The sequence below is a fragment of the Trichomycterus rosablanca genome, chromosome 6, assembly GCF_030014385.1.
Source record: "Trichomycterus rosablanca isolate fTriRos1 chromosome 6, fTriRos1.hap1, whole genome shotgun sequence".
In the NCBI taxonomy this organism is placed as follows: domain Eukaryota; kingdom Metazoa; phylum Chordata; class Actinopteri; order Siluriformes; family Trichomycteridae; genus Trichomycterus; species Trichomycterus rosablanca.
In genome coordinates, this window is record NC_085993.1 from 24,902,777 (window position 1) to 24,953,324 (window position 50,548).

Sequence of the window (50,548 nt, forward strand, 5' to 3'; positions counted from 1 at the left end):
CTAACCCAGTACCAGTGTGGGGGAGACACAAAAACACTTAATTCAATAGGATATGGGGTCCTAGCATATTTTAGCATTCCAGAAAGAGAAAAGTTCTTTTTAAAAAAAGAAAATGGTTTCAATACTTACACAATATTTAATACAATATTTTCCATGGTTTTAATTGTTTTTATTTGCATCCAGTGACACTAGGGTCAAAGACAACAATGAAATGAAGTGACTGTATAACAAATGTTTGTTCAGATAATTTATTTTTATACAGTAAAACACAATACAGGTCAAGTTAGTTCTGGATTCTGTATGAAATGCAGAATGTGGCTTAACAAAACTTGGAGACTAGAATATCCTCATTTTGATAGTAAGGAGCTGAGAATGTCTGACAACTGTCAATCAGGGGTTTTATCCATTTTAATAAAGAAAACAGACAATCAAGGCAGCAGACCAGCTTTATTTAGGAGGTCTGTAGGCAATTTTTCTGCTCTTCAGTACAGACCATTTGTGTCTCTTCAGGTAGTAGACCAGCGGAATTAGAATAGCAGAACCCATTAGTAACTGCAAATGTAACAGACAGAAAAAAACGTCACACCATACACACGCTAAAACATGACACTAAGTAGTACTTCGGTTTAGTCCTGTAGGCACTACAGGAATAAACAAGTACTATTATAACTCTCAATTTCAGTAGTTGTTAAGGTTAATTTAGTTCCTAGATCTTGTTGGTTAAACACTACTGGACATTATAAAGTCTAACAGAACTTGTTTCGAAGATACATTAATCTGTGTGCTTCCTTTTAATAAATTTTTTTTTTTTTTTTTAGAAATAATTTTGGATTTCCAGTCCATAGAGCACCATTCACATAAACACAGGCTGGTGTTGCAACAGTGTTTTACCAAATGTGAAGAAACACAAACAAATCATGCCAGGCTTGCATACTATAACAGGAAGTATGGCAGAAAAGCCATGATGTTCACTCCAAATTAAGACTTTGCTGAGAAAAACGAATTCATTTTTTACTTCTGTAAAAATTCTAAAGCTGTGTTGCCATAACTTTTAAATATTGTTCAGTGTACCCTATTCATTTTTGGCAAACTAGCTTAAAATTCCCAAAATTGATTCCCAACATATGTCTAAGTTTTTTTTAAATCCAACATAAATTTAAAACAATGCAAGTATGTTTATCTTAATTTTGTTGTAAGCTTTGGGGTTGTTGTCTTGTTGACACATACAGCAACCAGCAAATATCAAATTAATAGTCTTGTACCCTAACCACTGAATTAGGGTTACAGGGTAAGTTTGAATTAAACAGATTTGTCCTTAGCCAACAAACCTTTAGTCCCATGCGTTTGCGCTGGTCATGCTCTGGCTCAGCAGCCCACCTCAGGAAGGTACATACATCTTTAGCTACCTGACTCATTGTGGCTGGGGTTCCTGTGGGAAAAGTAAAATGCATACATTACATAAGTCAAATGTGCAGTATTAACCAAAACTGTATGTCATTCGCAGAAATCCACACCATTCTAACACAAAATAAGCCCATCCTACATAGGATCTAACAGTTCATTCTTTTTGGTTGGAACATGAAAAGCCCTGTAGTCCTAATAGTCTGTAGTCTATCTAGCCCCCTAATAATAATTTAGCATTGTTTAAATGCCACAGCCTCTGAACATTGTTGCTGACCATGTGCACCCCTTTACAGGCACATTTGTAATTCGATTAGAGCACATTTGTAAACCTATAGAATAGAATGTTTTCAACTAATTAGGGTTTTCACCATTTATTACAAATAATATTGTGCTAAGATTCAGGGAATAAAGAACAATTGCACCAACTCTAGCCCGCAGACAAGGAACAATCAAGCTACTCTGATAAATATTGCTATCTGGGCCTAGTTAGGTAGGGTTTAATGCCTGTTTGCATCTTGGCCATTTCCATGGCAGTATACTGTATGTTAGTTCCTTGTTTCAACATTGTTCATGTTTTCCATTTAATAGATTCGTGTTTTTGACAAAATGCCTCAACCAGAAATGGGCTTTTAACCTACAAACATTAACACATGTTCATCTGAGATAACTTACCATTAGGGCTGGACAATATGGCTAAAATTAATATCACGATATAACTGCTAATTTCGGGCGATACGATATAATTCCAATATCGATATGAATAATACAAATGTCAGAAAAACTGCCAGGGACACCAACATTGAAAGGCTGTACCTGCGAACCTCTGAAAAATGTATTTGCAAAGTCTATGAAATCTCACCCTTTAAAACTACATAATATTTTAGAAATAATAATAATACAAATAAATTAGCTTTCACCTTTTACTTGTATTCAGTGTTTGTATACAGACAAAAACACGACATCATTCTCAAATAAACATAAGCTTTGACAATATATAATATAATATATTAACATATGTCTTAACCAGAGGTGGAAAGAGTACTAAAATATTGTACTCAAGTAAAAGTACTATTACTTTAATCAATTTTTACTTAAGTACGAGTAAAGTTACTAGTCTAAAAATCTACTCAAGTAAAAGGTAACTTATTTAAAATGTACTCAGAGTAAACGTTACTTAGTTACTTTATTAACAGCAAGAGGGGGTCTCTTCTGTGTAATGCAAACAGGACAAGTGGATATAAATCTCACAATAGTTGTTTTTAATTCAAATATAATAGAAGAAACATGTTGATACAACATTTAAAACATTTAGGGGTGTGTAATGTGTCATTTTAGTCCCATAAAACTTTTTTAAACTGTATAACCACTAGTGATGTGTCGTAGAATTATTTGAATCTATTGAACGGCCCTTTAAACTGAAATAAAGGAATCGATTTGCGCTTTATGTATATATACAGCCCTTTAAAAGGAACCGAGACAAAAGATCCGACTCCCCGTCGCAGAATTCACTGCAGCAGTTTCCCAGACGCGATTTCTTTAGCGTTTATTATTTTACTCAGTAACGGATCTTATTTAAAATGTAGCGAATTACAATTCTTAATACAAAACATACCTAAGTAAAAGTAAAATTACAGGCTGTGAAATCTACTTTAAAAAGTATAAGTACACAAAAGACAAAAAAGTACTCAATTACAGTAATGCGAGTAAATGTAATTCGTTACTTTCCACCTCTGGTCTTAACTAACCTTAATCCACAACATGGACTGATTATTATTTGTATGTAAACATTTTCGAACAAAAGTGCTCAACCAGGATAAAGAATATAAAAAGTGCTTAAGAGTTGCTGCAGCAGATGTTGTGCTTAAAGAATACAGAAAAAAAAGAGTCTAGTCTTTCCTCTCTTATCAACTATTTCTACTGCTTCTTTTTAAACTGTGGATGCTCGTTCACTCACAGCTGTTGAACTCATTTAGCCACTAATATCCACCGTGTTGTAGCGGAGTGTAATCAGAGCGGTAACGCTGAGCACCGGCTTCGTGCCTGTGGCGTACGTCATCACGCACTGACGTAATGTATATCGATCGAATTTGTTTAAAAATCATATCACCGTTATTGAAACATTTTCTATCTCGATATATATCGATATCGAATTATTGTCCAGCACTACTTACCATCATCAAATTCAAGGACCTCATTATAAATGGGTGGCGCCATCCCAATTGCCTGGCCAGGGAAGTAAGGGTTGTAATAAAGTCCTTCTCTTAAAGACACACCAGCTGGAGGATCACAGTAGCCAGTAAGGAGTGAAAAAACATAGTCTTCTCCTCCATGCCTAAAAGAGACAGACAGATTTCGCTTAATAATTTAAGTTATTTAAAATGTCTAGTTATAGCAATAAAGAAAACAACGTTTGTGTTTTTATTTAAATAAAAATAATTAAGTCTTCAGTATCACAGCTTAGGTCCATTTCAACAACCAGCCATTTTGCAGCAATACAACACTGCTGTCACAGACATCCCAACAATGTACTTAAATGTCCAGTTTACAAAATGGTCATGTCTAAGTGTTTAAAAAGTTGTTGGACCACAAATACTGACCTTCAAGCAATGCTTCTTAAAAAATATTGGTTTATAGGAACAGCTGAAAGTTATGAGCATAGGCCATGTGTTTAAAATGTCTAACACTATTAGCTCATGTGATAATGTTAGGAGCCACACTGTTCCAAGGGTCCAAGTTCCAGCTGTTTGAATTTGAGGCTGGGTATGACGTGAACCTAGCCATTGGGGGGTGGGGGACACATTAGTGGACACATGGTGCTGGTCCCTATCCCAAATTAAAAGGGTTTCATCAAGAAGGGCAAAAAATCATGAAAGAAAACCTTTGCTAAATCAAATACGCATATGAATTCTCTGCTGTAACAACACCAGCCGAAAGGAATCATTCATACAACAGCTCTATGACTCTAGAATTTCCTTAGTTCAAATGCATGCTTTTTAACACATGGCTGCAACATTTTACCAGCACAGGAAAAGTTAAACAGGTTTAAAATCAGCACAATCAGCTGTCATCCTTAATGGAGAACACTGATCACCAACTGCATAAAACTGTGGCTGCACTGGGCAGCTCCTTTAGCGACAGGCTTCTTCACCCGCGTTGCTCAAAGGAGAGATACCGCAGCTCCTTTCTTCCTTCTGCTGTCAGGCTATACAACCAGCACCGCCCCAAACGTAGATAATCACCATCACAAAAATTCACATTGTTTTTTAATATTCTCTGTGCAATTACTTTTTAAAATATGTGCAATACCTGCTGCACTTTGTGCAATACATTTTAATAACTGCAATATTTGGTTAACTTCCTTCATAAATACTGTTTATATTTTTGTAATTTTTTACATATTCTTACTTTTTCATATATGTGTACATACGTGTAAACACTATGTAATTTTCTTGAAAGCTGCTGTAACACTACAGATTTCCCCCTGTGGGATAATAAAAGGCTATCTTATCTCTTATAAAACAAACCTGTTCATGTATATTTTAGTAATGTCAGTCACCCCCCAAAAATAAATTAAAAACTTGACTGCTTTGCTAAAGAAAGTTCATCTGACATGATTTATTGGACTTCTAGTTTTAACTGCACAACAGGCAAATACATTCCCTCAGGTGTCGATGTGAAACTCAAAATCACAAAAAAAAAAAGTTACCTGGCATTTACAATATAACTGAGGTCAGGAGGCAAAGCTCCATTGTTTGCAGCACGAGCAGCCTCAGGATTGGAGTAAGGTTTAGGAAAGTAATCTGAAAGCTTTCCAGGCCTAGTAAACATCTCTCCTGACTCATCAGGACCATCCACAACTTCAATCTGCAAAGGAATTACACCATCAAGTTAACATGAAGTAACTGTTCAACATAGTTTGTACTGTGGGCTGTGGCTTCAGCCTTAACCAGAGAATGCTTTACACAGTGTCCAGAAAAGCTTACTGAAATCAGTACATTTGTCTAAATCAACATGGTATATCAGTATCCAGCAATGATAGCTTGCCTGGCAATCATCACTTGAGATTCGGCTAAAATTTAAACCCTAAACCTAGTGTTTAGTGTATTTTAACTAAACTAGTGGGCTGGTGTATTTTACCCCTACAACCACATTTTGTAAAATGCAATAAAAACAATATCTGTTATTTGGTCATTTAATCATAAACTTTCATTTAACTGACAAAAGTACAAAAAGTACATTTGTATGTTCTGCCTGGCAAACTTTATTGTTTTTTGTATATGAAAACAAATGTTACATTTGATGACTTCAACACGCTCAAACATTTAGAGATAGGCTCAGGCAAAAATGTGTCACAGCTTATGACTTTGTGCCAATCTTGTCAGAGAGCCATCAATCAGTTCATTTCTCTACATATATATCTACGCAAATTACTTTTTCACTGTTTACTGTACATATAGTAAAAAGATTGAGGGATCCAGGGAAATCTCAGTCCTAGAGGACTCTCAGACCATGCAAAACAAGATTCTCTGGTCTGATAAAACCAAAATTGAACTTTTTGGCCTAAATACCAAGCATCACCTCTGGAGGAAACCAGGCACCGCTCATCACCTGGCCATACCATAACTACAGTGAAGGATGGCAGTGGCAGCATCATGATGTGGGGATGTTTTTTAGCACCCTAAATAAACGATTTTTGTCAGTAAAATAAAATTGCATATTTTCTAAACCCTGTTTTCACTTCGTAATTATTGGCGATTGTGTGTAGATGTTTCAGGCAAAAAAAAACCATTATCAATCTATTATACTGTAGAATAAGTCTGTAATGTAATAAAACATGGAGAAGATGAAAGGGGTGTGCAGACCTTCCAGCTTGACTGTAGTTGATCTCTTCCAGACAGATTGTAAGTAAGCTCTGTTCACTCTTAGCACCCTACAACAGTCATACTAAATCTCCTTGGCACTTCATTTTCATCTTTTGTGTAAAACATGTTTTAATCTACTGTAGCAGCCCAGACATAAACAAGTTTAAAATCATTGTCCTAAATGATCACAGGGTTGTCTGGGACACAGAAATGTATGTTAAGGCTAATAACCAACCACAGCAATCAGTATTTTAAAACAGTATACTGTAAATGAACATATACAGTTGATTTAGGAAGTATTTGGACCTATTGACTTTTAGTAAAAATGACAATCTATTCAAAATTAAATCCACAACACAATCTACACTAAATCACTCACAACGAACAAGTAAAAGCATAAAGCTTTTTAAATAACACAAATCAATAACCCTTTGCTCTGGTGTTCAAATTGTGATCAAGTGCAACCTGTTTGCTGTAATTAATCTATACACATCTACAGGATAGAGTCCACATGTTGCAATGTGAATTGGTGGGACACAGTTTGAAACGGCACACACACACACCTACCATACAGATTAACTTTGTGGAAATACACTTACTGACTGTAGCCCATTTGTTGCTCTATACATTTAGCAGTGGTGTAATGTAATGTTTTTCATTTGAATTGTACAAATTATAGATAATATATTGAGTGGGTCAGACACAGCTTTGCTGCTGGAGTTTTTAAATAGTGTGTCCACTCACTGTCCACTCTATTAGACACTCCTACCTAGTTGATCCACCTTGTACATGTAAAGTCAGAGACGATCACTCATCTATTGCTGCTGTTTGAGTTGGTCATCTTCTAGACCTTCATCAGTGGTCACAGGACGCTTCCCACAGGGCACTGTTGGCTGGATATTTTTGGTTGGTGGACTATTCTCAGTCCAGCAGTGACAGTGAGGTGTTTAAAAACTCCATCAGCACTGCTGTGTCTTATTCACTCATGCCAGCACAACACACACCAACACACCACCACCATGTCAGTGTCACTGCAGTGCTGAAAATGACCCACCACCCAAATAATACCTACTCTGTAGTGGTCCTGTGGGGGTCCTGACCATTAAAGAATAGGGTGAAAGTAGGCTTTAAAAAAAGTATGTAGAGAAATACAGGGGTTGGACAAAATAACTGAAACACCTGGTTTTAGACCACAATAATTTATTAGTATGGTGTAGGGCCTCCTTTTGCGGCCAATACAGCATCAATTCGTCTTGGAAATGACATATACAAGTCCTGCACAGTGGTCAGAGGGATTATAAGCCATTCTTCTTGCAGGATAGTGGCCAGGTCACTACGTGATGCTGGTGGAGGAAAACGTTTCCTGACTCGCTTCTCCAAAACACCCCAAAGTGGCTCAATAATATTTAGATCTGGTGACTGTGCAGGCCATGGGACATGTTCAACTTCACTTTCATGTTCATCAAACCAATCTTTCACCAGTCTTGCTGTCTGTATTGGTGCATTGTCATCCTGATACACGGCACCGCCATTGGATGCACATGGTCCTCCAGAATGGTTCGGTAGTCCTTGGCAGTGACGCGCCCATCTAGCACAAGTATTGGGCCAAGGGAATGCCATGATATGGCAGCCCAAACCATCACTGATCCACCCCCATGCTTCACTCTGGGCATGCAACAGTCTGGGTGGTACACTTCTTTGGGGCTTCTCCACACCGTAACTCTCCCGGATGTGGGGAAAACAGTAAAGGTGGACTCATCAGAGAACAATACATGTTTCACATTGTCCACAGCCCAAGATTTGCGCTCCTTGCACCATTGAAACCGACGTTTGGCATTGGCACGAGTGACCAAAGGTTTGGCTATAGCAGCCCGGCCGTGTATATTGACCCTGTGGAGCTCCCGACGGACAGTTCTGGTGGAAACAGGAGAGTTGAGGTGCACATTTAATTCTGCCGTGATTTGGGCAGCCGTGGTTTTATGTTTTTTGGATACAATCCGGGTTAGCACCCGAACATCACTTTCAGACAGCTTCCTCTTGCGTCCACAGTTAATCCTGTTGGATGTGGTTTGTCCTTCTTGGTGGTATGCTGACATTACCCTGGATACCGTGGCTCTTGATACATCACAAAGACTTGCTGTCTTGGTCACAGATGCGCCAGCAAGACGTGCACCAACAATTTGTCCTCTTTTGAACTCTGGTAGGTCACCCATAATGTTGTGTGCATTGCAATATTTTGAGCAAAACTGTGCTCTTACCCTGCTAATTGAACCTTCACACTCTGCTCTTACTGGTGCAATGTGCAATTAATGAAGATTGGCCACCAGACTGGTCCAATTTAGCCATGAAACCTCCCACACTAAAATGACAGGTGTTTCAGTTATTTTGTCCAACCCCTGTAGATGGACTACAGTCAGTAATTGTAGAACTACAAAGTGCTTCTATATGGTAAGTGGAGCTGATAAAATGGACAGTGAGTGCAGAAAGAAGGAGGTGGTTTTAATGTTATGGCTGATCGGTGTATATGCAGGATGACAAATGGTAGTGGGGATAAAGTGTACTGCAAAGATAGTGTAAGACATCTTGGGCAGGGTTAGAATTGTGCAAAACTAAAGAAAAAAACTCCTTTATGGTGCAAAACACCATAAGGACTGGATCACAGACTGGATTTAATGAGTCCCGTTTGGTCCAACACCTGCTCATGTAATGCTAAGACAAAAATGAAAAGGCCTACAAAGTGTCTTACACTGTGGAATTTGGGGAAATTATGATGAGTGATCTGGGGTGCTCTAAATAATTTAGAGCATCTATTTGCAGGTAATGATGATTGGTCAAAATGAGATACAGTGTTTTAGGACCTCAAATAATACAAAGAAAAGTTCATATTGATGTTCATAAACACAAAAATTTTTTAACTCACAAACTTGTGTCTCGACATGTCTATGTCATGTCAAGCAATTTTACAGATTCTATGACCGAAAAAACCCATGCGAGCAATTAATAACATGTATTAACACACACTAGCCGTTCACCAGAAACAAAAAAGTTCCTTTACCTCCTCAGCTAATGTTTTAGCCTCCTCCTCCGTGTGAGAGACTCCGACCAGGTTTCGGAAAGCCAGGTATTCCATACTATGGCATGCCGCACACACTTGCTTATAGACTTGATACCCACGGCGGATACTAAAAAACAAAAGAAAAAAAATTCAACATTACCTTATAGCACTGCAGTAGCAATTTGTGTTCTGAGCCTTTTAACATGTACTGCCAAAGCCTACTCATAAGTCGTTTTAAAAAAAATAGGCAAAACCCCTTTGTGAATTGAGATAATTGTTACAGCAAACATTTAGTTTTGATTTGGATTCTATTTTGACGTCATGCTAGCTTATCAATTATTTAATGGCAGGGGGGTTGTGATTCACAATTTATCATGGTATTATTATTTGTTTTAAGTTGGTTTGTAGTGATGTTCTTAGACATTTTGTGATTTTGATTATCATTTCTGCTTTGACTTGGTTAAATATTCCCTCCAATATTTTGAATGAGGATAGTCTTTTGTAAGTATCTAGAAAATTAAGGTAGTAGGTGTATGATAGTAATGGACATTGGGCACTTCAGGCAGAATAGGGGTTCTTCACCCTTTATCAGGTATAAGTGTGTTAGTTTGGGGTGTCTGATACACATCTGGTATACTCTACTTGCTCCCCTTGGTTTTTTTTGGAAGTCAATGGCCAGGTATCTGTGTTGGGGCAAATTTTATGCAACTTGTTGCTCATTTGTGTGTTCCATTCAATTTGTTATTTGTTCTTTATGTAATAGGCTATTAGGGGTGGCTATTAAGTCATCTGGTGGAGGATTGCAGTCAGCTGTCTGGGACTCACTTGTCATTCATGCTTCTTGGTCCACCTGCTTATTGCCAGTAATGTCACAGTGGCCTGTATTTTTCTCAAAAAATTAAAACCACTGGCAACCATCCACTGCTGAATTTTGTTTATGCCTAGGAGTAGTTGTCATTTCATGGTATTCAGATTTTTTCCTCAATACTCAATACTTTTGTATGGCCCACACATAAACCACAGAAGCTGGTGGAATCACATTTGCTACAATGTACAAGAGTTACTGAAATTACACTCCCTTGTTTGGACCCACATTTCTTGTGTGCAGTTGCTTGAATATGTGTTGTTAGTGATTGCACATTACTATACACAATTACTGTTATCTGACTGTACATTTTTATTATTTTTGTGCAGGTTTTTCTCATTATGCAGTTTTTGAGATATGAGCGACGAGGGACCAAGCTCCAGAATGTCCTGTCTGATCAGAAAAGATATGCTTGTAAACAGTGTTTCTTTCCTATCCGTCATGCAAATTTTTATCCTACTGTTTGTCCCATCGGCACAGTGGCTCAATGGGTAGCACTGTCGCCTCACAGCAAGAAGGTCCTGGGTTTGATCCCCAGGCGGGGTGGTCCGGGTCCTTTCTGTTTGGAATATGCATGTTCCCCCTGTGTCTGCGTGGGTTTCCTCCGGGAGCTCCGGTTTCCTCCCACAGTCCAAAAACATGAGTCAGGTTAATTGGAGACACTGAATTGCCCTATAGGTGAATGGGTGTGTGTATGTGTATCTGCCCTGCGATGGACTGGCGACCTGTCCAGGGTGTTACTGTGTGCCTTGCGCCCATTGAAAAGCTGGGATAGGCTCCAGCACCCCTCCGAGACCCTAATTGGATAAGCGGTTAAGAAAGTGAGTGAGTGAGTGTTTGTGTCCCATTCACTAACACACCGACATTACTTTTCCTCAGATGTTTGAATTTATATGCGTATTTTCCCCTCACCTACATACAATCACTACTGTGACCTAAAGTAACCACCAAATACATGCTAGCACACACACAATCACCTCTGTGAGCAAAAGTATTTACATTCTTGCCAACATACATTCTTCACAAGTCACCATGGACACAGACTTGGACTCATACACCTCTTCTGTGACAAACTATATTAACACATGTATTGACAGTCACCTCTGTCAAGCATGTAAAGATTTTTCCCATTTAGAAGCCCTGGATGAATGCTGAGGTTTGCCTTCAGGTTTGCCGACAACACACCACACAAAGTGGACCACCTTAAAACTGCAACCCTCTTACACTCATGACATATGAAGTATGTTCAGTACTGAGCAGAGTAAACACACGTACCTCTGCTGGCCCTAAAAAATTAGCCCAGGTCTTCACCAACATCTTCAACCCATCGCTGCCTCAGGCTACTGTTCCCACATGCTGGAAGACATTCATCATCAGTTGTGCATACCTCTGCAGCTTCCCTGAACAACTTCTGTCCAGTATTACTCCTATTATTATACTACTCCTAGTATTACTACACCTATTGCAATGAAGTGCTTTGAGAAACTGGTTCTCTGTCACCTGAAAGCAGCACTTCCACCAACACTGGATCCCTACCAGTTCGCATACCACTCAAACAGATCAACTGATTAGTCCATTGCCCTTCACTCAGCCCTCACCCACCCATTCAATAACAACACCTACATTCGGATGCTGTTTATTGACTTCAGCTCCGCCTTTAACACGGTTATCCCCACCAAGCTGGAAGGCAAGCTCAGTAACCTGGGAATCAACACCTCCCTGTGTAACTGGGTCTTGGACTTTCTCACAAACAGACCCCAATCTGTAAGGTTGGGAAGTCAGACGTCCTCCAGTCTGACTGAGCACTGGTGTTCCACAGGGCTGTGTGTTAAGTCCATCGATTTTCTCCCTGTTTGCCCACAACTGTGTGCTGCTGCATAAATCAAACATCAAGTCTGCAGATGACACTACAGTGGTTGGCCACATTAGTGACAACGATAGGGAGAAGATCCAGCACCTGATGCCTTGGTGTTTATTCAACAACCTTTACCTGAACACTGGGAAAACCAAAGAGTTCATTGTGGGCCAAAAAACCAAGCGCTGCACACACTCTCCTATCCATATCAATGGTGCCGAGGTGGAGCGTGTCTCTAGTTTCATGTTTTTGGGAATCCACTTCTCTGAGGATCTTTCCTGAACACCTCATGCATGGCGAGGACAGTGCAGCAGCGTCTTTACTTCTTGAGGAGACTAAAGAAGGACCATCTATATCCTCAAATCCTCCCAAATGTTTACCAGAGCACCACTGAGAGCGGAACAGTTCGATTTTGTGCCAGTGTGGTACAGCTGCTCCACTGTGGCTGACAGGAAGGTCCTACATAAAGTGGTAAAGACTGGTCAACATATCATTGGTACACAGCTCGCTGCCATCGGAGACCTCCACCACCTGCACTGAGCACTCGGCATTATTAGGGATGCCCCAACACCCCTGCCACACACTGTATAACCCTCTCCCATCTGGGACGAGATACAGTTGCATGTGTGCCAGGACCAGTCGGCTCAGGAACAGTTTCTTCATCACCTCAATTACTTTGCTAAATGCCACACTACACCGTTAACACCACTAACACCCTGGACTACACACTGGACCTATTACTTATTATTTGCACCTGCACTTTACATAAACTGTTCACCTCACACACACACACATCTGCACAATTATATACTCTATGTATTGTAATTTACTTTACATATCAATATTATTAGTATTGTTACTATGTATATAGCCCTAATACCATATGTATAAATAGTTATTATTATAATTATATTAACCATAGGTATGGCACAATGCAATTAAAAGTATTGCACTTTTGGTAGATGCTAACTGCTTTCTGTTGCCTTGTACCTGTACTGAGCAATGACAACATCAAATCTTTCTATCTATCGATCTGTGGAAACTGTTTGGGAGGCTTTTCAGAATATTAAGTATTTTTATCTTTACAGATATTTTGAGTCTACTTGCAGCCATGATCATATATACATATACATATTTTGAAAGTCTTTTTATTAGCAAAAAAAAGTGTGTATACCAACTGCTACACTAAACTGAACTGAACTTAAATATAAATACCTGGCATGGTCAAGGGCAGAAAGTAAGCCATTGTGGCTCCAGGGGTAAGAAGGAGGATGCAGCTCTAGATCCGAGGCTTTAACAGACTGATGGAGCATCAAAGCCAGTCCTGCTCCTCCGGTAGTTAAAACTCCCAGTGTGGTCAATGCCAACTTCCTTCTATTTGGGAGGCTGGCAAATGACATGCTGGCCTACAACACAATCATTATAGCGATAACAATTACTTTAAAATAACACACACACACATACACAGATGCAGTAATTAAAAAAATATATGTTCATTTATATTGTTAGTTGTACTATGGCAAACTTTGATTCACTGGTATGCTACACTTAAATTTTGATAAGAGGACTGCAGAAATGGTGAATTTGTAGCCTGACAAATATTGCCCATTAGAATAAAATGAATGACATGCCTGAGAAACTTTTAGATTCAGTTTCTGAAAGGAAACAAAGGTAAAACTTAATATATCTTATTGTTTAAGACCAAGCACATGAATTTAGAAAAAATATTTTAGGTTTGTTAATTTTATGGTTTTTATTTTTGCAGACAGTATGCTGAGCTTACGCTTGTCAAAAGCAACATTAAAAACGAAAACAACAGAATGTTGTGCAAAACAAATACTGTAAACGGTCTGACTTTACAGGCCAACGCATGCACACTGGCGCTTAGCTCACACAGCTGAGAAGGTTGTGACAAGTCCACATTAGCAAAGACGAACTCATAACAAATGAATGTAAACATAAAGGAAACATTTAAGTGGAAGATATGCCGCGTTATTTAAAACTTTTTGAGGTTACATTTATGAAGCATCAACCCTGATAAAGTGAACAGACCTTCTCGTCACCGTGACCTTGTTACACAACCTTATAGAACTTCCTAACGCGACTAAACAAACGGTTGCATATCCGATCTAACAGTGTTATGTTAAAACAAGTAATTAAACAATTAGCAGTATGTCCTACCCGCGGCGTCTGCACCCTGTTTGCAGTATAGAGAAAACCTCTGCTGCACCGGGACAACACGACCACTCGGAGCGCCGCCATATCCTTCTCTCTCCAAAGGACTTCCGTTCTTGTTGACGTAACTCTTTCTCAGTTCCGGTAGAATTATATGCAGTGCACTTAATACACAAATAACGTATTTTAAAATACGCGAGTGTGTCTTCTTAAACTATTTACAAAAAAAGACTTTTTAAGATGTTTAGAAATAGTCACTTTTTATGTTTTCAAATTTAGACTAACCCTACAAATCATGTCGCCCCCTAGCCGTTGGAGGTCTTTTTTTTAATTGTTATTTTATTTGTTATTTTATGTGCACATAAAGTCAGGTTCACAAGTACAGTTATCTTTGGACATACAGGCTGATAATTACCAATATACTTGACGTAGCAAAAAATATATATAAATAAAAGAATTGATGAATAAGATTAGCAGTTTAAGACCATTCTTCAAGATAAGATATCAACAGCTGCCATAATTGCCAGAATCTATGCGTCTTCTGATGCAAGTTATATGTCAGTTGCTCCAATGGAAGCACTGTTGTAACCTGGTTTAGCCAGAAACTAACAGATGGAACTTGAGGGGTTGACCATAAGAGCAGAATACATTTCTTAGCAAGAGATACTAAAATAAAAAATAAATGTTGCAGAGGCGTTATTATGACGTCATCGTTGGGAGGACATTTAAATTTTTTGGATGGGCAACAACAAAAATGTTGCTTTTATTAAATAGACTGTAGTTTAATTTGGAGAAGGGGGCAAAATGAATACAACTATAACATCCAGTTTATATGGATATCTACAGCAACCTGTCCATGCTGGAATTACCTAGCTAACTAAATAATTCACTAATAGTGTGAGCCCTCTGTAAAATTATTTTATACCTTCCCAACCAGCCAACAGGTCTTTGTCAGTCACGTGGGTTTAGTCATGTTTATCTTTAAGTTGTGTTGAGTCAGATAGTTCTGTGTACAAGAGGTCAGATCAAAGAGAAAAGCAGACATGACAATATTCACAGCTGATCTAATTGATAATAAGGTCTGCAAGTTGTATACAGTAATGTGTGTGTGAATGCTCAGAAATAATAAAATATACAAAGGGTGGAAAGTGTACAGCAAGATATGGAAATAGGTCAGGACAGGTTGTCTAGACCTGATCAGTCATTCAGTACCCATGTATGTGAAGATCAGAATCAGAATCAGAAAAATTATTACATGCATGCATGCTAATCTTATAATGCATTATTAGATGGCTGTTCTGGTGGCTAAAGTGTGTGTGTGTGTGCATGTGTGTGTATGTACACAAGTGTGTAGAATGTGCAAAATACAGAATGAGGTCACTATCCTAGTAAAACTAGCTAATACTAGTTAATACATCATAGCTGATGTGCTGGACTAAGCATAACAATATAGCGAATACAAGGTTACATATGTGGAAGGATATATACAAAGTACTAAATATGTATAATTTTATGTGTAATTATATAAATTATAATTATAAAAACTATTTATGTTGAATTTTAACAGTTCCTCCCTTTTATCCTGAAAAAATAAACATAATTACAGTTTACAGAGAGTATTGTCCCTCAAAATTTCTAGTATAGTACTCATATTTACCCTTACCTAATAAAAAACTTCAGGAAATTGAGGAATATATTATCATTCTATAATATTGATATCTTGTGACTATTGTTATTGATTCAGTCTGTTATCCTGTTAGGCTCTTAGCTGATTATCCTGTTATCTTGTTACCCTGTTGTTCTGTTAGTTTGTGTATGATAATTGGTCTAAGAGTTAGCAAGCCGGTTATCCAGTTAACAAGATAACCGGCTTGCTATTTTGTATGCTTGGATTGTTGGCTTATACCTGTCTTGGTGATATCCTTTTCTTGTCCTGTTTGTCATGTTCACTAGTTAGGGTTAGCTTAGCCTAGCCATTATCTTAGGTCTTAGCATGCATGTAGTAACGTCATTCCAGCAGAAAGCACCATTGTAAAATGCTACTGTTGTTCAAATTTAAAAGAAAGAATGTTGTAAGGCTGAACGCAATTGACATAAAAAACAATCTTTAGATTCACAAAAAAATGTTCAAAGATAGGCTACATGATTACAGTACAATAACATGCAAAACTTATTGATCCTTTTTCTCAAACATCATCAAAAATAACATTAATAACAGCAAAATACTTTACTTTTCACCATGGTTAAAACTCACCTACTTATATGGCCGCAGAATTAGTATCAACTAAGAGATGTAATGAGTTTGCACCCTTTTTTGCCACTAATATCTACAGCAGACAAGCCATAACCATCAATGAGCCTGTATACTGTCACCATGTAAATACATCTTGGTACAAATGTCCCAATTTAGTACTAGTAACAATAAAATCTTAATTAATTCATTTAAAAGTCATTTAGAATCCTCCACTTGCAGAATTACCATGCTACAAACCAACTTTTTAAAGAATGTGTTTCACTCAATAGCCTCGAATATACTTCAGAGAGGAAACTGCTCACTCATGTCGGGTATTTTTCCTGACTCTTTAAAAACTGCAGTGGTGAAGACTTTGATAAATCTGATAAATAATTACAGACCAATTTCAAACTTCATTGGTAAAACTTTTTGAGAAAGCAACTTTTTTTATCAAGCAACCTACTAGTTTTCTATATTAAACAAGTGCCTAGACAAATTCCAGTCAGTACTGAGACAGCTCTTGATTTTTTATACCACTGACCATAAAATTCAGTTTGCAGGAAGTATGAGACAAAATAACACCTGAATTACTTCATCGCTTAGTATCCTCTGTGCCAAAACATCTTTTAGGTGTTGTGAGAAGGAATGACAATGTAACAAAGTGTTCTTCAAATTCTTTACCCTCTTTCTTTAATATATGTTGCAGGCCTGAAATGCAGGAATGTATGTATATTAACAAATGATTTTTAATTTTCAATTTCCATACTGTCTCAATGCTTTCTGATTTGGGGTTGTATAAGACTTCAGCGTGTGTCTGTGGGAAATGTATGCCCATTCTGTTAATAGAGTCAATGAGATCAGGCACTGACGTAGAAAGAGAAGCTAAATGTGTTTAGCTGGGTTGAGACCAGGGCTCACTATATCTTTGTAGACCTTGCTTTGAGCTCAGGGGCATAATCAGGCTAAAAGAGAAGGGGGATATCCCTGTGCAAAATGTGGTAAATATTTCCCATCAAGATTCAATTATTTTTAACCAAACATGTGCCACAATTATTGGTACCCCTGCATTTAATACTTTGTATGACCTCCCTTTGTCAGTAAAACAGCACTTAATCTTCTTCTCTTGTAAATCTTATAAGGTTGGAGAATACAGAGCTGGGAATTTGAGAACATTACAATCCCGTTGCAGTCTAGTCATCTTTCTTAAGCCAAACAAAACAATTTTCATCGCCGACACAGCAGGTTTTTGTTGGTACAGCAGTCTCAGACTTGCACTCTTAGGCCTCAGGTGGGTAAACAGGTTCCTGTCAGAACCACCTCATGGTTACAACAGAAGATGTAATGATGAAATCATTAAAAGTAAAATGTCAGTTTTGCAGACGACAGCATGAGGCTCCGGCACCCCTAATTATCAGCGCCCACCTTCCCCACCATCAATGAACCTGAGTGATCGGTTGAGAGAGGAAGAACTACAGCAACCCAAAATCCCTGGTCAACACAAATTTGTATGATCAAGAACCCCTAAACTCTGCATCTTTGTCTATGGTCGGGGTGAGCAAATCCAGTCCTAGGGGTCAAAACCAGGTGCAGCCGGCCGCTCAGGTGGAGCAGCGGTAAAAACACACGCTGGAACCAGAGCTGGGATCTCAAATACATCGTATCGAATCAAATCTCAGCTCTGCTAGCCGGCTAGGCTGAATGGCCACATGAACAATGATTGGCCTGTTGTTCAGATATGGGTGGGATTAAGTCGGATAGGGACTCTCTCATGAGTCATTCTATAATTTGGGGTACATTCCATGTCCAATGATAATAATTATATTTATTCTAACTATTTTCTTTAAAAATGTCATATTTTACCTATTAATGGAAAACATGTTGTAATATCACAAAAACATTATGTGCATCCTATGCTTCATTTAGCTTGAAATTTGTCATGATGTTCCTAAATGAACAGTTTTTGCTGTGTCCGTTTTTTAAGTTGAGGGTGCATTGGTTTCAAAATAATGAATAAAATTATTAAGGGCAACAACATCTATTTTTTTATTTATTTCAATAGTTTAAATACTAAAGAAAAATTATATTTTTTTAATTGAGTTTCTCTTTTAAATAATTTAAATATATTTATTTATTATTGTCCGCAAAAGTTCTGTCAACTATGTTACTAACAGAACTCCACTCAGCAACTCAAAAATGGTTTGTTCTAAAACTATGTGACCAGCATTACATGATACCATTTTTCTCTGTAGAGGGCATATTGAAGAAACTGTGGTGAATGTTCTCTTATTTTAAAAAATATTTTATCTATAATAGAACATTGTCAATGAGTATATTAATTGACCATCAACTATATTACATACATTGTTATGGTTACAATTTTTTTCATAATTTTAATTCAAATGTATGTTCAAATTAGACATTACTCTGTTCAAGAAATGACATGTGGTCAGCCAGGCAAGGTCTACCACTGAAGTTATGGGTCAAAATAGGGAAATTGTCAACTATGTTACCTGTCAACTAAGTTACCTAGTAGTCTACATCTACTTGCCCTTTTAAATAAAATAAAAAATAATTATGTTTAAGCTTTGCAACTAGTGGATATGTTACACTAAAGGAATATATTAACTTGAACCACTGATTGTTCTGTTGAGAAAGAACATTGTTTTTGTACTTTTTGGTGATGTGAAATGTACCCCAAATTATACTGTAGAATGACCCTCATAACTAATGCAATTACGACCTCTGCTGGCTGATGGCGCCTGCACAGAGATGAGAAAAGAGTGCTCTCAGGGTGTGTCTCTCCGTACAAAGTGCTGAGCTGCACTGCACTTGTCAAAGTGTAGGTGATAAGATGCATATGGCATGCTGCCCACGTGTCGGAGGGGGCATGGGTTAGCTTCATTCTCCTCAATCAGAGCAGGGATCTGCATTGGTGGAGAGGAAGCATGATGCAATCGGGCAATTGGACGCGATAAAAGGGAGAAAAAAGGGGAAATGCATAAAAAAAAAAGGTGCAGCCAGAAGCCAACACACAGCTCCATCAAAAGCAACAAAACATGAGAGCACCAGACTTCCAGCACAGAGATGACAGAACTAGGCTAGTATGGTCAATTTTTTTGTTCTATTTAGCACTCAAGCTGCTGAATTTTGAACCAACTGGAGTTTGTTTATGAATCTACCAGAGCATCCAGTGAGTAAAGCATTGCAATAATCTAACCGAGAAGTTATGGATCGATTTTTCAGCGTCATGAACAGAAATGTGCAAATATAAAAAAGCAACTTTAGTGATATTATCAACGTGTTCATCAAAGGAGAAAAGGAGAGGTCTGAATCTATTGTGACATCCGAGTTTTTGGTAGCATTTTTTCATCTTGTCATTAAGAACTTTAAAAAAGTTATTTTTAATTAAAGTCTTTTCAGTAGATAGGACTTTTTCGGAAAGAAAATCAGCACATTCTTGAAGAAACAAAGACCAGGGTTCAAGTAAACAGTAGTCAGCTTAAACATATTAGTTTTTGTTTTTTTTAATCAAATGAAGATTGCCTGGTTATTCCATAAAAGACGTGTTAGCACCAAGGGCACCAAGAGATAGTGTTTCTGGTGTTATTTTGTCCCATTCTTCCTGCAAGCATATATTAAGGTGTGCCACAGTATTAGCTGTCGTTGCTGCATTTTCATTATAAAATTCTCCACACAATCTTTACTGGGGACAGATCATGACTGAAGGCAGGCCAGTCCAGTACCCTCTTTTTCTGCATCTGTGCCTTTGAAATGTGTGCAGCATGAATACATGGGCATCCATAAAAAAGATGTTGTCTTGAAGGCAGCACATTTGCTTGAAAATCTCAATAAATGTTTCAGCATGTTGTCATTACAGAAGTGTAAATTACCTTTGCCAAGGGCACTGACACAACCCCATACCATGACAGACCCTGGCTTTTGGACTTGTTGCTGATAATAGTCTGGGTGGTAATATTCGTCTTTGGCTTGGAGCACACAGCGTCCATTCCTTTCGTCTGACCACAATACATTTTCACTCTGTGATGGTCCATCATAACCCAAAGAACCCTTAAGCTCAAAGAACTCAACATCGTTTCTGAACATGGTTATCATGAGGATTCTTTTTTTCTACAGTAAAGTTTTAAGCAGCATTTGTGAATGTAACTCCATTGTGTAGTGCCAAGGTTTGCCAAGATAATCTCTTGCTCATATGGTTACATTGGCTATTGATGTCTGAGGAATCGTAGATCACGAGTGTTCAGCTTAGGCTTGTGCTCTTGTACACTAAAATTCCAACAGATTCCTTGAATAGTTTAATGATATTATGCACTGTAGAGGGAGGAATATGCAAATCCCTTTTGAGCTTTCTTTGAGGTACATTGTTTTTAAACATTTCAATAATTTTCTCACACATTTGTTGACAAACTGGAGATCATCTGATCATCTGCACTGCTCAAAAACTTAGCCTTTCCTGGATGCTGCTTCTGTACCAAACCATGATTACAATCACCTGTTAACATCACCTGTTTGAACTCAGATTATTATTATTTTTTTCTCATTACTAGCCCTTAATAGCCCCTATCCCAACGTTTTTTTGTTTTTTTGGAATGTGTTGCAAGCCTGAAATGCAGGAATGGGTGTAAATTAACAAATCAAATGAAGTTGATCAGACAAAACATACTGGGTTCATACTGTCTGCAATAAAGTAAAAGTCAGAGTACAGGTAAAAACAATTTTATTTTTTATTACCATTTTCCATACTTTCCCAATTTTTTTCTGATCTGGGGATGGTAAATGGACAGTGGGTTTTTTTCTTACCTCTCTGACTAAAGCAACTTTATGAATGTTCGAGGTTGGGCCAAGTTTGTTACATTTCAAAATTCAGGCCACTGTGGTCCTAGTAACACTCAAAGTATAATATATTGTGAGATAACCTTGCCCTAATATATACTTTAAATTTCATGGTTTGATTTTTGTCCTGACAATGCTGTGGACAATGTCCAAGCAATTCAAATAAGGCTGGATTGAATGGATGCCATTGGATGAATGGCTATTTTATCCATTAAAAAGGAAAACCAGTACACAAAATTGTGTTAAAAATCTGAATCTACTGCAGACAAAAGTATTACAAAAATAAAATGTAATTTTATTCCTGCAGAAATACATTTAGTAAATACAATTTCATTTATTTTAAAACCAGTTAACACAGTTGAGTTTTACAACTGTTCTCATTTTCATTTCCTGTTAATACCTACTTATGTTTATCTGATTGTTCAATAGAAGCACACAATTTAGTTTTATAACACAATGCTAGAACTCAATTTAGTGAAAATTTGTCTTAAGCATACTTATAGAAAGAATTTTTGTTAAGAAAATGCTGATAAAACAATTACATAAAATATGTTTAATTATTTCTCATTATTATTAGTTCAATAGCTATGATGAATGACTTGCAGACAAGTGTAAAAGCTTATGGCCAAGAGTGACAGTGTACTTAAAAGTAACCCTGAAATGATCATTATAAAATATAAAGATAAGGTGAAAGATACAAATGTTAAGTCCAGCATGATCTTTATTTTGTCATGGAAGGTTTTACAGAATGTAATGAGTCAGCAAATTTTATTTGAATATGTCATTTTAACAGTAAAGCAAAACAAACCATGTAACTGAATTGGTATACTTGTAACATACATGTCATGTATTTTATTGGGAAACAACTATCAATTTACTGCTCAAACCATAAGTCCAACCTGGGAATGCTAGTGACACAAAGGCAGCTTTGAAGTCAGTAAAATACACTCTGAAGTGTTTAAGTCATAAAAGGTTTTGATCAGATGTGAAATGTCAATGAGTGATTTTCCATAAAGACTAGGTAATGATTTTAACTGATAAAAAAAAAAGAAATGAAGCACTTGTACACAGTCCCGACTTTGCCTGATCATGGGGTTGGACCATTTGTCTGAAGCATTTCAGTAGCGATAGTGGTCTGGTTTGAAAGGACCCTCACAGGGAAGGCCCAAGTATTTGGCTTGTTTATCTGTTAGCTTCGTCAGTCTGACACCAAGTTTGTCCAAGTGTGCTGCAGCTACCTTCTCATCCAGCTACAAGAACAGATAAAAGAGGGGAATGTTAAAACCATAAACCATAAATAAACAACAAAAAAGCACTGTTAATATGCATACTCAATGAACAAAAAGCAAAGTGAATTAACAAAAGAGAAATCTAAATAAATCAATATTTGGTGTGACCACACTTTGCCTTCAAAACAGCATCAATTCTTCTAGGTACACTTGTACAAATTCAGGAATTTTTTAGGATTATAGTCAGATGTATGATTATCACCTGTTTGGTATAATTGGTTAATGATCACCATTATATGTAGGTTGAAACACAGTCATTAACTGAAACAAACAGCTGTGTCACAGATCTAAACCTGGGTGAGGAACAGCCAAACTCAAGTTTCAGGTCACAGATCATACACCATGGCAAGACTGAGCACAGCAACAAGACACAAGGTAGTTATACTGCATCAGCCTCTCTGTCTCTACTAGGTGACTCAACTATGCATGAAGACATAGGAACTGGCAGCAGGTGTTCTGGAGTGGTGAGTCAAAATTTGAAATATTTGGCTGCAACAGAAGGCAGTTATAATAGAGGTAGAATAATTGGAGGCAACAGTGAACCATGGTGGAGGTTTTTGCAAGTTTAGGGCTGCTTTTCAGCAAAGGGAATTGGGGATTTGGCCAGAGTTAATGGTATCTTCAAATACAGGCAGATACTTATCCATCATGCAATACCATCAGGGAGGCATCTGTTTGGCTCCAAATTTATTCTGCAGCAGGACAGTGACCCCTAATATACAGCCAATGTCATTTAGAACTATCTTCAGTGTAAAGAAGAGCAAGGAGTCCTGGAAGTGAAGATATGGCCCCCACAGAGGCTTGATCTCAACATCGTCATCAAATTTTTCTAATGTTACATGAACAGAGAGAAGGATTTGAGCAAGCCTAAATCCACAGACGATCTGTGGTTAGTTGTCCTTGATGTCTCCAAGATGTTTGGAACAAACTCCCTGACAAGTTTCTTAAAAAATGTTTGCATCTGGAAGAACTGATGCTGTTGCAATAGAATTATTTTCTTGCAACAATAAATCACAATGTGGAATCCTAAAGATGCAGCATACACTGGTGTATTAAAGCAATAAGCCACGAGAGACCGTGCGTTACTGCGATTTTAATGAGGGGAAGGATGTTTTGGCATGAAGCAAAGCGCCTAAAATGTCATTTCTCTTAAACATTAGACTTTACAGCAACTTAATAATAATAAAAAAAATTACCTTCTTGGGCAGGAAGTAGACACCAACTTTGTATTTGCTGGTATTGCTCCAGAGCTCAATTTGGGCAAGCACCTGATTGCTGAACGAGTTGCTCATAACAAAACTGGGGTGACCCATGGCACAGCCTAAGTTCACAAGACGGCCTTCGGCTAAAACAATAACATGCCGTCCATTCTTCAAAAGGTAGCGATCAACCTGGCAAAAAAGAGGATGCAGCAATGCATTTATTTGTTCCTGACATTACTCATCCTTGAGATCCTGGACATTTACAATTTTTACCAAAAACATGAAACTGTCATATATTTAAATTAGGGCTGTCAAACGATTAAAATTTTTAATCGCGATTAATCTCAGAATTTCATATAGTTCATCGCGATTAAATCGCATTAAAAAAAATCTGTGTAAATGTTATAGAAAACAAGGATTTTTAAGTGAAATGTTACAATTAAAATGGTGAACACATTTTATGCTAAATGTACTGATGTTAAAAACTGCTGGGACAAGAGAAAACTGTAAGGGAGTTTTATTCACTCACATACTAGGCAGTAAATGTCAGATTGTAGGTTAGAATTTCTCCATCAGCAAACATTGTAGATCAGCGGTGCTTTAGGTGGGATAAGGCGTAGTTATTGTATCAGACTTGTCTGTGGTTGTATCGTGACGATGGTTTGATGGACGTTTCTACACGAAGTGAGTGTGTTTTGACCCTTTGGGGCTTCCATAGTTCATGAACTAACGTGCTCGACTCAGCTTTCCGGTATTCGGTACAGAAGAAGAAGTTAATTAAGTGTAATAAAGTGTTCTGCTCCCGACAACTTGTGAATATAGCGTGTATTTATTTCTTTATTATGCAAGTGCATCACTACCACGATCGGTTACATTATGTTAACAAACCGCAAATGAAAAACGGTGGCAAGTCCGACATTAAAACGTTTGTTCTACCAGTCAAGTGTCAACATGAACTAGAATTTGCGTTAATGGCACTCATTTTTTTAATCGCGTTAAATTGAGATTGCGTTAATGCGTTATTATCGCGTTAACTTCGACAGCCCTAATTTAAATACATTTTATTATGCCATATTTGACTAAACACAAAACATTTTTACATGATGATTTTATTAAAGGGAAAACATATCCAACACTAACTGCCCTTGTGTAAAAAATACTTAACCACTTAACCAAATGTAATAATTGGATTCAATTAAACTCAACAGACCCTGGCTACCAAAATAAAACCATCAATGTTAAGTAATTTCAACAAGCTTACTATTCTATAAACACAATATATTACAAAAAAGTTAAATTGTACACTACAACATTTAAACACTTTTCAATACTCTGCCCCTTTGGCAGTAATAACAAATACAAGTATTCTTGGATACAACCCCAGGAATATGTTTGCACAACAGGCTTTGGGCAGTTTAATATAGCAGTCTAACAAAATTGTATTAATAACCTATGAACCGTTGATGACTATTTACTTTTCTTTAATACCCATTATACTTTATCTTTTTCTATCCTGAATGCCAGTGGTTAATTTTGTTTCTTTTGAGCAATTCCGTTGTGGACCTCATCACATATCACACTGAGCTACAATTAATTCAGCTTTTTACCAGAAATTCTGTCTGCTCTGGGTGGAATATTGTTAACTAAAAACCTGACATTGACAATTCACAAAATGTTATCCCAAAAGATTTGGGTGTTATCAAGATATTTTTGCCTAGTATGAAATATGTTTTCAATTAAACTAACAACAATTAAACTAAATCCAGTTAACAGCATTTTGCAGACTTAGTTCTACAAATATAGTACCTGAGGTTTGACGTTGATCTTCTCAGAAGCATTTTCATTTAGCCACTTCATATCGATCTCGCAATCAAAATGACCAATGTTGCAAACAATGGCATCATCTTTCATCTGTTCAAAGTGGCTGGAAAAAAACAGATGGATGGATGAATAAATAATGTAAAAAACAAAAATAACATAATAAAATGCTCATTATTTTAAAGAATATAAAAACATGTCCGACCATCAGTAACTGGTCTTATGTTGCTTTAAAGTTATTAGAAAATTTGTCATGTCCTCTTGCACAACCCCAATTGTAACAGGGCTGGGACAGTTTTAATAATGTAAATAAAAAAACTAATTTAAAAACAAAAGTTTTTTCTAAAAAAGTTGGGATTTATGCTGCATCACATCACTTTTCCTATCAAGAAGGCTTTGCAATTATTTGGGAACTGAGTACAATGACTGTTGTAGTTGTTAAAGTGGATTTTTTTGTACTTGAATGCTTTATATTTTGTTTTCTTGGGATTTTAAAGTCATGTTTTACACTTTGGATACACATGACAGGAACGGTAGATAATCATTACACAAGGTTCTTCAGTTTACAAAGTTATATTGAACACAGACCTGGACAATTTTGTCTCTTCAATTTACCTCACTTGCATGTCTTTGGACTGTGTGAGGAAACCGAAGCTCCCGGAGAAAACCCACGCAGACACAAGGAGAACATGCAAACTCCACACAGAAAGGACCCGGATCACCCCACCTGGGAATCGAACCCAGGACCTTCTTGCTGTGAGCCACCGTGCCGTCCGAATGCTTAATATAACAGCATTACACCCTGAGCAGCATGATAGGGTCTTATCCAACAATGTTATACAATCACATTTCTTTTAATCCAATCTCCCAAAATAAGCCAACTTAAACAATTTAAAAAGTGGGCACATTTTATCTAGCTGATAAGCCCACTTCTTAAATTGTGCTTGAAAATAAGATGGTCTCTACAGTTTGAACCGGATAGTCATGGTATTTAATACGTGACAGATCTATTGGTAACTTGTGTATCTGTGAGGACATCAATAATGGGGGGTACATGAGAAGTCTATACTGTTTCTTTGAAGTTTGTCTAGTCTAATTAAACTCAATTACCAATCCATTTTGGTTGATGGGAACGATTATGTTTCATAAAAAAAAAAAAAAAGAAGGATTATTAAAAAAAAATTGGCTTTGTTTTTTTTTTATTCAGTAAATATTTGAAATAACTGTGGAAGAAAAATGCTAGAATAGAAAATCCAGAAAATAAAAATGAAGCAGATACTTCAGCCAGACAGTGTGACAGTATCTGGGCAGCAAATGAATAAAGTGTACATTTGTGAAACTACTGCATCACATACCTGCCCAGAATAATGTCCTCACAGCCAGTGGTTGTGACAAAAATATTTCCTTCCTTGCAGGCCTCATCCATTGTAGTAACCTCATAGCCTGTGAATATATTAACATCCATTTATAAAGAGATTACCCAAATTGGTTTCCACTAAATATAAACAAGTAATATGCTGTACATGCCTTCCATTGCAGCCTGCAGGGCATTGATTGGGTCGATTTCTGTGACGATGACTCTGGCACCAAAGCTTCGAAGAGCCTGAACACAGCCCTTACCCACATCACCATATCCAGCGACCACAGCCACCTTACCAGCAATCATCACATCAGTTGCCCGCTTGATTCCATCAATCAGAGACTCACGGCATCCGTACAAGTTATCAAATTTACTCTGTGAAAAGAAATAAAAAGGTAAACAAAATGCAGCTGTGGGATTTTTCCTTAATTTTATCTATAAGTGCTTCTGCCCCAAATAGTTTCTATAAATCAGCTTAAAAAACATAAAACATTTGTTCATTGGACTCTTGAGGCCCTGGCATGGTGCTGCTTTTAAATGCACATAATTTACCACAAACCTTACTAAAACTGTCCAACCATAGAGTTGTGAAAATACAGTTTTTCATCTGGGCCTTTCAGATTATTCAGGACCCCTCCATCACTTGTTAATGCCCCTATATGTAACTCTTACCTCAACTTTCTCTAAAAAGAAGTGGCTATGGCAATCTCTTGGCTAAGCCAATCTTGATTTGATATTTTTGATGTTAACCAGTGGGTTTGTGTAAGGGCGTAGGAAAACACTTTGACAAAAAATTTTGGGACACACCTATAATTTATTGTATTCAGTTGCTTCATTCAGTTCCATTAGCACAGGTGTATAAAATTAAGCACCTAGCTATGCAAACAGCCTTTACAAACATTTGTAAGAATGGGTCATTCTAAGAAGTGTGGTACTAAACTAGTGCTTGGCATTGTAATGGGATTTCACTGTTGCAACAGGTCAAATTTCTTCCCTTCAAGACAATCAACTGTAAATTTAGGCATTTAGTAATCACAAAGTGAAAGACCACTTAAAGTTACAGCACAGGGTCACCAATGCTTTGCTAACTTAATAACTACAGACTACCAAACCTCAACACAAAAACTGTGCACTGGGAGTTTCATGGCATGGGTTTCCTGAGCAGTCAGATTGCAAGCCTTACATCACAAAGCACAATGTCAAGCAGCGGATGGAGTGCTGTAAAGCACACTGCAACTGGACTGAACTGGAAGTGGAAATGTGTCCTGTGGATTGACGAATCACACTTCTCTAGGATTTAGCAGTCTGATGGGTGAATGCTAGGAGAATGTTACATCTCTAATTGCAGTGTGTCAACTGTAAAGTTTGATGGATGTAAAGTTTAATGCTTTGGGGTTGTTTTTTAGGGGTTGACCTAGGCTCATTAGTTCTAGTAAAGTTGTATGTTTCAAAATTTGTGGGATAAGTTTAAAGGGAAGGTCCTTTTCTGTTCCAGCATGACTACGCCCAAATGCACAAATCAATGCCCATGAAGACATGGTTGGGTGAGTTTGGTGTAAAAGAACTTTTCCCACAGAAAGCCCTGAACCTATGTACTAGAATGGAGATTGCGAGCCAGGCCCTCTCATCAGTGTCTGATCTCAGAAATAAATAAATGTACAGTTATTCCACCAGACACTTCAAAATCTTGTAGAAAGCCTTCCCAGATAAGTGGAAGCTGTATCACAAAAGCTCCTATAAATGTAATGTGTAGGTGTCCAAATACTTTTGTCCATATAGTAAATCATGGATTATGAATCCATAAAAAGAATTTCCAAGAAGAAAAACACTAGACAGAAGTTTCAAAATGAACTAATGTAAGGTAGTGTTTAGTGGTTAAAGTACTGAACTAATGATTAGAAATTTAGGTGGTTTAAACACTACATCTGCCAAGCTGTTACTGTTAAGGCCTTGATCATCAATTGTTTGCATTGTATACTAAATTAAATCTTCAACTAAATGCAATAAATGTAAATGTAAAAAAGAAAATAATTGATTAATAGTGGAGTTGCCACTGACTGTACATTTTGGCATTTTCAATGTATAATTTAAAGATATAGAAAAATAGTAATTTCTAAAATAAAACTGACACACCTTGGTTACAGAGTCATTTACATTGATTGCAGGAATTTTAAGTTCACCCTTTTTCATCATCTTGTAGAGGTTGTGAACTCCTGTTGTGGTCTCTTCAGAAACACCACGAATTCCTAAAACAGTCATTCAAACTTTAAACTGGCATAAAGCTAACATATAGTGTTAATAACAGACAAATGCACCTTAATAATGCATGTACGTGCAGACAGATTGACTTTAGAACAATATAATTAAAAAGAAATGCACTAAAAAGAATAAAAAAAGTACGTTTGTGGATATAATGAGGGCCAAAGGTCTCAGACATTATTGAAAATCTTCTAATTTGCATGTCATCACATCATATAATTAGTATAATTTAAGTTAAATTTAAGTACAATTTAATAATTTAAGTACAAAAGGCCTGATTTCCTTGAGGTTTGTCCTTTCAATTGAAGCGCAATTTACAGGAAGGCAAAATGTTTAATTTAAGATAACACATACAAAGATTTCATAGTAGACATGGGAAAAGGTCTCTTTATTGATAAATTCATGTTTAAGATTTATGGCAGGAACAGAACATTAAAAGTAAGAAGAAGAACAGAAGAGAAGCTGATACCACAGTGTATCTAAACAGTGAAGCATGATGGTGGGGATATTCCAGAGGCATTTTGCCAACTCCAGAAATAGACATTTGCACTGGATTACAACCCCAAATCAGAAAATATGTGACGGTATGGGACATAAAAATATAAGACACAGTGTTTCTTACATTTACATTGACTTTTATTTAATTGCAGACTTCATTGTGTTTGTTAATATACATCCATTCCTGCATTTCAAGCCTGCAGCACATTCCAAACAGTTGGGACAGGGGCAATTTAGGGCTAGTAATGATGTTTAAAAAAACTAAATAATGATGTGATTTCAAACATGTTGAATTAAACAGGTGAATGTAATCAAGATCTCATTTTGTACTGTAAATGGCGTCAGCTTTGCTATGGCATGTCGGCTAGGACAAATTCACTCACCACATACACTGATCAGCCATTAAAACCACCTCCTTGTTTCTACAAATCACTGTCCATTTTATCAGCTCCACGTACCATATAAAAGCACTTTGTAGTTCTACAATTACTGACTGTAGTCCTAGTGTTTCTCTGCATACCTTTTTAGCCTGCTTTTACACTGTTCTTCAATGGTCAGGACCCCCACAGGACCACTACAGAGCAGGCATTATTTGGGCGGTGGGTCATTCTCAGCACTGCAGTGATAATGACATGGTGGTGGTGTGTTAATGTATGTTGTGCTGGTATGAGTGGATCAGGCACAGCAGCGCTGCTGGAGTTTTTAAATACTGTGTCCACTCACTGTCCACTCTATTAGACACTCCTACCTAGTTGGTCCACCTTGTAGATGTAAAGTCAGAGACGATCGCTTATCTATTGCTGCTGGTTAAGTTGATCATCTTTTAGAACTTCATCAGTGGTCACAGGACGCTGCCGGCTGGATATTTTTGGTTGGTGGACTATTCTCAGTCCAGCAGTGACAGTGAGGTGTTTAAAAAAATCCATCAGCGCTGCTGTGTCTTATCCACTCATACCAGCACAACACACACCAACACACCACCACCATGTCAGTGTCACTGCAGTGCTGAGAATGATCCACCACCCAAATAATACCTGCTCTGTAGTGGTCCTGACCATTGAAGAACAGCATGAAAGGGGGCTAACAAAGCATGCAGAGAAACAGATGGACTACAGTCAGTAATTGTAGAACTACAAAGTGCTTCTATATGGTAAGTGGAGCTGATAAAATGAACAGTGTGTGTAGGAACAAGGAGGTGGTTTTAATGTTATGGCTGATCAGTGTAGTTAGATCAATTATCTACAATTCAATGTGGGTTTAAACCTGTTACTACTTCTAGGTTGTTTACAAGTTTTTGGTTGCATTTACTATTCACATTGTGTAACTGTCTTTTTCATTATCTTTACTCCCAATCCACCTCAAAGCCCCAATCGAGGCGATAGGAGATATGACCTAGGGCACGTCCAGACCAGCCGGTTGATTGGAGTGGGCCTCTCCAACCTTCTGTCTATACAAAGTAGGAGCACAAGTACTGTGATGGGTCCTGACAGCTGCAGCTCGCCATTCGCCTTAAGTGCCAGGATATATTCGTCCGTAGACACAGGTCACACCTCATGGCAACAAGGAGCCTCTTACGAACAGCACGAGGGGGCCTATACTACCCTGGGTCCTCACATGGGGAAAAGTCAAAGTAAATTTAAGAAAGACCGTTTTTTTATTGCATTTTCCATAAATTCCCAACCTTTTCTGATTTGGGGTTGTAATTAAACCTTGACAAGTCAAGTACAACTCCATTCCTCAGAGACATGCTATACCCTCTAATCTAAACCTTTGTTGTTGTGTTTTATCGCCATTATAAGCTCTGTATTTAGAGCCATCTCTATGGCGTGCCATTTGTATGTTTTTAAGAACATTCTTATTACAAGAAAGGTGTTTGAAGGTTGAGATTACAACAGATGTTTTAACTTTATGCTTTTCAGAAATTTTAAAATCTTAAAAGGAGCGTTTTTCTAAAAATGTCTTTTATGTCCGATCCCATCAGGTACAGATTTCTGTCCTGGGTAAAAACCTCGCATTCACATAAAATATGTTTCATTGTTAGGGTAATTGAGCAATGAAAGCACTTTGGGGCCTGTTCTTCTTTTAGTAGGTGTCTGTGTGTAAGTCTTGAATGTCCTATTCTGCATCGTGTGAGGGCTACTCTAAACCTTTGTGAGGGCTTTATTCTATGGCTGGTTGGTGACCCTAAACATCACCTGAAAACTTTGCAACAAATACCAAAAGACCAAAGATGTTGAAGTATCAAAAAGTGCTGACTGTACAGGGGCACATAAAGACAGAGAAAGCCAAGCATTCAGTAAAATTACAAATTGCTCTTTGAAATATTGTGAAATCATGCTGGGATAATCAGACCTTGCACAGATTTGTGGAGTCCATGACAGCTCAAGTGCATAATCATAGCAAAATGAGGACATACCAAATTATAAGGAATTCTGACTAACTTGTCACTTCAATCATTATCCTGATTATATGATTTGTAAAAAAAAAAAAAAAAAAAAAAAAAAAAAAAAAAAAAAAAATTCATAATAAATAAATAAATAAATAAATAAATAAATAAACACTGAATTAAATTTGAAAAAAAAAATTGGTGGTTTCACTTTTGGCCCTCACAATACGCTCCAGATAAAAAAAAAAATCTAACTATAGTTATGTAAATAAAAAATAAACTGATATTTCTATAGTTTTGTTATGCATGCACACATAAGCATGTACCACTTTTACGTTCAGTTAAACTACTGAAAGCTGAAACTTCACTAAAATTCCATATATTTTACCAGTCACCTTTTTTTTTTTTATAAGCATTTTCTCACCTTTTTCTCCCCCTTCAGCGTGTCCAATTGCCCAATTGCATCATGCTTTCTCTCCGCCTATGCCGATCCCTGCTCTTACAGAGGAGATCGAAGCTAACCCACGCCCCCTCCGACACGTGGGCAGCAAGCCGTATGCATTTTATCACCCACACATTGACAAGTGTTGTGCCACCTAGTGTTGTGTACGGAGAGACACACCCTAAGAGCACTCTTTCCTCATCTCTGTGTAGGCGCCTCTAATCAGCCAGCAGAGGTCATAATTGCACCAGTCTGACAGAAAGAGACCCATATCCGGCTTAGTCCCGCCCATCTGAACAACAGGCCAAATGTTGTTCATGTGACCGCTCAGCCTCAGCCGGCAAGGCAAAGCTTAAATTCGTTACGATGTATTCGAGATCCCAGCTCTGGTTGCAACGTGTGTTTTTACCGCTGCGCCACCGGTCACCTTCTTTAGAAATATAATTAGCTTTTTTAAGTAATTTAAAAAACTGCTGAAAAACTTTCCATTAGGCTAATATACAATTGATGTTTTAAATAGTGAAAAACAAAAAGAAACGTTACCCTGTAACAACTTGGGGTATTTCTGATGCACAAGGTTGGTTAGATCTCCACCATCATCAAGGATCATGTTGAGGGGCTGACCATCCTGGAAGTAGATTGTCTGCTCAATGCACCACACATACTCCTCATCTGTCTCCCCTTTCCAAGCATAAACTGTGAAATAAATACATAAATTAAATGATTAATTACTGAAAAAGGTGATTTGGGGTAAATCTAGAACATATGATTTAATACCTGAAAAAAACTGCAGAAGTGGACAAATAACTAGCCTAGGTTCCAAACTTTTTTTGAAATAAATATTACATATTGTGGCGTCTACATTTGTGCGATGTGACCACGTTTCTGCATAAGGTATCTATCAAAATGACCAACGTTAAAGCTGACTGTCCGTTAAAAGCCGAGCGTTCAGGCAAGTGGCTAAAAGACTGACCAGTGCCACTGCTGCTTCTAAACATTTCACTGACAAATTGTGGATGGTGTAGTTCATTCTATTCCCAGCTAACAAAAACATGAGTCTGTTCAGCCCTGAACCATTTCTAGAGATGTACAGTCATGGCCAAAAGTGTTGGCACCCCTGAATTTTTTCCAGAAAATGAAGTATTCCTCCTAGAAAATTATTGCAATTACACATGTTTTGTTATACACATGTTTATTTCCTTTGTGTGTATTGGAACAACACAAAAAAGCAGAGAACAAAAGGCAAATTTGACATAATTTCACACAAAACTCCAAAAATGGGCCGGACAAAATTATTGGCACCCTTTCAAAATTGTGGGTAAATAACTTTGTTTCAAGCATGTGATGCTCGTTTAAACTCACCTGTGGCAAGTAACAGGTGTGGGAAATATAAAAATCACACCTAAAACCAGATAAAAAGGAGAGAAGTTGACTCAGTCTTTGCATTGTGTGTCTGTGTGTGCCACACTAAGAATGGAGAACAGAAAGAGGAGAAGAGAACTGTCTGAGGACTTGAAAAATATCAACAATCTCAAGGTTACAAGTCCATCTCCAGAGATCTTGATGTTCCTTTGTCCACGGTGCGCAACATAATCAAGAAGTTTACAACCCATGGCACTGTAGCTAATCTCCCTGGACGTGGACGGAAGAGAAAAATTGATGAAAGGTTGCAACGCAGGATAGTCCGGATGGTGGATAAGCAGCCCCAATCAAGTTCCAAAGAAATTCAAGCTGTCCTGCAGGCTCAGGGTGCATCAGTGTCAGCGCGAACTATCCGTCGACATTTGAATGAAATGAAACGCTATGGCAGGAGACCCAGGAGGACCCCACTGCTGACACAGACATAAAAAAGCTAGACTGCAGTTTGCCAAAATGTACGTGAGTAAGCCAAAATCCTTCTTGGAAAACGTCTTGTGGACAGATGAGACCAAGATAGAGCTTTTTTGTAAAGCACATCATTCTACTGTTTACCGAAAACGGAATGAGGCCTACAAAGAAAAGAACACAGTACCTACAGTCAAATATGGTGGAGGTTCAAAGATGTTTTGGGGTTGTTTTGCTGCCTCTGGCCCTGGGTGCCTTGACTGTGTGCAAGGCATCATGAAATCTGAAGATTACCAAAGGATTTTGGGTCGCAATGTAGGGCGCAGTGTCAGAAAGCTGGGTTTGTGTCCTAGGTCATGGGTCTTCCAGCAGGACAATGACCCCAAACATACTTCAAAAAGCACCCAGAAATGGATGGAAACAAAGCGCTGGAGAGTTCTGAAGTGGCCAGCAATGAGTCCGGATCTAAATCCCATTGAACACCTGTGGAGAGATCTTAAAATTGCTGTTGGGAGAAGGCACCCTTCAAATATGAGAGACCTGGAGCAGTTTGCAAAAGAAGAGTGGTCCAGAATTCCAGTTGAGAGGTGTAAGAAGCTTGTTGATGGTTATAGGAAGCGATTGATTTCAGTTATTTTTTCCAAAGCGTGTGCAACCAAATATTAAGTTGAGGGTGCCAATAATTTTGTCTGGCCCATTTTTGGAGTTTTGGAGTTGAAATTATGTCAAATTTGCCTTTTCTTCTCTGCTTTTTTGTGTTGTTCCAATACACACAAAGGAAATAAACATGTGTATAACAAAACATGTAATTGAAAAATTTCAGGGGTGCCAACACTTTCGGCCATGACTGTATACATCTCCTATTTATGGCTACTATTAATAGCAGAGGGAAACAAATTACTACCATTTCTTTTACATCAGGTTTGCTTTAATGCAAATTTGCACACTAAGTTCTAAAGCTCAAAGATACTAAAAGTGTTTTATAAACCATTTCATTCTGAATTGGGTCACCATTCTGTGCTGTCACATCTATAACAGATGAAGGATTGTGAAAAACTATGACATTTATAACTATTAGCACTTTGTCCATCTTCAAAGAACAAACATTTACAGACGTAACCAGCATTAAATGTGGCAGAAATTCCAGAGAAACAGAAGAGAGAGAGAGAGAGAGAGAGAGAGAGAGAGAGAGAGAGAGAGAGAGAGAGAGAGAGAGAGAGAGAGAGAGAGAGAGAGACATACACAAACCAACACCCAAAGACCAACATGCTAATTACGACAATGAATGAGACCTAGTCAGGTAAATAAACTCACACAGAGATACACACACAAAAAAAACAACAACACAAAAACAACCTGGAACACCGGTCTTGGCAATGGCAGCAGCAGCGTGATCTTGGGTTGAGAAAATGTTACAGCTAGACCACTGAACCTAATGAAGGGTGGGGGAGAAAAAGAGACAAGTTATAAAATATTCCTGTATTGTTCCTAATAAACTGTGTAGCCTTATAAAATATAACCATAAAAAAATAGGGCTAGATAAGTGATAATAAAAAAATAACTTGATAATTTTTAAAACATGTTTATTTCAAAGAAAATATGTAAATATCAAGCAAGATTGTAATTCCGCTCATATTTACAGCTTCAAAGCAGATACAAGCAACAATGAAAGTGATGGGCTTGAAACATCAACCTTCTAAATAATGGTCCAGTACCTTAATCTCTGAGCCACAGCTGCCCTGAACATCAACCCCAAAAAAGAAAGTTAGGAAAGAATGGAAAATGCAAAGAAAAAAATGCAGTGTCTTAGGTTTTCTTTAATTTTTATTTTACTGCACACAGTAAGAACTCAATATATTTCATGTTTTATCTGGTCAACTTTATTAAATTTGTTAATAGACATCAATTCCTACATTTCAGGCCTGCAACACATTTCAACACATCGGGTTTTTAATCTTGTAATTTCTACTCACAACACTTTAAAAGAAATTTTAGCACTGAGAATAACAGGTGATGAAGTGTTTCAGGTGTTATTCAGTGCAATAGCACAGGAATTGTCACATTTTTTGTTTCAAAATCCTCCACACATATTATATTAGGGACAGGTCAGAACTGCAGGCAGGCCAGTCTAGTGCACGTAACCTCTCCTTCTGCAATCATGCCTTTGTAATGTGCACAGCAAGTGGTTTCTCATTGTCTTGTTACAAAATGCATGGACGTCCCTAAAAAAGATATGTATGTTAGAGCATAGCTGCTCTAAAATCTCTACATACTTTTCTGCATTAATGTTGCATTAAAGAAGTGTAAATGACCTTTGCCAAGGACACTGACACAGCCCCATACTACGACAGACCCTGGCTTTTTGTACTTGTTGTTGAAAACAATCTAGATGGCCTTTTTCATCTTTAGTCCAGAGAACACAGCGTCCATTTCTTTCCGAGATCACTTAGGTTTGCACCTTTGCCCTTTACTCACTGAAATTGACAATTGACATCTTTCTTTGACAAACATTTTTTCACACACTTGTTGACAAACTGGAGATCCTCTGCCCATATTTGCACTTAAATGCCTTTTGTGGACACTGCTTTAGTTCCAGATTATGATTACAATGACCTGTTGACATCACCTGTTTGAAATTACATCATTGTTTTTAAAAAAATCTTATTAGCCCTAAATTGTCCCCATGACAACAATTTTTAGTTTAATTTATTTATTAGGATTTTAACGTCATGTTTTACACACTTTGGTTACATTTATGACATGATCAGTCGTTAATAATTACACAAGATTCATCAGTTCAAATCTTTAATGTCAAACAGAGTCATGGACAATTTTGTGTCTCCAATTCACCTTCTTTGTATGTCTTTGGACTGTGAGGAAAAAACGAAGCACCCAGAAAAAACCCACACAGTCACAGGGAAAACATGCAAACTCCTCACAGAAAGACCCTGGACCATTCCACCTGGGAATCGAACCCAGGACCTTCTTGCTGTGAGGCGATAAAATGCAGGAACAGATGCATATTAACAAATGAAATAAAGTTGACAAGACAAAACATGAAATATCTGCAGTAAAAAAAAGTCGAAGTAAATGTAAGAAACACTGTTTTTTTTATTTGCATTTTTCATACTGTCCCACCTGTTTCTGATTTGGATTTGTAGATCTATGTTTTTATCCAAACCCACTTGCAAACAAGACAATTCAACAACTAAGCATTTAGGGCTTGATTAAGTACAAATACAACTGACATAAGTTGAAAAGGTTTGTGCATTTCCATTCCCATCAGCAATTCCATCAGCATCTTTCTATTTCTACAACAGAAATGCCATCCCCCACCCCATCTTGGATTTTCTGATGACATCTAAATACTGCTGATTTCTGTGTATACAAACCCCATTCAAAAATCAGTTTGAGACATTACATTATGGCCTACATTAAGGCAGCTGCCCCAATGCTCCAGGACTGCTTCTTATTTATAGACTAGCAGATGTTCAAGTAGACTGCTACACATGGTGACTAAACTGACCCGGAGGAATCATGGGTTACATCAGCAAGTATGAGTGACGTTGTTTGCCTTAAAACAATCACCATACATCCCAAACAAAAACCCTGACTAAATTTAGAGATGCACTTTTTATTACAAAGTAAAGACATTAGCAGTTCTGTGGGGACAGAACTGCTAACCAGCCAGATGTAACCTCAATGCAGGGATCAAATAAGCACAAAACACCTATGCCCAGAGGATCCAGGACACCTATCTGACAATGACCCATGATGCACATGGCAGGGCATCAGAGACATCACTGACTACAGGAGAAAAAAAAGCCACCATTGCCCCTGAAGCAGTGCTGCTTCCCACCCTGATGCCTTGACCAACTTGCAACAAAAACACAACGTCACCTTACAGGGTCACCCCTCTCCAGGAGAACTGACATTGACTGTGTCAGCTATGGAGATGAGAAGAACACTGCAGTGACTCAAACCATGTAAAGTTCCAGGTCCAGACAACATCCCAGGCTGGGAATTGATGCTGAAGTGTTGACTGATGTGACAGACATGTTAACACCTCACTTACTCAAGTAATAGTTCCATCATGCTTTTAAACAGACATCATAATTCCTGTCCCAATATAGTCTCTGACTTAATTACCACCATGTAGTAACGACATCAACAAGAATGATTCCAACCTACACAGACTTTCAACAGTATTCATATAGGACAAACCAGTCAACATGTGATGCAATTGCAACAGCCAGACACACAGCCCTGGCTCATCTGGAAAACAAAGACAAGTCAAGATGCTGTTTCTGGACTTTGGCCTGCAACACACTTGTTTCATAAACATGGTGACCAAGCTGTTAAACCTGCGTCTCAACACATCACTGTGCAATTGGGTGCCAGACTTCCTAACAAACAAGTCCCATATGGTCAGAATCCAAATCAGTCTGTCTAGCACCATCATCATTAAGACAGGCACTCCCCAGGGCTGGATATTAAGCCCATTACTGTACACATTACTTACACACAACTGTACGGTCAAACACTCCAGCAACCTCATTGTGAAATTTGCTGATGACAACTTATTACAAACTCATTTCAAAGGTGATGAGACAGTCTAAAGAAATGAGGTGGGCTCATTTGGGATCTCAATCTTGATTATCGCATATGGCTTATATTGCTAATAATTTTCATTAGTGTTAATAAGTAGCCCATTAAAAGAAATTACAAACTAAACAGTAAAGTCCTCTCTGATCATCTTTAGGATCTCTTTACTTGACACATTTTTAATGTTACCTCAGCTCCAAGGACTTTGAGGGTCTCAATAAGCACAGCAGTCTGAACGGTCATGTGCAGACAGCCGGCAATGCGTGCTCCCTTTAGAGGTTTTGATGGCCCATACATCTCCCGTATCTTCATTAGTCCAGGCATCTCATTCTCAGCAATGTCAATTGCCTTACGTCCCCACTCTGCCAGACTAATATCAGCTGAAATGACACAGAAACAGAGCAGATAAAACTATTAGGCTTATTGTGGTTACAGTTTTTCAATTACAAAATCATCTTACAAACAAGAAAATAAAAGTATGGTTAAATGGGGGAAAAACATGTATATACACAATATTCTTGCCTGCTATTTCAGATGTTTTCTCTTTGAATACGTCTATATAATCAGCATGACATCAAACTCATTCAACAATAAAAGAATGTAGTTTAGAATCTAAATACTAATTTACCAGCTGTGTGTGTTTATATCAAGACCATATCAAACCATTTCATCTAACTGCAATTAATATGCAGTTTGTATCTAAAATGCTTTCCACAAGACATGAGTGTGCACAAAAAAAATCATAATTTAGTTTAAAAAGAATTTGGAGGGTCAAACACTATTTTAGATAGAAAAGTTTTGTCTTTATGACTTGTGCACAGGGACATACAGGGTCTTGCTAAAACAAATGATGTGGCTGAAAAACCTTAACCTAATAATAAGGAGGGTTGTATTTTTATTTTTGGCAAGTGTAGTAGTAGTAGTGTAGTTCTCTGCAAGACTGGTGTATAATGACAAATATATTCCAAATGATCAGAAATTATTTGAGAAGTGGACGACTAGCACATTATTGTCATTTAGGTTCCAACATCATCCTCTACTTCTCATGCAAATTACAGCATTATTAATACGTACAGCAAAGCACGCACACACACTTTTGGCATCTATTTAAAACTGTTATGCTGTAAAAGATGTTCTTACATTTCAAGGGGTGGTCTTACCACAGAACTACACAGTGTATAGCCTGAGTGGAATTGACATCTGTGTTCTGTCCTTCACATGAACATCATCTTCTTTCGGCTTTTCCCGTTAGGGGTCGCCACAGCATATAGTTTATTAATGAATCTGAAGATTAAACTCAAAGTAGTTTTGCTTGTTTGTTTTATTAGGATTTTAACGTCATGTTTTACACACGTTGGTTACATTCATGACAGAAACAGTAGTTACTCATTACACAAGATTCATCAGTTCACAAGGTTATATTAAACACAGTCATGGACAATTTTTATCTTCAATTCACCTCACTTGCATTACTTTAGACCAGTGGTTCTCAAACTGTGGTACGCGTACCACTGGTGGTACGTGAAGCAGCACGAGGTGGTACGCCAGATAATCTCGGAAAAGTAATTACATGCACCGAAAAAATAAATAATTTAATAATTATAAATAAATAAAAAAAATGAAACAAAATGTGGAAATTACTAATAAAATCTGTTTCAAAGTTCTTATAATTCTGTTTTAATAAAATCAGTTTAATTAAAACGAATGTGTTTTTAAAAATATTCGGGGCTACGCATCCACCGTACTTCATTACGTCTATACTTCACGTTCGCGGTTTCCATCTCGAAATTTCAGAAAAGTTATCAGTAAAGTTATCAGTAGCTCTCTCGCTTTTATCAGAGCAGATCTGCGTTTGAATTAGGGCTGGGCGATTTTCACGATTAATTCGGTTAATTCGAATGAACGTTTTCACCCGATGTTAGAATGTGACAATCGCGATTGTTTACATACTTTATATTTTAATTAAAATACCAACATGTCACGAAGCAGAAACTGAGCAGACGCTCGCGGAGTATATATCCGGGAAAGTTTAATATAAAAAGGGCGAAAACAGTGTCCAAAACCAGCGAAAACCAAAACAGTAAACGGAAGACAACAAGGATTATACACGGTAACGGTTAGATTCAGTAATAAGGACGCAAACACGATCGGCTAAACGAGACACAAACAGAAGAGTTTAATTAAGATTCACTGAATCAAACACCGCCGAACTGAATCAAAATACGGAGCCAATGAGCGCGTTGTGTACTTGTACTTTTTAAAGTAGATTTTACAGCCTGTAATTTTACTTTTACTTAAGTGTGTTTTGTACTAAGAATTGTAATTCGCTACATTTTAAATAACATCCGTTACTGAGTAAAAAAAATCGCGTCTGGGAAACTGCTGCAGTGAATTCTGCGATAGGGAGTCGGATCTTTTGTCTCGGTTCCTTTTAAAGAGCCGTATGTATGTAACGACTCCCAAATGTGCGAATCGGTTCCTTTATTTTGGCTTAAAGGGCCGTTCAATAGAATCGAATCCTTCTACGACACATAATAGTGGTTAATACAGTTTGAAAGTTTTATGGGACTAAAATGACACATTACACATCCTTAAATGTTTAATATGTTGTATCCACCCCGGAAATCACAAGAAGACAAAATCAAAGCTGAGCTGAGTGATCACTTGATGCCCCCCCAAGGCAGATACTGATACAGACTAGTGATGGGAATTTCGGCTCCTTTTAGAGAGCTGGTTCTTTTGGCTCGGCTCACTAAAAAGAGCCGGCTCTTTCGGCTCCCAAGTGGCTCCTTAGATTTTTTTGTTGCTTAAATTAATTTATTACCAAATTACATGTAAAATGAATTACTAATGTCAAAAAAACATTGTATTACATGTTTATTATTTAAAGTGCTTTATTTATATACTCAACATGGAACAGAGTGCTCCAACAATAAATTATAAAATACAAAAACAAAGACCCATCTCAATTAGACAAAAAGATCCGATTGTGTATATTATTTGTACATTTGCATCTAGAGTGGGACGGCATGGTGGCTAAGTGGGTAGCACTGTCGCCTCACGGCAAGAAGGTCCCCAGGTGAAGAGCCCGGGTCCTTTCTGTGCGGAGTTTGCATGTCTTTCCCGTGTCCGTGTGGGTTTCCTCCGGGTGCACCGGTTTCCTCCCACAGTCCAAAGACATGCAAGTGAGGTGAATTTTCCTGTCATGAATGTAACCAAAGTGTAAAACGTGACGTTAAAATCCTAATAAACAAAACAAAATAAACAAGCATCTAGAGTGAAACAACACAACATCAACGAAACATCACTCACACTCAACAAAATATAAATGAAAATGTGCAAAACAAAAAGAAGATAGTTTAGTGAAGATAAACTCACGGGCCAGTGATAGCTTAGTGGTTAAGGTACTGGACTAGTAAACAGAAGGTTGCCGGTTCAAGCCCCGCCACCACCAAGTTGCCACTGTTGGGTCCCTGAGCAAGGCCCTTAACCCTCAATTGCTCATCGTGTTCCGCTCATTGTGTAAGTCGCTTTGGATAAAAGCGTCTGATAAATGCTGAAAATGTAAATGTAAGATCAGCATTCAGAAAAACCAAGGAGCTCATCTTTGATGGGTTGATCCTGTTTCTCTTTTCTGTTATGATCTGCCCTGTTAAAAAAGATTCTCTCTGAGTGGACAGATACACAGTCTATGTGCCATCACATGTATAAGATGTGGGTAGACTGAACACTTGGTCTCCCACCAGTGGGCCTGCACTTCTCTGTAAAAGGCGCTCCTCGAGTCCAAACTACTATATCTCCTCTCACTCATTTTCCTCACCTTTCCAGCGTGTAATGTCTGCCTGTGTAAGTTAATGTGTATATTTTTTGTAATTAATGTGTATTGGAACTGTGAGGGACTGAGCACCTGAGCATTTCACTCACCTTTCACACCTGTGTTAATGTGACGTGACAAAGTGATTTGATTTGTGTAAAGCGCTGAGTTCTCTCTCCCTCCTGTTCGTGTGCATGCTGCCTGTGTGTGTGTGTGTGTTTGTGTGTGTAACCCCGCCCCTCCTGCTCAGTGTAAACACACAAACGCCACCACGTATCTTGACCAATCACGTGCGGCTTTGTATAATGGCAAATAATTGAGAAATAAACTATAAACTTGTTTAATTGTGTTAAATCTGGTTATTTCATGGCACTTATGTTTTAAAGCAGAAACAAACAGTCACATCTCTGCACAAGAGAGGATTGTTCTGAAACTTAATGCGATGCAATCACAGTACGTCTCTTCTCTGTAGTTTTTTTCCTTTTGAAGTAACTTTTTTTTCTCGTTTAAGTGTTGTTTGAATTAGGAATTCATTTAAGGCAAGGTAGCAAAATTTTATATTAATATCGGGGGTGTCTTATAGTTTACCCAGTAGTGCCTCCCGAAGAACGAAGAGCCATTTCTTTGAACGGCTCTTTAAAAGGAACCGAGCCAAAAGATCCGGCTCCCTTCAAGAAGCCATAATTCCCACCACTAATATATACACACACACCTAATTAATGTGTGCCATATGTGGTTCTGTGATGAGAAACTCCAAGGTACTTGGAAGTTTTGGTTTGATAATGGGTGGTACTTGGTCTAAAAAGTTTGAGAACCACTGCTTTAGACTGTGGGAGGAAACCAGAGCACCCAAAGGAAACCCACGCAGACACAGGGAGAACATGCAAACTCCACACAGAAAGGACCCGTACTGGGGATAAAACCCAGGACCTTCTTGCTGTGAGGCCACAGTGCTACCCACTTAGCCACAGTTCCAGCCAAACTCAAAGTAGTTGGAAATGAAATATATCTAAAAAGGTTTCAGTAGTTGCGTTAGTTGTAGCTCAAACTGCATTCTGCACTCAGTATACACTATATACTGCATACTGGTCATTGTAGTAGTATGCAGTATAGTATCTAGTACGACCAAAATACGGGGCAGACAAATGTTTAAAGTAGGGCTGGGCGCAGTGTTGCCAACTCCTAGGTAAGGAAAGTAGCTATTGGCTGTCCTAAAAGTCACTAGAAGTCGCTAAATGACGTAATTGTCTAACTTGCATAACCAATCAGCGGACCGTGACGTCACAAGTGGGCGTGTCACAGTGTAGAGGCTGTGAAACCACTATTGCGATGTTCTTTCATATTTTAAGTTTATCTGATTACATTTTGATATTTTCAAAGTGATGAACTGTGTGATATGAGGCGGTAAAAGTGCCCTACACAGTACGGACAACGCTCAACATGAATGAAAACATGATGTTAAAACCCTAATAAACAAACAAACTGAGCAAATCAGCTATTTGTGCTGAGAGTCGCGATAGTTATTCGATGCTTTTGCATGAATCTGTAACAACAGCACAAATGCTTGCACATAATCTACACGCTCCGCATTACTCCACATCACTACTCTTTACTTTCTTTAAGTAACGCCCACCGTTGATGACACGCACTTGGTTCCCAAACACTGGTGGAAACGCGGGTTGTGAGACTGACCGCCTGCGAGTGCTTTGGGACGGGGGAGGAGCTCACGGCAGCACCCGCTGCTCGTTAAGGACAGTAACTGCAGAACGATGTGTGCTTTCATGTCTGAGTCTCCAAAAGTCTCCGATAACACCAGAAAAAGTCGCTAGATTTGTCGCTAGACGCTTTTTTGAAAAAAAGTCGCTAGAGGGGTCTGAAAACTCGCTAAATATAGCGACAAAGTCACTAAGTTGGCAACACTGGCTGGGCGATATGAATCAAAAATAATATCTCTATATTTTTTCGCTGAATGGCGATATACGATATACTGTATATCTCAATATTTTTTCATCCCATAAGGTAATAACAAAAAGACACTTCTGAGACAAAGCTACATGTTCCAAATTTTTTACAGGCACTTCTATTAACATTCATGCTGGGGAAGCTTCACACAAGAACTATTTTTCCTTAAAAAACAATGTTTTCTAACGTCTTACCTGTCGTGTAATGTAAATTACAAATATATTGTCTGGCCCTTTAAGAATGTTAAGTGCACTATAGGGCGCAGGGAGCGAGTGTGTAGGTAAGATATTAGAAATGTTTCTGGCTGTGTTTATGTTCTTCTGTTGTTTTGCACTGAGCTTGTGTGATATTAAAAGTAGCGTTCTCGTTAAACCCCCCCTCACGTTTGAACTTTATACATTATTTTACATCAGTCGCCACAACATTTACATCATTTTTATTTTACCGTATATAACTTAATTCTGTAATACAGGCAGAACTAATCGTTCATGTTACTGTGTAACTATTACAACATTTAATGCATTTTAATCTGCGTTCTGCTTCATGCACTTTATTATTATTTAACAGCTTTATTACTTGTTTAATTGCTGTTTGCTTATTAATTTTTGGTTGTTTATTGGCCGACAACAAGAAATACTATAATAGAAGATAAATAAATAAATGAGTCTCGGACGTCGGGCGATCATCCAGTATAAACTAACACGACCACGTACAACATCCAGTACAGAAATCACTCCCCATAATGTTTGTTTTTTACAGATAAAGCAAATATATGCACATCACATATACAAACACACAAGTCAGAACAACAGGAGATGCACCGTTACGATATTATTACTGTTTCAACACTTATTATTTAATTTTTTATTAACCTTTATTTAACCAGGGAAGTCACATTTGTGCTTGATTTACACTCTTTATATATGAAGTAAACACGTGCATGTCAGCGCGTGCATGCGCTTGTACAGTGCTGGCCAAAAGTATTGGCACCCCTGCAATTCTGTCAAATAATACTCAATTTCTTGCAGAAAATGATTGCAATTACAAATGCTTTGATATTAAAATGTTCATTTAATTTGTCTTCAATGGAAAACCACAAAAAGAATTGTCAAAAAGCCAAATTGGATATAATTCCACACCAAACATAAAAAAGGGGGTGGACAAAAGTATTGGCACCCTTTGAAAAATCATGTGATGCTTCTCTAATTTGTGTAATTAACAGCACCTGTTACTTACCTGTGGCACATAACAGGTGGTGGCAATAACTAAATCACACTTGCAGCCAGTTAAAATGGATTAAAGTTGACTCAACCTCTGTCCTGTGTCCTTGTGTGTACCACATTGAGCATGGAGAAAAGAAAGAAGACCAAAGAACTGTCTGAGGACTTGAGAAGCAAAATTGTGAGGAAGCATGGGCAATCTCAAGGCTACAAGTCCATCTCCAAAGACCTGAATGTTCCTGTGTCTACCGTGCGCAGTGTCATCAAGAAGTTTAAAGCCCATGGCACTGTGGCTAACCTCCCTAGATGTGGACGGAAAAGAAAAATTGACGACAGATTTCAACGAAAGATTGTGCGGATGGTGGATAAAGAACCTCGACTAACATCCAAACAAGTTCAAGCTGCCCTGCAGTCCGAGGGTACAACAGTGTCAACCCGTACTATCCGTCGGCGTCTGAATGAAAAGGGACTCTATGGTAGGATACCCAGGAAGACCCCACTTCTGACCCAGAGACATAAAAAAGCCAGGCTGGAGTTTGCCAAAACTTACCTGAGAAAGCCAAAAACATTTTGGAAGAATGTTCTCTGGTCAGATGAGACAAAAGTAGAGCTTTTTGGAAAAAGGCATCAACATAGAGTTTACAGGAAAAAAAAAAAGGCCTTCAAAGAAAAGAACACGGTCCCTACAGTCAAACATGGCGGAGGTTCCCTGATGTTTTGGGGTTGCTTTGCTGCCTCTGGCACTGGACTGCTTGACCGTGTGCATGGCATTATGAAGTCTGAAGACTACCAACAAATTTTGCAGCATAATGTAGGGCCCAGTGTGAGAAAGCTGGGTCTCTCTCAGAGGTCATGGGTCTTCCAGCAGGACAATGACCCAAAACACACTTCAAAAAGCACTAGAAAATGGTTTGAGAGAAAGCACTGGAGACTTCTAAAGTGGCCAGCAATGAGTCCAGACCTGAATCCCATAGAACACCTGTGGAGAGATCTCAAAATGGCAGTTTGGAGAAGGCACCCTTCAAATCTCAGGGACCTGGAGCAGTTTGCCAAAGAAGAATGGTCTAAAATTCCAGCAGGGCATTGTAAGACACTCATTGATGGTTACCGGAAGCGGTTGTTCGCAGTTATTTTGTCTAAAGGTTGTGCTACCAAGTATTAGGCTGAGGGTGCCAATACTTTTGTCCGGCCCATTTTTGGAGTTTTGTGTAAAATGATAATTGATTTGACTTTTTTTTCATTCTCTTTTGTGTTTTTTCATTGCAAGCAAAATAAATGAAGATATTAATACCAAAGCATTTGTGATTGCAATCATTTTCTGGAAGAAATTGAGTATTATCTGACAGAATTGCAGGGGTGCCAATACTTTTGGCCAGCACTGTATGTTTATTTCCGTTTTCCAATATTGGTTTTTGAAACGAATAACGACTCGTTTTCTTGTTTTTCTACTTTGGGATTTGAAGTGAGAACGAATGATCAAAGGTACACGGAGCTGGAACCTTTTGTCTGGACTTGTTTTCGGTATTCTCTACAGAATACATTATTCTGCTGCTCATCTAACACTTCTCCACCATTGAATACAAACCATCTCCAAATAACTGAGCCATTATTATTCTTTTTACTAACCAGCTTCTCCACCGTCTCCATTCTATCATGGGAGTTTTACTTACAGAAATGTGTTCTGAGGGCAGAAAGAATTGGCGGTGGGGAGGGGTGAGTTGTGTTCAGTGAGGGAGAGAGGCGGGGCAAGGTGAACATGTGCAGAGACTAACTGGGAGAAGAGAAAGACGAACTGTCGGATCTAATTGAAACGCAACATCTATATCGATATACGCAATATTGTCTTATCTTATATCGCGTATGAAAATATATCGATATTTTATAAAATCTCGATATATCGCCCAGCCCTAGTTTGAAGGTTCCACCCACTTTTGGAATGTCAAAACTGCCCGTGCTGCATAATGGGATGCAGTACCCCACAAAAATAGCACTGGTAGCATACTGGACATTTTGGCCTGAGTAGTTTGTCATCCAAGTATCTTGTGCATACTGGAAAAAAATCATTTTGGTTACACTGCAGTACCCCACCAGTACATGAGTATTATGTAATAAGCTAATTTAAACACATCCATAGTCATATATTTTGCTTTGGACAAACACATCCTAATCCCAGTGAATGCTGGCAAATATCAACAGCATAACAGACAACAGATATCAAAACCTGTTGACAGTAGTAAACAAAATGTGCAGCTCTTAGTTGATCTGTAGTAATCTTAGTCACTCAACAGCTGTTACTCAAAATGCTTTAAGGATTCTCTTAAAACTCTTACAGTATGGATGGGCACAAGTACTTAAGCACTCCAATACTTAAACATTTTAAAGTGTCACTCATCATGCTGAACTATGATCATACTTTTTTTTTCTTTGAAACTTTAAAGACCCAATGTTTTTGTTTGTTTATTAGAATTTTAACATCATGTTTTACACTTTGGTTACATTCATGACAGGAACAGTAGTTACTCATTACACAAGGTTTATCAGTTCACAAGGTTATATCAAACACAGTCATGGACAATTTAGTATCTCCAATGTACCTTGCTTGCATGTGTTTGGACTGTGGGAGAAAACCGGAGCACCTGAAGTAAACCCACGCAGACACGGGGAGAACATGCAAACTCCACACAGAAAGGACCCGGACCACCCCACCCGGGGATCGAACCCAGGACCTTCTTTAAAGACTCAATGTAGAACTATGTTCATCAATACAGTTATCATGAGATCACGCCTGCAATACCTGACCTCTGGACTCACAAAATCAGCAAAACAAAGTCCAAATAACTCTGATGGCTCTTCTATTATTCACTACTTTGTTAGCAGCTAACTACTGCATGTTTTAACATTTTAATGTACAGAAAATACAGATTAACTTGCTATGTTGCTTTATAGATTAAAAGTGGTTTGGGTCTTATGTCTGGCACTTTACTTTTTATCCTTAGAGAGATAGTGTTTGAAAGTATTTATTTGACTTTTTATTTAATGTAGGGAAATACTATATGCATTATATAAATGTATTTATCAGTTGCACGTAGTGATATACATAATATATGCTTAATCATTTTAGCCTGCAAGTATTGCTTATAAATAATTACAATATGTTTTCAATGTGTTTACAATATATCTTCACCTATATTTTTTAAAATCTCTACTATGGCAGACAACATAAATTCTCTTACGAGACCACACAATGAGATCATGCTTGCAATACCCAACCTCTGGACTCTCAAAACCAGAACAAAGTGCATATAACTTTGCTGGCTCTTCTATTATTTACTCAGGTGGCTAACTACTGAATGGTGCAACATTTTTAACGTGCAGTAAATACAAAGTGTCCTTACCTGCCCTTACCTAAAATTAAAATGTCACCATAAATTCTATTATTGACACGGCACCAAACAGCGTTTACAGACAAATCAAAGTTTACCAAAGGTAAATGACAAAATTATAGTTTGTGTCTAATAGTTCGTCTCCTATTTATGATATTTTCAATGTCGTGTCTGCTTTCATTATACACACAAAAAAATGCAAATGGTTCGAAATGAATTTGGTTTGACTATATTACAATGAAGGGCGTGCTTTAGTTTAACTGGCCACTATAATTACACTAATGCATCGCGACTTTTAGGGGTAATTAAGCAAGACGAGGATGTGTTGCTTCTCGGTACAAAAAAACTACAATATGGCTGACACACCTCTTCAGAATGAAACCATGCTTTAATAAAGCAACTAAGTGCATAAGGAATAAGCTGTAATGTTTATTTATTTATACGTGCACCGTTATTATCTACATTTAAAGGCAGTGATCAGATTATAATTTACTTGACCATTTACAGCTTTAAGTTACATGCGCCGTTGGTCGTTTCTTTTGCCATGTGACAGCTGGTTCCAAATTACGCTAGTCCAACTGTCCAAACTTTACCCACGAGTGTACACGCACTCTGAATACAGGTGAATATGCAAAGCAACGTATACATTGTGTCTTGTTTATGTGGAATGACAGATGTAAAATAAATCGCTAAGCTAACTCTAAGAAAAAAAAAGTTATATGAGTTATACAATATGTAAGATTTGTGCGAATACTAACCCACTTTGAAGGGAAGCTTGTCACACATGGTTATTGCTCTTGAATAGATTGGTTGGATGTAGATGAAAAAGGGTGAGCGCTGGAACCGCTACTGACTTGAACGAAGAAAGGAACGAACCAACCCGTTAAGCCACATTTAAGTAGCTAGACCCTGCTTGTAATATTCATGAGCTCGTGGTACCAATCTCATACACCTCGCGGGCTAGGCCGTGTTTACCGGTAGCCAATGAACATCCGTGGTTGATAGCGGGTGTGATTTAACAGGAAATGACGTAAAGAACCAAAAACAACCGTAGTTACGTATTACTGATTTAGTTTTTTTCTTTATTAAACATTGAAAGAATTATACACAAAATACGTCAGAATACAGTTTGTATTGTATTAATGCACAGTAATTAATTAGGTCATTACAATTTTAATTGCCAGTA

General features: G+C 37.9%; 2 protein-coding genes across 2 annotated transcripts; both read right to left on the reverse strand.

The window, feature by feature from the left end:
* Positions 1–234: 234 nt before the first annotated feature.
* On the reverse strand, positions 235–14,327 carry LOC134316394 (cytochrome c1, heme protein, mitochondrial). The gene is made up of 7 exons (XM_062996756.1): positions 14,223–14,327; positions 13,257–13,447; positions 9,322–9,448; positions 5,111–5,268; positions 3,576–3,736; positions 1,329–1,429; positions 235–552 (listed from the first exon to the last, which is right to left on the reverse strand). The coding sequence occupies exons 1-7, from the start codon at positions 14,301–14,303 to the stop codon at positions 448–450; spliced, it is 924 nt and encodes a 307-aa protein (XP_062852826.1). The 5' UTR covers positions 14,304–14,327; the 3' UTR covers positions 235–447.
* A 7,676-nt stretch (positions 14,328–22,003) lies between these two features.
* ahcy (adenosylhomocysteinase) lies at positions 22,004–50,225 on the reverse strand. Its single transcript, XM_062997577.1, has 10 exons — positions 50,121–50,225; positions 39,173–39,363; positions 35,735–35,810; positions 33,098–33,250; positions 29,103–29,215; positions 27,137–27,344; positions 26,965–27,052; positions 25,598–25,715; positions 23,786–23,980; positions 22,004–22,550 (listed from the first exon to the last, which is right to left on the reverse strand). The coding sequence occupies exons 1-10, from the start codon at positions 50,146–50,148 to the stop codon at positions 22,419–22,421; spliced, it is 1,302 nt and encodes a 433-aa protein (XP_062853647.1). The 5' UTR covers positions 50,149–50,225; the 3' UTR covers positions 22,004–22,418.
* Between the last annotated feature and the right edge of the window lie 323 nt (positions 50,226–50,548).

Coding starts and splice junctions, on each gene's coding strand:
- LOC134316394 (XM_062996756.1), bottom strand. CDS start 14,303: ATGGCGGCGCTCCGAGTGGTCGTGTTGTCCCGGTGCAGCAGAGGTTTT. Junction 13,448..14,222: donor ACAGGGTGCAGACGCCGCGG/GTAGGACATACT, acceptor ATTGTGTTGTAG/GCCAGCATGTCATTTGCCAG. Junction 9,449..13,256: donor TCTGCCCTTGACCATGCCAG/GTATTTATATTT, acceptor TTTGTTTTTTAG/TATCCGCCGTGGGTATCAAG.
- ahcy (XM_062997577.1), bottom strand. CDS start 50,148: ATGTGTGACAAGCTTCCCTTCAAAGTGG. Junction 39,364..50,120: donor CAAGCTTCCCTTCAAAGTGG/GTTAGTATTCGC, acceptor GTGTCATTTCAG/CTGATATTAGTCTGGCAGAG. Junction 23,981..25,597: donor AGATCAACGTCAAACCTCAG/GTACTATATTTG, acceptor CTTTTTTGCCAG/GTTGATCGCTACCTTTTGAA.